Source organism: Photinus pyralis, unplaced genomic scaffold (assembly GCF_008802855.1).
Source record: "Photinus pyralis isolate 1611_PpyrPB1 unplaced genomic scaffold, Ppyr1.3 Ppyr1.4_LG1, whole genome shotgun sequence".
Classification (NCBI taxonomy): Eukaryota; Metazoa; Arthropoda; class Insecta; order Coleoptera; family Lampyridae; genus Photinus; species Photinus pyralis.
In genome coordinates, this window is record NW_022170249.1 from 58,010,877 (window position 1) to 58,082,220 (window position 71,344).

The window sequence follows — 71,344 nt, forward strand, 5'->3', positions numbered from 1 at the left end:
TGGTAAAAATGGGTTGCCATAACTACATTTTCAAGTAATCAATTTTCAAAGTACTGTCTGCATCCGTCATTTTTTCCTGAAAGTCAAAATAACCTAAAACCATAAATTGTAGATATCGAGATGTAAGTATCAAAAGAACTATATAATAATATTTTACATCGATTCAGCCTTCACTTTCCCAGAAACGTTTAACTAAAGCTCCCAACAAAACCCCGTATAGTCTGGCCATATTTTGCATTTTTTGTAAGTTTTTAAATTTTTAAATATAAAATGTTTATTTTTTAATGATGACATACTTATTTTATCGATTATACGAAGTATCTTAGTCTCTGGTTGGGTTTCCATGTCTGCTGCAGTTAGCATTTGAGGTTCACAACCTTGGTCCTCGTTTACGCTGGGATGTTCAATATCAACCTCCATGTTCAAATCAGAACAGTTGTCAACTAATGTTCTATCTTGGTCGACATTATGCACATGCTCTTGGTCTCGCTCTTGGTCTTTTGGCAATTGCAAGGCCTCAGAAATTAAGTCATTAGTAGCGTAAGACCTTTCAGCACAAGGGACATCATCCATGCTACAATCATTGACTGCAAACAAAAAACAAACAATTGCAAACCAATTTTTAATAGTTATTTGTTTCATTAGTACAAAAAATGTCAGTTTTCGGGACGAGGAAGATAGTTGCTGGACGACGCGTTAGCGGAGTCCAGCAACCTTCCGAGTCCCGAAAACGCATTTTTTGTACGAATAAAACATAAAATTTTTTCTCCAACCCCCTTTACTTCAAATTATATTCGAATTTAGATTCAGTCACAGTTTCACTACTAGTATAAGAACTTCTGCTTTCTTGTCCTCACGTGTCATGCCACTCTAGTTTTTAGGTTAACTTATAACCTATTCGTTCTGACTTCTTACTTCTCACCTCTCGCGACTTTGTAGGGAGCAAATCTTGAGGTAGCATGTTCTGCCGTTTCTATAATCTCTGGCGGAGTGCAATCCATGTCGCTATCAGTTTCAGTCATTTTATTGTATACACAATTAATATTGTTATATTTTGTATTGAAATAAAAAACTTACCGTACAGTTTTTTAATTAAAATTAATTGCAATTAACTTTTTCAAATTTTGAATTCAAAATGACAGATAATAGTGCAAGGGGTCTGAAGTAGATGGCGTTACGCGCGACGGCGGGTTGTATACGTATTAAAATTACGTTCATCGAATTATGTAAATTACGTTACACATGGTTTAAATAAAAATAGCGAGCGTAAATCATTTTCAATACATGTACATACGTATTAGGTGACATCATTATTTGCATTGAATATGCAAAAAGATTTGATTTGTATGTATAGAAATATCTTATAACCTGCAATGTAAAACGATGTCAATGTGACATATCTCCGTGATTGTAATTTTTTAATTGGCCAACTTTCAAGGTCAATTTCTTTTTGGTACTAGGACCAAAAGTATCTACTTTTTGTACAGTTGCCATGGTGAAAGCGATTAATCCGCAAAACGTCAATTTTACGTACCGAACACTGTCACAAAATAGCGTCTTATTCAGGTGGTTGGAGAAAAAAAGTATTTTTTATAGAATTAAGATATACTCTTTTTCAAGTACTCTCTTTTATGCTTTGCCATGATTACATCAACAAAATCCATAATTATTTAATTCTTGATGAATTTCACAATAAAACACTGCAATTATCCATAAAATCTTGAAAAAATGTGAAACATAATATCAAGCATAATATTTTAATTTAATTCTCATTACCAGTTTCTGACACATTGTTGAATATGGTTGGGTACGCTCCAGGTTGCAGTTGGGGTCGCTCATAATCACGCTGCAAATAAACTGTTTTTAATTTAAATTCGGAGTCAATAAAAACAATTTGTCGTAACTATCCCCCGGCTCCGGTACCTACCCGGTTATTTTATCACATGCCATTAAATGAAGCTGTTTATTTTTTCGTGTAAGTTTGCATTCCAAAAAAATTTAACTCCGCTGAATTGGGATATGCATTGTTGTAGAAAAAAATTTCCGATAGCAAGAAGCGAAGCCTACTGGTTGTAAGCTAGTCCCATAATGACTACACTGTAAGCGAGACTGTAGGTTTATGATATTTGTAATCTTAATACATTGTAGATATGACAACACAAAATAACCGGAATTTGTATGAATACTGGAAACGGGAGCTAGTCATTGGCGACAAAATATAAGTAAAATCATTTTTCTCATAACACAATATTTACTATTCTCATTTGAGAGTGTCTCTCGTCAAAATGTATTACTCACTCTCACACGAACTTATAAATTAAGATATAAGTTCGTGATTACTCACCTTAAAAATAACATCACCTTTTTCGTTATACATGACGCACTGTTTTTTTAGAAATTTCTTTTCGAAGTGAAGCTCGCACACGTAAAAAACATCGTTAACACAAATTTTGGGAATCGCAAGCATCCACTTTTTACGCATCTCCGAATCTTTGGGCACTTTAAAAACAGAAGTTTTTTGTTTCACACTTTTGTATCCCGTTTTGCACTTCGGAACAATGCATGGTTTCGTCATTTTTTTTCAAAGCGGCGATTTTTTTGCTTAGTGTGGCGTAGAGGCTTTTTGTATACTTAACCGTGGTATGAATAAACAAAGGTAGAGTGTATGATCTAAGGTAGAGATTAGATGGAGTTTAGGTTAAATCGTTCAAAGCTAAAGCTTAGCATAGTCTATGGTTCTGATTTAAAACCTTATATACAGTGAGTTTTTTTTTATGCGAACATATTTTTTAGCATTGGAAATGCTTATGTTTTGTATGGGTATGAATTTACCAGGTTTGCCGAGTAGAAAAGAAGACATGTGGTGTCGCGTCTAGTGTTGATTGTACCGTACTCGACTGCAATCGGTAGATTCAGGAAAAGTCGGGGATACTGTCGATACGGTACTGTTACAGGTCCATTTTTAGTTTAGTTTTGCGTTATTTATTTTTTCTACTCATATGGGTTAATGAATACATTAAACGTTCCAATTTTATGAAGTAAGAGTATAAATTCCTCACATTATTGGATAACAGCAGTGAGTAATAATTAATCACTGGTCATGGCTTTAAAAAAACTCCCCGCAGCCAGCCAATGAGAAAGTTTCATAAAAAACAAAGAATCAATCTGTCAATTTATCTGGTTGTAACTTCCCTTTGTATCGAAATATAGGACTTGCCCAAATCTAAGAATTAGATTTAATAACACAAAAAACAAAAATGTGAAGCAAAATTGTATAATTGAAAATCAATATTAAATTAAATAAAACATCCCATGCTAATTTAGACCGTTTTTAATATAAATTAAGTTGCTGAATTGAACTCAAAGGAAAAGATCACTGTATTACGACGCATCGAATTTGAAAGTGTCAAGATGGATAGCGAAAATGAAAATAATTTAAGGTGTACGCCGCCAAACCAAAAACAGAAACGGCAAAACAATTACCTATGTTTAAATTTATAGCCGGGAAAGTCTAAATATCTTAGATCGATCTAAGCTAAATATAAATATGAAAATTTGAATATTTCACTCCCATTTTCTCGGCCTAAAAGACAACTACTTACAAAAGGATCTTCAAAGTGTAAAAATAGGAAGTGAGGTTAAGTATTCGTACAAATTCTGTTACTTCGTAAGTCGCACATGCCTGTTATTTTGTCGTAGTTTTGGTAGTACCCGCATTATTCAATGTTTAGGCGATTAGCTATAATTACATATAGCAATAAACCCACAATTTAAACGATCAAATTTTAAGAAATGAGAAACGAAAGCTTGGCAACCTTTTCCTTTTGAGATCTCTGATATCATCTCAATTGTGACACTGTCACAGTATGACCAACTTTGTTGAATATTTTCATTAAATTTTGCCAAATATTCGTAGAAAAAGTATAGTATTCTATTCGCATGTAATGGCTATTACTCATTCGAAAGAATTACGGCACTCGCCGAATTCTCATGAGTAATAGCCACCATTACATGCTCATGTAATAATATACTATTGATTTTTAGGTTAGGAATTTGTTTATTTTATTTTGATTTTCATATCATAGGCGTACTCATTTCATTAAATCTCTTCTTTTGATTTCTTCGCTTCTTTCGATTCTTGCCCTCTTCTTACGATTGTAAATACACCTTTTCACGCTCTAAACGCTTCTTCTTTCATTACTGTTTTCACTATTCTAATTTTCGAAGCTTATGTGTACTATTTTATTCAATGTTACGCCTCTGATTCGTGTCAGGGCCATCTGTTGGTATTTCGTCTAAACTACGCTATTCTTTCCCGCTCTTTTCAAAAATCTATTCTTTTCCCGCTAACTTTTTATGTTCCTTAATTATTGGTATTACTGTTCGTTTTTTTCAAAATCTTCTTCGTTTCGTTTTCTGTTTTCGATAATTGTCAATTTTGTCGTGTGCTAGTGAGGTGCGAAATTTTTATAGCTGTATTTATCCAAAAATTTTGGGATTATTACCCTCTGGAAATTCACCCTACTCAACAAAAAGAATTAGTACCCGTCCTTTTAAACCCTAATTTGGGAATCAAGAGTAGAGGAGAGACGCACTTGTGTTTCCGAGTGTTCATATAAGTACAACCAATATAAATATTTTACCATTGAATTTATTCAATGCTTCAAGGTTTAATAAGAACCGTACACGTTCATTTGTTTTATTTTGATGTAGGATATCTGGATTAATGTTATTTGTCTAATTATGATAAATTGAAAAAAAAATTTCTTGAACAAGGGTAAGACATGTTCTTATCATCGAAAAGGGAAAAAAGTCGCTATCAAATGAGCCTAATGAAAAGGTGCACTGCCATTTAAAAAAACTCCTTACTCATTTGTTTTTGTTTTGTTTTCTGAAATAAAAACAACTGAATGTTTCCTTATTATGGGAAATAAAATGTTAAACAACTTTCATATAGAAAAATTTTGTATACCTACAGTCGATATTTACCGAGATATATACTATATATTCCATACATAATGGGCACCGTGTATACTGTATAATAATACTTCATGGCCGACTTTAATTATAATAATTTCCCAAACGGGAAGTAATAGTAGCATATCAACCATTTTAATTGTTTAATAACTCAACAATGGTTTAAGGTAGAGGTATGGTGTGGTATATCTTTGAATTCAGAAAAATATGGACATTACGAAAATAAAATAAAATACAGGGTGTTCTATTTAAAACATATATCTATATATTATTTTGTTATCGCTTAGCTATCCATGGTGCGTTACTGTATTTTTTGGTATATAGTAAGATGACTCGTTGTCATTCCTACAACTTTTATATTTAATCTATCTATCTCAGTATCAATGTACTTTCATTCATGGTAAACACCCACTACTACCAAAATAAATAATCTCTGCATTAATAAATTAATAAATGATCAGATATAGCTGTTTTTATTCTAATTTCTTAGACTTTTCTCACTGGCATGAGTAAGTTGAAAATTGGGCGCTTAAATAGGCGTCCACTATAATAGTCAAAATTCACAATCAGTGACAATGTTATTTTAAAAGTAACACCTGTATATCTTTGCGTCAATTTTTAGCGCATTTTTGCAAATTTATTTGTAAAAAGTAGCTTTTAATCTCACTTTGGCTGGCTGGCTGGCTGCAAATGTGGGCGCGTAGAAGAACTCTTGTAGAAAGGCAACGGGTATACGTGTATCTACAAGGCCGTGAAATTTGTCAACCTTAGGGACATGGCTACATGATGTGGGGTTGGCGACATCTGGGCGTCATCCTCGAGCGTAGTATACTAACGTGAAGGTTTTTCAGTTTTTTCCTATCTTCTACTACAGTTTTGGTCCGATTCTTTTCAAATTGGTGTCGTCGGAAAGATGTTGTAAACGCGCACAACTCCTGCGTGGCGGAATTTTGTTTTTTATCCTATGGGCGAAATTAACGACATTTTGCGAGGCGCGCGCGCGTCTTCGAGAAGTAGTCAACTTCGGGGGCCTTTTACCTTCCGTTGCGAACTCACGCGGTTTAACGTTTCGTAAATCTCGAATCGCTGTCTGTCTTTCTCGTGTCGCGGTGTCGCCAATAGAAGCGAATTGCGGGTGAACGGGACGTCGGAAGTGGCTACCGTCAAAGGGAATGTGGTAGCCCCCGACCCGATTTTAACTTTAAAAGCGAATTGCGGGTGCACGCGGAAAGTGGGAAACGGTTAGTGAATATAGTAGCCTTCGACAAGATCTGTTATTGATGGTTGAGTATGAAACTGGGAAAGCGATAAAATATAATAGTTTCTCACAAGAAAATAATCCAGTGCTTTATATAAAAGTAACGAAATTACTTCTTACATAATTAAACTTGAGATCCCTATTTAATTCTAATTCATACGAACAAATAGCGTCGATAATGAAAGTACAAGTATTCCACAACATAAACATAAGCATCTTACCTTTAATGACGAACTCACCAGTATAGGAAGAGGACTCTGTTCCGGTGTTTCTAGCGATTCACTCTAAAACGATTGCTTGAGGAGTCAAAATACTTGCATTCCGATCCACGATCGACTGCGTTAATTAACGTGTTGCAATTCCTGAAAGAGAAGGCACAGTTACATTTATAACACCACTAGGGGTAGGGAATGCAAGACTGCAGCAAAATCTCAATCCCGGTATTTGCGGGATCGTTAGATGTTAATCCCGCGGGATCCCGGTATTTGCGGCATCCCGCAAAATTTTAAATAAATAATTGGCAAATAAGCAATTTTGTGCGGTTAATTTCTGTATTAAAATAAATCGCTAATTATCACAATATTGAACAAAAAAGTACCTTCAGCCTTCTTGGATCTCAAAAAAAGGTGAACTTCTAAAGTGCCTCAAAAATCATAGTACATTTTTAACGAAAAAAGTTTAACAATTATTTAAAAAATAACTTCTCCGTTATGCGGTTCATTAACAAACTAAACAGTCGTCCCCTTGGTCGACTTCATTTATGTGCGGGATTGATCCCGCAAAAATGCTGCGGGAGCCAGGGATTTCGGGATCCCGCGATCCCGGTATTGCATGCCCTAAACACCACCTAAAACAAATCGATCAGTAAAGCTAAAAGTACTCACATTTTCAAAATTTTAAAATTAACATCAGTATAATCCCTTGACGAGGAATCACCCACAAATTTTAAACTTGATTACTATAATTGAAGAAAAGAAAAGTTAACATAACGACCCATTGACCCAGTTTCTTTATATCCGCTACATGCGCTGTGTGGTGTAGGTTATCTCAGTACAAAGGCGTTGTCCTTGTACTTGTTAAAAATTTAATTCCTTTTTACAGTTTCTACAGTTTCCTTTCGGGGCGATAAGTGATAAACGTTGCTCAAGACGACTTCCATTGGCAACGTCGACGAAAGCATAACATTCCATTTTTTAAGGAGCTTGCGATTTTTCTTCATCCCCAGCGTTTTTTGTAAACAGCATGCGTTTTTGTATTAGCCAACTAGCGTCTTGGTTATGGTACCACTCAGAGTAAATTAGAAAATTTCCATAAAGAAGATATCCAGCCGACATCGACAAAAATAGTGCAGATATCCCGGAATTCAAAACCACTACGTAAAAATCTTCCCGAAAGTCGATTTTCAGAGATTAAACTTACGTGCATGTAAAATTCCATCCACCTGGAGGACAACGGTTTGCTACAGTTGCAGCAATTAAATAGTTATTTACATAAAAGTCCGGAAAATGAGGAAATATTGAAATGCGATGCCCCTTTGTTGTAAATAAATAAAGCACGTAATTAAATTTACGTTACAATATACAACCAATTAAGAATTTAGGAAAATTAAAGGTGTTACTTACACGTCTTTCTCATTAAACAAGTCAACGATTACCCAACATTGCAAGCAATTTTAATTTCAAATGAATTGTCGGTGAAGATATCATACGAGCAGCGCACTCCATTCTAACACTGTTGGTGATTTCCTCATATATTACCATTTACCAGTTATCTTTTATCTGGTCAAATCTCCATACAGCGCTGTACCCGAATTTTGAAAAATAGCTAAGGTACCCTCACTACCCAAAAAATTTAATCCCTTGGCCTGCTTGACCTGCGTTCAATCAGTGTCTTGCCAGTATGTATGTAAAGTTTTTGAAAAGTCATTGTACAGCCTACAGGAAAATTGTTCAGTATTCTCCCCGAGTTATAATAAGTGTTTATTATAAACTATATAGTTGTGAAACAGCGCTGATTTGCAAAATTACATCTTGATACTACTTTTCGCGGGCGTCCGGCATCATCAGACATTCCGCTCTGTTATTAATTCTTCATTATGTAGTTCAATGGTACAGCGTTGGGCTATAAAGCCGGAGGTCGGGTCTTCGAATCTGGGCTGAGGTAATAATTTTGTATTTTCCTTAGACCAATTTCGAGCATTCTGCCGGCTATTCCGAATTAGGTTTTCCTGCAGTTTTCTTAGTTCGTAAGGTACCTATCTACCGGAGTAGTATAGAACAACTTAAGACCTTCTGCAGAGACACCTCTAAAAAGCATGACCTATGCGGGTCACTGTAATTGGGCGCAAGTCTTTTTAGGGTCCAGAACAAGAAAGGGATAATAAATAAATAAATTATATTGACTTAGGAGCACTATTACCAATTATCACTTATTCAATGGTGTTAGGTACTTATTTCTAAGTTTCTAAAGGGGAGATATCAGTTAGCTATAGTGTCACATGGTGTTAGCTCTTTAGATTGCAATGAAGAGATGTGCGGCGTTTCACAAAAGTTCAATTTTGGTCCGCTCCTGTTTATTACATACTTACGTCTTGTAATGTGCTTTATTCAATTTAAATTAAACGTCAATATGTAATCTACATTTTATTCAACTCTATACATAGTAATTAAAATTCTATGTAGACAAAAAACTGTACGTTCCTGCTGCCTACTATTCCGGACAGCACTTGGCTCCAGATGTGCTAAAAAAAGAAACAAACTGTATTTTTATGCGGATAATGTAAATGATATTGTACATATGTACATAATACGATTTATAAATGTCACTTAATAAAGCCGGACTAATTCTAAGACATTATATAATAGCAAAAAATAGTATACTTACGCCTTAGCTACGACAAGAATCAAACCCACGAATTTCATTTTTAAGCTGTTAGTATTGCGAACGCTCTACTTAATAATAATATCGTCGAATGTCCATTCTTTTATACTAATGCTTAGTCTTTCCCTCTCCCAGTAATTTTACTCTGCCGAATAAATTTTATGAATATCAAATAACCTCAAGTAGTGAGATTATTTCGAAAATAGACATTTATCGTCAACACTTATGCGCAAAACCGAAAACACTCAGTATCACCATAGTAACTCATTTATAGTTAATGACAAAACAAACATATATTTGCAGGTCATTGAAAATTAGAAACGTCAATTATTAATTGTCAATACCTACTAAATCACAAGATTGCCCTTATCATTGTTTAAATACTTTATTTAAACAATGCCCTTATTTCGTATAGTTTCTGGAACTTCTTGCTCATTCACGATGAATTGAATTATTTAAAATTACGTTTGACGTTTGGATGGTTTCAATCACATTAACAAATTCGAACCACGCATACTCGATCAAACATGATGAATTATTTTGTAAACGAATTTTGACGAAGAAAACTATTTGTAAAACATAAAATTGTGTATGTACCACGTGCATAAACTGATGTTTATACTCTCGGCGAGCTTTTTAACTCGTCGCCCTCGAGAATATAAACATCACTATTATGCCCTTAATACATAAATAACTATTATGGGTGGTGCTTGTCAAAATCTCTAGGTATTAGTTGTTCTTCCAGTGGCAGATTTTCCGGTTTCCCGTCAAACAGAACACGACTCAAATTCCGATAGTAGGTATAAATTGGTATCTCGTTGTGGAGAAAATGATCGCCGGAAACTGATACTTAAATTTTCTATAAGTAACATAGCATTTTATTTTACTATACTTGTTTACACTATACTTGTTAGGCCTAGAATAATTCTTTCTTTTTATCACAAATTAACCTTGTATACAAATTCAGCAGCATTTCAATATGTTATTTACGGCTTCCGTCCCATTTAAACCTAAGTTGGGTTTAAAGGAAAAGCGCTGACTAATTTCTATATACCTATAAAGTTGTCAGAATTTAGTTAATTTATGTATAACGTATGTGACCATGCAAAACGGCTGCCTTGTCGACCATATGGACGCAATAAAGGAGTTTTTCATAGTATGTTACGTAGTTAGCCTTGAGCCAGTTAGGTACATTTTGAGTCTTATCAAAATCAGTCGTCAACAAAATACTTGTAACTTATCTACTCAAAGTAATCGATTTATATAGGTAATGTGAACAATAAATCATTACGTGTAATCGTATTCAATAAAATTATTCGTTGGTTGCGAAACAACCTGGTTCTTTATTCGAAGAGTCGGAGATCAATCTAAGATCTCAATCATTGACCCATTCGAGCAACGAGATGATCTACAGAACTTATCGATAACTTTTCAACAACAATCAAGCTGCAATTCAGCTGAGGAAACTTCTGGACATTCGTGGCCCCGGAGTAAAGATAAGCTTTCTTTATTCCTAAGTCTAGCTAGTTGTAGTGTATGTACAAACCTTTCAACTTATTCAACTGCTCGAGTCGTTAGGTTCCTTAAGCTCTAATCAATCGGCACCAAATTCTGTAAACGTGGATTGAAACGTCAACAAACAGTTAAACAAACACAAGGCCACCAGGGCCCGCGGTGTATAAACGATACATACTAACAAAATTTCTTGTAGTGTATGTAAGAGCGAGCATTATACAAACAAGTTTAAAAAGTCATTATGCAAACATAAAGACGAGAGCATATTTTCCTCCTAATAATATTAATGCTAGGACCAGGGAAAAATACCGGTAGGCACGAGATCCTTACCCCATCTCTTTCAAATGAGCCGTCTATCGTCGAAATCTATACAGTTTAATGAAAAGTAGCGGAGCGTATACAAATACAAACAAATTTTGAAATGGACATTAGTTTTACTTTTATTCGAAGTGTCTACATATGAAACTTTTTTAAATGATTTCGTAAATAATACTGCGCATCATTTACATTAGAAATTTCGTTAATTTTGAAATCGGTATTAGTTTTAGCACAGATCTACACATATATGTATGTGTAGATCTGTGGTTTTAGTTTCATCAAAGTGCCTACATTGATATTTCATTTAACTGCTTTCGTAAATCAGAAAGTTACCATTGCGCATGCGCAAAACAACATTTTGAAAAACGTCGTTAATTTTACTTGTATTAGTAGTGTTTGCATATACAGTTTCATTTAAATATCTTCATAAATAAAAAAAGTTAGCATTTCACATGCGTTAATTCAAACTTTTGACACCAACAAATATAGGTATGTACGGAATCCTTGGACCAAGCCCTATCAAATGAGCCCTATATCGCCCAAATCAGTTCAGTAGTGTAGAAGGAGTACGTGTGACGGACGGACGGGCGACAAAGTGCAGCCAATAGCGATTTTTCATTTTTGCACGAATTGGTTTGCCGAATAAACCTATTGGGAAGCACTCCGCCAGCCTTGGAAAGAACATATCGAGATTTTAAGCACTTTGACTATCAGGTATTTGACCGCGACTTAAGAACTGTCGATTAGAACACAATTTACAATCTTCCTAGCATAGATGATAAAGTGCAGTTCCTCACTGTAAATACTTATTATACATTTACTAGATGTTCATGCTCCAGTGAAAACATCAAAATTTATAAAACCATTCGTTCCTTGGTTAACGGATATCTTGAAGATTATGATTTCACTAAGAAATAAAGCACTTCAACGCTTTAAACGCAGTGGATGTCCTAGTCATCGGGAACATTATAAAACCCTGCGTAACCTAAAGGCGGATCCACATTGGTAAATATTTGCGTTGTGTGTTGAATTCGACACGAATTTGCTCGTGTGCGCCGAAATTTTTGTCTATGTGGACTGTGCGCCACACGAAAACGGTCTCAAATAATTTCGTAACGAACAACGCACGCTATCCACTATGCTGTCGGTTTTCCAGTCATTTCAAAGAGATTTGCGCTGCAATGTAGTTTCAATGTAAACTTGATTGCTTTTAGTCCAGTCAAATTATCATAATACCTTGCATCAGATGTGTCACTTCTGTCAAAATAGCCCTGAAATTTAGATTTTCTTGACGGTTTCAGGTAACATTATATTAACTTCAAACTAAAAAACAGCCACCTCTTTTCTTCCCAAATTCAATAATTCATGAACATCACGTCGTTTCACAACCCTTCCGCTACGTGTGACCGTCTCTTCATGTGTAGACGCTGTGGGTTCAATTTCTCTCGAAATGTTTTCATCTAAGAACGGTTTATCAAAATCACGGTCAATATGATTATCGTTAGGTTTAAGTTTAACACTACAATAGATACGAATACGGATATATGGATACACCGTTCAATTTCTAACAAACACAACTTCTGTACGGGTCGCAAATAATTCACTATGGGCGTTGGGCGCGTTCGCACCTCCAGATTCAGTATGGGGTCTTATGGACTAATTGCCTCTCTTACTAGTTTGCGTCATTCTTCGATAATACTATCCTTGTTTCTAACCACATTTTAAATTGAAGTATTAAAACAAAACATAATCTTCTCGTGCTGTCATTTTCACGTTTGGCAAGCATGTACTGTATGTCCATAAGCACCATATACTGAATTTGGAGGTGCGAACGCGCTATAGTCTCTGTTTTCAATTATTGCACTACTTTAACAACTCCATCCTTTCCAGGATACACTTCAATCACACGCGCAAGGTGCCAATCGATTAGTTTTTTTAAATCTGAAAACACGAACACAAGATCCCCGACCCTAATATTATCAGTCTGTTTACCTTTGCTTAATAATAAATTACCCAAATATTAGTCAAGCTATTCTCATCGACAGCGTCAAGATCTGGAGTTTCTGTAACGGTTTCTTCTTGAAGAAACAAATTTTTTATCCTATACAAGGAGAAACTTACATTTTCTCGCCTGTGTGAGGACGCGAAAGAAGACAATTGCACGCATGGAGCGAGAAAATTCAATTTTGTCGGCTAGGCGAGAAAAAAAATACGCCTTATGTAAGCTAGATGGCGCGGTTGTAATAAAATGTCAAAGAAGTTATTTCTTTTTAATTAAATAAGAAACATAAAATCGTCAACACTGATTTAATAATTAAATTTACCCTATGTTCACTTTATTTTACTGAATTCAAGAATTTATTTAATTACCGCGAACCTATCTAATCTATCCATGTTTCGTGAATTTGAGTACTTTCCCAATATCACGTGACCAATTCAAACGTTTCAAACTGTCATAATCTCCCATTTACTTTCAATAACGAGCATCAGCTGTGTCAATACATTTAACACCAAGATGTACTTTGCACTGTAAGTAGAACACCGCTTATCCGCAATAAGTAGCATTTTAACATACGAGACTACCCCGAAGTTAAAATGTGTCCAGTGTGACTGTAAGGAATTTATAAAACACATTTTTTTAACATACAAGATCATCAAGGATTTAACGTGTGCTCATTTCGCGTTCGTCACCAAGCATAAATCCAGTCCTAAAAGCATCTAACATTTGACAAGACACATGATCCTGCCAAGGATTTAAAATGTAACCGGTGTGATTTTGTCCCTGAAAACACACATTCAATTTTAAAACACATTTGTTAATACACAAGACCAGTAATAATTTCAAATGCGCCTGGTATTAATTACAACCCCTTAAATCCCGTTATTTTCTAAGGAAATAATCACGCGCCAGTGAAATGCCGGAAATGTCAACTCAGTTCGCACATGATCGGTATTCTCCACTTGCACCTCTGCTCTGTTGCACCGTGACTCCCTTCGGTGACTCCGCACTGTGCAATCGCAAGGGCGCTAGAATTTGAATTTGCGTTGAACTGTATTATAAGGGAAAGAGGTAAATCTACGAGTAAAAAATATACTCGTGGGCCCACTTAGATTGCACCGTTTCGTAAAATTTTTTTCGCGTAATCAGCAGGAAACGTGGAAATAAAAAAAACAAACGAGTGCACGTTGGCGCGTAAAGCAAATTCAAATTCAAGCGCTTGCGGTCGGGCGTTGTTGAGGGATTAATTTCAAATGTAAGTGTATAGGATAAAAAATATTGTGTGCACCACGACACGAAAGTTGTTTTCCGGGCCTCATATCTTCCTTCGCCCCGGAAAACAACCACTTTCCCGCCTTGGTACACAAAGTACTATTATATGTTCACTGGTTTCACACCTTTCTTATGGGATTTTGATGCATTGGGCATTGAAAAGCCTAATGTGACGCATGACAGTAATGAAATGGCGATCTCTTCAGCAAAGATTCGACCTGTGTTTGAAGCCTCAGCAAAATGTATAAACAGTGTTTCACTTAAAGAATGTATTAAAACGGAAATCGTACCCACTCAACTAGAAGCTGCAGCTGTGCCTACTTATATATGTAGGATTGATGATGGTAGCCAAGCTAATCCTCAAATATTTATCAAAAGTCATAAATTTGGAAAAAATCTCCGAATGTTACCGTAGACCCTACAATTTATTGAAAAATTACGAAAGAAACCTTCTATAGGTGAACTTAAATTAAATGAAGAAGAGATTGCTGCAGCGGAAAAAAGGATAATGAATATATGGCAAAAAGAGCATGGGATCCCGATTTAAAGCGTCATGAAACCTTTACAGGTGATGATGGATTATTGCGAGTTAGGACAAAAATACTTTTTTCTCCAACCACCTGAATAAGACGTTATTTTGTGACAGTGTTCGGTACCTAAAATTGACGTTTTGCGGATTAATCGCTTTCACCATGGCAACTGTACAAAAAGTGGATACTTTTGGTCCTAGTACCAAAAAGAAATTGACCTTGAAAGTTGGCCAATTAAAAAATTACAATCACGGAGATATGTCACATTGACATCGTTTTACATTGCAGGTTGTAAGATATTTCTATACATACAAATCAAATATTTTTGCAGATTCAATGCAAATAATGATGTTACCTATACGTATGTACATGTACCTATTGAAAATGATTTACGCTCGCTATTTTTATTTAAACCATGTGTAACCGTAACGTAATTTACATATTCCGTGAACGTAATTTTAATACGTAGACAACCCGCCGTCGCGCGTAACGCCATCTACTTCAGACCCATTGCACTATTATCTGTCATTTTGAATTCAAAATTTGAAAAAGTTAATTGCAATTAATTTTAATTAAAAAACTGTATGGTAAGTTTTTTATTTCAATACAAAATATAACAATATTAATTGTGTATACAATAAAATGACTGAAACTGATAGCGACATGGATTGCACTCCGCCAGAGATTATAGAAACGGCAGAACATGCTACCTCAAGATTTGCTCCCTACAAAGTCGCGAGAGGTGAGAAGTAAGAGGTAAAAACGAATAGGTTATAAGTTAACCTAAAAACTAGAGTGGCATGACACGTGAGGACAAGAAAGCAGAGAAGTTCTTATACTATAGTAGTGAAACTGTAACTGAATCTAAATTGGAATATAATTTGAAGTAAAGGGGGTTGGAGAAAAAATTTTATGTTTTATTCGTACAAAAAATGCGTTTTCGGGACTCGGAAGGTTGCTGGACTCCGCTAACGCGTCGTCCAGCAACTATCTTCCTCGTCCCGAAAACTGACATTTTTTGTACTAATGAAACAAATAACTATTTCTTTTATCATAGTCCATGGCTACTCAGACTAAAAACTCGTGAAAACAGAATCTTTATAATTAATTTTTTCGCGTACAAGAAGAGGTAGATTAATCGTTTCACATGATTTAGATGCAGAATTTATATCTCTATAACTTATTTGAAGTATTTTTGCGTAAAATAATTAGGAAACGTTTGCGCAAAGAAAAAGTAATTTCCCATGTTAAACGCCTATGTTCCACTTTTCGATTTACACCCTGTACATAATACGGTTTAAAAATGTAACATAATAAGGTCGGATTAATATTAGCATTGAGATAGTTATAAATTCAATGATATTAGGTACCTATGTAATAGTACTTACATTGGTTTAAATTCTGTAGCGCATGGTGGTTTGTCAACGCACGTGCAATCAGCACAATATGCTACTTATACCAATGCTATCACAAGAACCAAAAGTATCTAAGAATGTTCTTTTTAAGCTGTAGTATCGCGATCGCTTTACTTAGTAACTAGTTGGATGTCCACCCTTTTATACTACTGCTTGTTCAAAAATTGTTCAATATTCGTTCCAAGTTATAATAACTGGTTAGTACAAACATTGACTTTACACACTATAGACAAACGGTGTAGGCTTATAGCTCAGTCGTATAGAGCGTTGAGGTATAAATCCGGAGGTCGGGTGTTCGAACCTGGTTTGAGGTGAATTTTTCATCTGTGGCAGAGATGGGAATTTCCTTAGATCAGTTTCGAGCATTCTGCCGGCTACTCCGAATTAGGTTTGCCTGCAGTTTTCCTAATTCGTAAGGTAAATACCGGAGTAGTATAGAACAACTTAAGACCTTCTGCGGGCACCTCTAAAAAAGCATTATGCGGGTCACTCTGTAATTGGGCGTAAGCCTGTTGAGGGCCTAGAACAAGAGGGACAATAAATAAATAAATAAATAAATAAAAAACGGCAACACAAATGGAGCTGTAAATGTTAGTATGGAGCTGGGCCACCAAATCGTCGCAGCGCCACTCTCGTTGTTATTACGTTATTAATAATTATTGTACCTACAAGTGCATAGGTATTGACATTGACAAGCGCGGATTAGTAAGAACGCAAATTTTGCATAAAGCTAAACCTCCATGGCATCAAGACCAATAGGAGTTTGTCATAAAGTTATACTACAAGTCTCTGGCAACACACAAATTTCTGGAGGCAAAATATCGTGTTGCCCGCAATATCTACCTTAAAAGAATGGATTTCGGCATCTAAATCCACTACAGGATATAATTCAGCATAGTTCGAACAAATTTAACTAAAAAGTTAGTATACTTTATCGTCAAGAAAGAGTGGGTGTTGTTTGCTTCGACGAAATGTTCAGAATCGCCATCATGTTCATCTTCTGCATTTTTTCAGTCGTCATTAGAAAACTCGATCTTGGACATTGAAGTTGATAACATTAGGTACATTACTGGAAGAGTGAGTTGATATACTTTGCGATCGAAAAGTTTAATTGCACACGATGTGAACAGGTTCTCAGAAAACCACATCAAACCTTAATGACGCCAAGGAACTATTAATTTTACACAAATCCTTTGAAATTTGGAAAAAAAACGCTATGCATCGGCCATATCTATTAAATTGTTGCTAAGAACTTTAAATTTTGTAAATGGTCTTTGTCATACTATTAAGAGCAGTTCAAACAAAAATGTACAGAATCAAAAATTAAAGGAATGAAACGTCATAAATTTGCTAGCGTTCATATGTTGTCCCATTTGACGTCATCTTTAGTACGTGCATTGCAATGTGTTTAATAAGTTGCCTATTGAGATGTCTGCTTTCAAATTTCAAACAAGAAGTTCCGTTACCGTATATTGAGACACCGTTTAAGCTACCGTTGCCAGATACCGAGCCACAATTCAATAGCGTTCCCATGAAAAAACAATAGGTTTATTATTCAACAATGTATTCAGTCTTCAATGTCAGCAATTATAACAATAGTAGTCTGTATAGGGAGAAAATGGTGGATAGATTTAGTTTTTGCCGAGTTAGCTTTTCGAGCTCCCACAGGTTCATTTTTGTCTTTGAGTTTGAGTTCACTTTGCTTTGGGTGATCAAGGGTGCTGCTCATTGTAACAGAAAGGTAATGTACTTAGTTGTAATTGATTTATATTGTAGATTATGTTGCCTTCAGCTAGTTGTAATGCAGGGTAAAGTGATTCTTAAATTTGGTGTAATTTGCTTTCATGTAAAAGTGGTTCCTGTTTGATTTGTTGAAGATTGGCCAGTTATCAATTTTCATGTGTTTGTTTTGAACCCATTTAGATTGATTAGCGACTTCAATTCTTTGTGTACGAATCAGCCTTTTTTGAGTGTAATTAACCGTTTCGCCCTTGCAGAGGTATATGCCGGAGTGATAAAGATACTTAGCGGCATGTATTTCGAACGACAACTTTAGTCTAAGGTTACCGTATCCAGGATCTTAGATACCTGCTAGATTGGAGGAGGTCTGGCTAATTAATGATGTTTATTTTATGCACTTTATGTAAGAGACTTCGGAATGTTTCTTTCACACATGAGAAAGGATTGAAGGTGCTTTTTAAATCTATTTGTGATGGCCATCCTTTAACTTATCAAGTTTGTATTGCATTAACGTGAGATTTCAATCTGTACAATTCAAGAATTACTTACTCGGATTATTATTCTTTGTATAACTATTGTAGCTGTGTTGTAAAATGTGTTTAGCGTTATCCAATGTTACCTCTCATTCTCCAGATTTTCCCTCTAGATTTCACCTCTGTGAACAGTGAGTCGGAATTTTCTTTAGCACGGTTCTTTTGTCCGATGAGTTCTAGGGGAACCTGGCACTTTTTGGCTTTAAATGTATTCTGTCTAAATTTGTAGGATGTCTTTCGGCCTTTTGATTCATTTTTTTACACTTTTGATCAGTTCTTTAATAAACTTTATTTGTGTTTCAATTTCAATTAAGCGTATTATTTGCGTTCCGACTTTCCGATAATTAGCATGGGTACGAGTGAGTGCAACCTGGCCTTCCACAACGTAGGTGTTCCGGACATTGTCGAGTGTGAGGTTTGTGTTACTACGCAGTTGTTCCGAGTTCGTGTTTTTCCCGCTTTCGTTAGCGCGGGAGCTGTCGACTTGGGTACATCACACTATTTAACGCAAATATTCGCGGCTGCCATTTTTCCCTATTTCTCCGTTTGTCTATAGTATATAAAGGGTACGTTCCACTTAACGCCCGCAACGACAACGACCGCTAGTAATGACGTCATATCTGACGTCGCGATTGCGACCATAATGACTGTGGTCGTTATGTGGAACGGCAGCCGAGCGTCGTGGTCGTTGCGGGCGTTAAGTGGAACGTACCCAAAGTCAATGGTACAAACTATACACATAGTTGTGAAACAGTGCTGTGCAAAATTACATCTTGATACTACTTTTCGCGGGCGTCCGGCATCATCAGACATTCCTGATTCCACTCTGTTATTCATTCTTCATTTTTGCATCAGTTCAATGGTACAGCGTTGGGGTATAAAGCCGGAGGTCGGGTCTTCGTACCTGGGCTGAGGTAATAATTTGTCATCTGTAACAGAGATGGGAATTTCCTTAGACCTGTTTCGAGCATTCTGCCGGCTACTCCGAATTAGGTTTTCCTGCAGTTTTCCTAGTTCGTAAGGTAACTACCGGAGTAGCATAGAACTAGAGCAACTTAAGAGTAAGACCTTCTGCAGAGGCACCTCTAAAGAGCATTATGTCGAAGCCACCGTAATATAGAAAGCCAGTACTCTGAATGTGTGACGTCACATCGGGTGGCTGAAACCATTAAATTTAGATATAGTTATAAATTCAATGATTTTACCTCTTGCTCACCGGATTCCAACCCCTTTTGTAAGTATTCGTGTTACTCAGTATCGTTTCTATTTCTTCATTGCATTTTAGGATCCGAGCGTTAATTTGCTACCACCAATATTATAGCACACAAAATATTATTGTTTCTACGTTTAAGGCCCACACCATCTCGTAAGTATCCTTTTCGTGATAGTTTTACTTTCTAATTTTGGGTCTTTGTTTTAGGGCTTTGTATTTTTTTCCTTCTTATTTGTTATACCTGTACCGTACTGCTTCAAACTCTTCGTCTTCAGTCGTCCGTCTTGAGTCTTCGTCGTCCTCTTCAGTCTTCTATCGATACCCTCACATTTCTTTTCCATTTGATCCCTTCTACCCTCCTCCCTATCCTTATTTTCCCCATACTTAGCCCCTGGCCTACTCACCGAATCTGCCGAACAACCGCTGGACGAGTTCAGGAGCCAGGAACAACAGCTAAGCCACTTCCAATTCGCCTTTATTTATTTATGATTGGCCGTTAAGTTTATTTATTAAAAAAAAACATTAATACATTAATTCAGTCATCTTACCATCCCTTTAATTAATTATTTTAGTCAAGTTTGTGTCTTACTGTGAGACGAGATCTCGTTCCGTGATTTTATTGCTTTATTTCCTGTTATCGTTCCACTGCCATTTCTCATTCACCATCATTCGCCCTACAATAAATAATATTCCTATTTTCTCCTTGTTATATTCGTCTTGCATTTCCAGATCACCAGGAGCAGGCTTTCTAGTTTTCCTGTACGGCTAAGTTTAACAAAAATTAGTGGCGCCTAAATTCTCCAAGCAGTTTTTTTCAGTTTCTTCGAACCACCCACACCACCGAGAGCAGCTGGAGCCGTAATGCTAGATTCTACCTTCCCTTCTAAATTTTCTTCGTCACATTACCTACTTACTTAACGGTGCGCAGGGGTTTTGTTAATTCGAATTTAAAATTCTCGCATATCGCCCGTGATAGTATTACAAGCATGTTACGCCGCTTATTATTCTACGTTTGCGACACGAGCGAGCTTGCGAGCGAGTGGAGCAAGATTATTCCATGTGAATAAGTAAAGGGTTATTTACGGCTTTATAGGTTATACGGTTATCATTTCCAATGTCTCCGATGGTTGCAAGGATTGCGAAATCTGTGAATATTTTTATATATGCTTTTGTATGCAATGTAATTTCCCTATGTTCGATTTAAAAAAAAACGCATCAATCTATGAGGTGTGCGCGGGTACATTCCCACCAGCAAAACGCGCAACTTGCGTGACTATGAACAGCAACGGTTTCTATAGTTTCTTATGATGAAGAGCACTCGGTAAGATTTTATTAAAGAAGTCATGTGAGGCCATAGCAACTTTAGGATAAATTTGCAGTTCAGTCACAGCGCGAGAAACCTGCTCCTATCGGCGCGAGATAGCGGAAAGCGAGAAACCTGCTTCCACTCTGTTTGTACAATAAGGAATCACCTAACAGATTTCGAAATTAAATTGGACGGCGGTATTTTTAAAAATTGACAGCTTTCAATTTTATCTACTACTCATTTGAACTACTCAATAGATTGATGTGTGATAAGGGAAATTCAATGAATAAAGGGGAAATTGCATTGCATGCAAACTCCTATGTTCGCATTTATAAAAAATTCCCTGTATATGTATAAAACACATGACAGACCGCTAGCTGATGCACTTGCACCGTGGGTACCTCAGTGGCACTGCGCAACCGCAAGCGCGCTGGAATTTGAATTTGCGTTGAAGGGACTATTTCAGTATTTCCCAAACTATTGGTAAATTTTTGTTACATGGGTCGGAGCCCAGTCAACTTTGGGAACCACTGGTCTAAAGCTGGATTCACATGAATACGAAATCCGACGATACGGTCATCCGAAATGCTTATGATTGGTCAATAGTTTGAAATGTCAAGCACATTTCAAATTATTGGCCAATCATAAGCATTTCGGATGATCGTATCGTCGGATTTCGTATTCATGTGAATCCAGCTTAATGTGTAAATAATAAATATAACCTGCAAACGTTAAATTGATCGATTTGATAGTACTGTAACAATTAATTACAAAGGGTTACAGCAATACTGAACGAATCGCAAAAACCAGACTACAGGCCACAGAAATGAAGCACTTGCAAGGGTAGGTAAGGGGAGTTACAAAACTCGATGGAATTCCTAGTAAGAAAATAAGTGAAAGCTCTAATAGACATCAATTAAAATGCTTATTTGGACCCCTTGGACAAATGGTAAACAGTCGGCTTGCGAAACACATATAGAACACCGGAATTCAAAATAAGAAAAAGGGAAGCCTAAAGACAACATGGGGTAAAGTAGCAAGAATACTTCATGATCAAGGCATAGAATGGGAGGAGGCTAAGAAGTTAACGCGAGATAGGAAAAAATGGAAAACAATAGTTTATAGTGACTTTAACTGGTAGAATATGTTAATTTATTTTCCCTACACCATAATGGTAGAAGGGTTTTGAAAACTAAATTGTATGGTGCATTGACCTTAATGTTGCCTACACTAAAACACTAAAATTAAATTATTACTGACTAAAGAGTTTGAGCCATAGACGGGACATTTAAGGAACTATTTTAATTCCAGACGTACTTGGAAATTCCATTAAGTCAGATTCGCAAAATTATTATTAATAAACTTAAGGTTTTATTACAAAAAGCATGTATTTATATCTATTTACAAATTTTAGATTAAACAATCCTCAAAAAATATGTTCATTATACTCATAGTTTTTAATATTAGCTATGCGGGTAACCATTCTTATTTTAATATCAAAGTAGGAAGTTATAAATAAACGGGTTGTTCTTAAATAGCATACAAGTTCAGTATCAGATTTTATAAAATCATCCGCGTAGCAAAAACTTGTCAAACGTCATTTACATTGTAGACACATTCATACTAACTACGTTCATTTTACACTTTGCGATTATCTGTTTGCAACAACAGGCGTGTTTGGAGGTAGCAAATGATAGGAAAGCCACCACGACAATGCAGGCTGACTAATGATAATTAAAAGAAGAAAATATAGGCGCCTTTTATTTCTAGGCGCAGGGGCTTCCCCATAATATTGGACCTGTTTCTCTTGTAAAATTGGCCCTGTAAGTGATCGTATCAAAAAGAACATCAATGCTAGATTAACGTAAAGAAAGAGAGCATAATATCCATTATGACCACTTACTAAACTAATTAAAATAATAGCTATTATCCCTACATATTTATAACCGCTGTATGCCAATAAGTCCATCGTATGTAACCCTATTTGTAAATTAATAATGTACCGCGTGCAACTGTACACAACCAACTCGACAATGCACCAAGCCAGGGCGGATGATGCTTGCATGACGATTTGTTCAGGTGTAAATCGTTGTTGCATCCCTAAAAGAAAATGCAATTTATACATAAAAACAATCCAAAATCTTACCTAGCATTAAACCTGTGACTAAAATATATGTAAAATACGCCATGGTGGGTATATACAAATCGGGTGCATTTACTTCAAACCTAGGTTGAATAGGATCACCACCCTGCTCATATTTGACAGACCAATCCTGAATGGTTAGACAATTAGTAAGTACAAAATCAGGATAATTTGACTTACCGAATGCATAAATGGGAAGAACAATAGACCTAACTTCGAAATCACATACTTTGTGTCAACAGCAAAATAATATTTTAGTCTAGATACTGCCACATACTGTTCCAGTCCTTGTTTTACCATATCCTTACCGGTATTGGCTAACTAAACAGAAAAGAATAAGTAGATGAGCAAGCGCATAAACCCACTTTGTCAGTGCGCAACACAGTAGGTAGTGGTCTGTACTGCCTGTGACGTCATTTGACCTATCGATGTGGCGCAGAAATAACCAACCGTACATGTACTAAGTGAACGAATAGGCATCATATGCGAAAGGGTCAAGTGACGTCACATTGAAAGCTTTTCAATTACATAGACCCATAGATATACAATATAACCTCAAACATGATACATCAGTTAATACAAGCAATGCGCGAACTGAAGTTTGCAGTGATCTACTAAAGCAGGTTTTTGTTATTCTATAGGGAACCATTTTTGTTGACTTTTGGTTAAAATCAGCTCATGAGTTTTATGTATAATAAAGGTGTGGTATGAAACCCTTGTTCGGGTCAAGATAACTGTCACGAGACTGTAGTTGAAACTGTACAGAGGAAATTTCTTAAGTTCTTTCCTTTCAAGATTGACGGTATTTATCCCTCCATTAGCTATTACCACAAGTTACTCCTCATAAGGTTCAATGTCAATAGCTTAGATTTTATAAGAAAGCTCAATAGTGTAGTAATAGGCAGGTTCTGCATTTTTTTTAAACTGAAATTGAGAAATTTTATTATTACAAAACGATTAGAAAGAAATTGGGTGCAAAATATTGATATTTACGTCCGCTGTAAGCACTTTAAAATCAAGGGTCGCCGCGAAGCAAGAAAACGTACCTGTGCGCGAGACTACCCCGCGTGACGTCAGTAGCCAGAAACATTTGGATACACGAGACGAAATGGGCTGTAGCCGAGGGCGCATAGGGTCATTTCTTTTGGACTACCAGTTACGGTAAAGTTTAGGGCAACTTAATTTTTTCAAGTAAAATCCTTGAATATTCGTATTCTACATCGGAAAATAATAAACTTTCATGGGAAACGTTTTTGGCTAAACTTATTATTTTTCTAAAAGCGCTATTTTTGGATTGAGCTAGGAAGCTGTTCTGTCAAGAAATTGGCAACTGGTTATTATTAAACATAAGAGTGGAGTAGTGTCTCTAGTTTGGTTATGTTATATCTATAGTTAGACCAGATAAACAAGCAGATATTTAAATTTGTGGTCTCTATGTTTCTTGCTAAACAAAACAAACCCTTGTAAATACTCAACATTTTTCCTCCAAAACTGTCCAAACCTCCAAAAAAAAGGGTTTCTTTTATAATTCTTGTTACGAAGGACATATGAATGTCCAGTTTTCTGTGTAAGTAAATTTGCCTTAAACCTCAAGCAACTATACAGATAAAAAAAATTGCGCATGCGCCAGAGATGGGAATAATTAGTATTTAAGTTCCTTGAAAATATCTAAGTTACTTAAATGTAACTTAGTTACTTGTAACTAGTTCTTTTTTTAAATAACTTAAAAGTATCTTGAAACTAGTTACTTTTACAAAGTAACTTGTAACTGTTACTTTAGGAAAGTAACTATAGTTACAAAAAGTAACTTGAGTTACAAAACGTAGTTATGTGGCACGTGACTAGTGAGTTGAGTGACTGTACTGACTGGATATCACATGTTACCTGAAAGAAGAAAATCTTATATGGAGTGCTGTTCAGCATATTTTTATATTTCGTTTGCAACATTTATCGATTCGCCAAGAAGAAACAACCTTTCAGACAGAAATTTCGAAAATTTAGTGTTATTAAAGACAAACGGATATAGCGCTTGTTTCTCCAAGATAAATATTTTTTTCTTTTTACTATAGAAATATTCTGTGATTTTGTATTTTTTAGAATAAAGAAATTGTTATATGTCCTTTTCATTTATACAAAATGTAACTTAGAAGGAACTTAGAAGAAACTTAAAAGTAAGTTAATTTATTTAGAAACTTAGATACTTTTATATGTAAAGTAGCTTTTTACAAGTAACTTAGAGACTTTCTTAAAAGTAACTAGTAACTTGTAACTAGTTCCATTTTACAAGTAACTATCCCAGCGCTGGCATGCGCCACCCAACTGTTCTATTTGCGCAATCCCAATTTTTTATTTGGTGAGATTTAATAGTATATTGCATAATAAGTGTGCTAAGAAGCCTATTTCGCACGAGTATTTTGCGACACGAGCGAGCGCAGCGAGCGAGTGTTGTAATAAATAAAATTATGTATGTATGCACCTCGAATAAAAGTCAAACTAATGCCAAATCAAAAAATTTGTTTTGCGCATGCGCAGTCGATTTTTTATTGATATTATTTTTATGTTAATATGTTACTTATTTAATATGAAATTTTGTATGTAGGCAACTTGAGTAAAGGTGAAACTAATGCTGGTTCAAAAAATTTGTTTCACAAGCTATGCTGATCTAGTGGGACAGAATCAACCCCTTAAGGTGTGTTGTAAAAATGATGGATGTGTGAAAATCTCAAGGATCGTTCGGTATTGAGTTGTATCGGATTTTTTGGATTGTTAAGAAAAAAACTGAAACTAATTTTAAGATTTCTTATTTTACTCGTCGCCCGCCTGCATCAAAGAATTATGTCAGGCGTTAATAAAAATTTGTGTAGTTGATTCTTTGGAATTTTTGGAAGTTGACCAAGGCCACCAAGTGTCTCACATTGAAAAATGTTAAGTCAATATTAGAATTTTTCTTTTAGCAGATGTCGGATGGGTACGACCAGAGCTGGGATAGTTACTTGTAAAATGGAACTAATTACAAGTTACTAGTTACTTTTTAGAAAGTATCTAAGTTACTTGTAAAAAGTTACTTTTCATATAAAAGTAACTAAGTTTCTAAATAAATTAAGTTATTTTTAAAAAGTAACTTAGTTTCTTCTAAGTTCCTCCTAAGTTACATTTTGTATAAATGAAAAGGACACATAACAATTTCTTTATTCTCAAAAATACAAAATAACAGAATAATAAAAATGCCAGTAGAAAAAAATATTTATCTTGGAGAGAAACAAGCGCTATAGCCGTTTGTCTCTAATAACACTACATTTTCGAAATTTCTGTCTGAAAGGTGGTTTCTTCTTGGCGAATCGATAAATGTTACAAACGTGAAACGAAAACATGCTGAACAGCACTCCATATAAAAGTGTTTCTTCTTTCAGGTAACATGTGATATCCAGTCAGTAGTCACTCAACTCACTAGTCACGTGCCACGTAACTACGTTTTGTAACTCAAGTTACTTTTTGTAGCTAAAGTTACTTTTTGTAACTATAGTTACTTTCCTAAAGTAACAGTTACAAGTTACTTCGTAAAAGTAACTAGTTCCAAGATACTTTTAAGTTATTTAAAAAAAGAACTAGTTACAAGTAACTAAGTTACATTGAAGTAACTTAGATACTTTCATGGAACTTAAATACTAATTACTCCCAGCTCTGGGTACGACAACAGAATATAAAGTTCTAAGTTTCTATTTTAATTTGCTTTGACCTAACTGGACTGGTGTTTTGTGCAACAGCAATAGAAATCCCAAATTTGATCAAAATCTATCGAGCAGTTGTCTTGGAAAATTGCCAACATACAATTGTACGCACACATAGAAAAAAATTGTTTTCTTTAAAAGTTACTTAATATGACCTAAAATGTTGACATGTGATGAAATTTTGACATGTCCAAAAAACGGCGATCGCAATAGCCACCTAGCTCAAGCTAGTCGACGCATTTGAAAAAGTTGAATTACTCATTAACCTCATGAGCACATTTTAAATTATTAGTACAAAAGGAGCACAAAATTATGAGATACTTGGAACTTAATTCCTTTCAAGTCGACACTACAACTTCACAGATCCTTGTAAAGAAAGATCTCATTTGGCTCTCACTGATCTGTTGTGTTCAAAATTAGAGGAGTTCAACAAACTGTGAAACACTGTCGACATAATATTTAACCAAAAATCTACAACTGGTGTGTTAGTGCTGAGATTTTGTCTTGCCACAAGAAAGTGTAAAACAGATAGCAAATGGCAACAAAAAGAAAGAATTTAATTCGTAAAAAATCAAAGGATTAATACCCTTACCTGCTGACTATATTGAAATGCCATATCCTGAACAATTGGTTGCGCAAAAACATTTCCCATTTGTGTGGAAGGTGTATTAGCCACATATGGATTGAATTGAACTCCCACCATATTAGGATTCTGGGGGTTGAACTGTGGTTGTGTTGGTGTGGCATATTGTTGTTGCACTTGGGGATTACCGTAATCTAAACATTTTTAACATGAATTAAAAGATATTGCAATGTATTTAAAATAATTAATTCATGTTAAGAGTCTTCTGTACCCACTGCACCCAATGTAAATTTCCATAAGAGCGCCCGCCATAAAAACTCTATTTGTTTTTACAAAAACAATTTTTGTTAAGAACTATTTTATAAATTTAGACCTTTATCCACAAAATGTTCGGATTATTTTTTTTTTTTAAGTTTATAGCAACTGAATACAGATTGTTTAAAGATTAGATGTTTCGCACCGATTATTGCGCTAATCTGTTTTATTTTTTTACTCTCGATCAAGACGATTTATGGAAAAAGTAAACCGACAGTTTTTTAGATAAGTTACTTCTAAACATGACCCCAAAAAATGAAATCATAATGTTTGTAAATAAAGTCTGCATCTTGGCGGGCGTTAAATCAACAATTTGAGTGTAACAAGTGGCGCCGCTGCACAGTGTCGGTGGGAACTAACCAAGGACCAAGACAGGAGTTGACAAAGCAAGAATATAATCTTATCTCTTGCAGCTATAATCATCTATACAGTATAATGTAAAAAAGTTGCGCTTAGGTAAAGAAGACTCTTAATCATTTGAATTCACAAGTAATTGAGCTACTATCAATCCAATGACAAGATAGACTAAAGACAGCTAAAATTTGAGCTTAAATAACATCGAGAAATTGAGACCTTTACCATTTCGATTTCTAGATTTGTTGTCATTTATTATGAAGCATTTGTTTTTAATTGATTAGGTCACTATGACATGTGATATACCATTGGAAAGAGAATTTAGTACAATTTGAGAATATGAAATTTGGTAGATTTCATTAGTTTTCTTGGCTATTACAGATAATACAAAATTGAATGTAGAATTTTTCTTTTATAACATTTTGTCATATCTCTGACAGTAACCGGACATCCACTGGAACAGCTAAATTCAAACGCACTGGATCGTACTTATCAAAATTCACTGAAAAGCACATAGTAAAAAAAAACTGGAAATTCATGAGAGAAATCCGGCAGTTGTCCTATTTTATGTCGGACTATCAAGATTGTACTGTACACATAGACGAACATACCTACAAAATTACCTATTGGAGTTGGTTCATATGAATAACCAGCAGGAGCTAATGGTGTGCTGTTGGGTTGGTATGCTGCAGGTGGCTGCTGGGGGTAAGGGTTGTAACCCATTGCATTTACATCGCTAACCCTCTTAACTTTACGTACAGACGCTGAAAAACCGCAAATTACATTCCAACAAATGACTCTCACCCCCATAATTAACTTACTCGGTCTTGCCCCTGTATTGGCGTTAAAATTCATCTTTAACTGACGTGATCTTCTTAATACACAAACTCTTTTATAATTATTTCATATTTTAACTTCTTTTTGTATTTCCGACACGTCACTACGAATTTAAAGTTCAGTATTTTTAAAGAAAAGTTGAATGTGGTCAACAGTACGTGTAAAAGGTTTGAATCGTTGATAAATGCGGCGTTGCCTAATTTACAGATTAGCAGGGGCGACTCGGCCGTATTACTGATAAGGAGTTGTGTCATCTCCTGGCCCACTATTATTTCAACGTTAGACGTATGTTTATTTTCGTGCATCTTGGGAACACTACATTTACATAAAAATACGTTTAAATCGATTTTAAATTTTTTATAGTGTTTACTACACATTTATTTTAAGGTTAATTGGGAGTTCTATTAAATTGAGGTAATTTGTATGGAATAGAACCCTGTTTACCCTAAGTTGCTTCACCTTCCCCGGTACCAGCTAAGTAACGCCAAAGACCCGATGTACGTAGGCTCCCCTACAAGTCCAATGTTGTCCAGGTAACAATCGAACATCCAGTGCTCCGTAAGCCCCACGTTGATCTTCCTAATTTGGCATCTATTCAGTTTTAGAAGCTCTAACAGACTCAGATTTGCCAAGGGGCCCTGATAAGGGTGCCATATGGACTATCAGAGCCCAGTTACTCATTACCACTGAGTCATCTGCTCGCCCGGTTTTTAATCCTGGCCCTGACAACGAAGGAGGCAATTCCTAGGGTATGTTCGGGCCCGACAAAAATCCCTTACACAAGTCAACCCGCCCGCCCTTTCGTTGTCACATATTCCGCAGTGCGCTGTCACCGGGATCACGCTTACATCTCTGCGCTTACCCTATTAGCAATGCTATTAGACTCACTCCTAATCTAGCTAGAGTTCGTCTGTAGTCAAGAGCCGTAACTAATGGAAACCTGTTGGTTGAAAGATCCCTCAGCGCCGCCTGACTGTCACTGCATATCTATACAGGGTGGTGCTTAGCGCAACGCAGCATAGGGATTTCAATGGTAATTTTTTTATAGTCAATTACTAGCTCCCCTAATTATTTTAGCGCAAAAGTCTAAAAACGTTTTTTAGAGAAAAAAATACTGCATCTGTTCATACTTTTAGTTATAATTTTCCATTTTTCAAAACCGTAGAAATCGACAAAATAAAAAATTACATTTTTATAAATCAGTGATGCTTTGGAATCTTTTAACAAACTACAAGGGCATCGCATCTAAGTTATCGTTGTTTGACGTCCAACGATTTTTATATTAAATTCTGTTTCAACTAACCGACGCAATAAAAGGCATCTTAGGGTAATGTTTTTTTAGAGAATGTATGCTGCATTTGCATCAGATCAGAGTATTTGTTTATCATTTTCCGGAATCAGAGTACTTACCTACATAATCGAAGAAAAAAAACTGATTTGAAGAAGATTTGTTCCTAAACTTATATTCGGATTTTCCACTACTGCAACCAAAACGCTGAATGTATTGTCGTTTTCCTGATGGTTTTGACGGACATTTTAAACGTTATTGCACTTGCAGTTATTTAAGTAATTTATAAACAAGTATAAATTTAATACCTATAGGTAGGTACGTCAAAGGCAAAAATGAAACATGATCGCTGTATTTTTAGGTAATTCCAAGGCATATTTGATTTATTGTAAAATGAACCTTTTTATTTTGTCGATTTCTACGATTTTGAAAAACGGAAAATTATAAGTAATAGTATGAACAGATGCAGTATTTTTCTCTCTAAAAAAACGTATTTACACTTTTGCTCTAAAATAATTAGGGGAGCTAGTAATTGACTATAAAGAAATTACCATTAAAATCCCTATGCTGCGTCGCGCTAGGCACCACCCAGTATATGCTTATTACAGTAACCTCTACGGAGGTTCTCTGGATGGATTCTGGGTATTTGTGATCAAAGTGGTCATCGGGTGTATGACAGCCAGTATATATTCTTTCAAACTTTGAAGGCGCCTGGCAAAGTGTAAGGCCCCACTAAGTGGACTCTGGTATACTTATTTTTCGGCTCGAGAAATATTAAATTTATTTTTAGTAATACAAATTTCAAAGTGCCTGAAGATCATTTTTTGAAAAAAAATTCGTATCTTTAAAAATATAAAAGGTTGATCTAGCCCCGCTTCACCCCAGCCAGGTCTGCATTTCTGTGTTTCGGTATTATTGGAGAAGTATTGGACAAGTTTTCGGCGTGCCTCAAATACCTACCCAAAAATGTATACCAGCTTTCGGACTATAGATAGGTAACCTAAGAAAGAATAATCTGAAATAAGTTACAAAAATCAACCCGTTCATTCTAAAAATAAAAAAATCTTACGACGATGCACAATTGCACACACTTTTGAGAGCTGGCAACCCCGAAATTTTTAGGAGTGGAAAGCTATCTCCATAAATGTTTGTTGTTTTTTTGTGTTATTGAATTCAAGTATAGTTATCTTTGCATTTTTTTATAATGCATAGGTATGTGGTTTGTATGCAGCATTTTTGGTGTAATGTTATGGTCCCAGAATTATATTTCTGTACATTCTTTTAAACATGTCGAAATGATCGAATTCTTTGATGTGTGTATGCGTACTGACTTGTTGTTTGTAAACGAACATTTTCGCCTTATAGAGACGGTCACGGGGGTGGTAAATGAGTTACGGCACTCAATACCGAGGCTGATCTCGACAATCAACTGTAGGAACAAGGAGCGAGTTACCTTTTTGGGGGGCGAGATTCTTCTAATAAAAACTCTTCGGTTTAGCATCTATGAGTAGCGATTCATCGATTTTATTGCACCAAAGGTGAGTCACATCCTGTGTATTTCACCCTTGGAAGAATGGTATTTTTTAAAAGATGCTTAGCTTATGTAACATTTCGACGCCACTGGTTTTTCTCAAATTAGACAAGTTTCAAACCAAACACGTATTTCAAATTGTCATGTAGTCATGCAGTCATGCTTCAATTGCTATTGCTTCAGAAAAAAAATTACAATTAACCTAACCTCTCTACCATTAGTAATAAACATATGAGAATGATTATTTCCAATAATTTCTGAACAATATAAGCAAAAATGAAAAAGTTGGCTGGCTCATTTCGTTACACGCAGTGGGATCCTTGGCTTATAATTGCTCAAATAATATCAGTTCAATGCATTTTGTACTTTACACTAGGATTAATTTTGGCTATGTTGGGACAATTAGTGGGAGACAATAGAAACTTAGATCATATTTTTGAATACCATGTAAGTATCCTTGTGACGACATGCTGACTTTACGTATTATTCGTAGGAAATTCACGTAAGGGACTTTGGTGGAAAAATCGTTATTTCGTCTTTCGTTGTTAACTCTTTGATAGGGTAAGGAAGTGATGTAACCATTTCAAATGCTTTTACTGTGGTGTATAATTGTAGGGCCGTTGTGTTATGGTTAGTTGTAGAACGTACAAAACAATGTTTGGATTTTAGTTGTACATGGCATATTATTCACCTGTTAATATGTTGGTTTTATAATGGACAATTTCCTACAACTTTCTCATGGTGGGCTTTGAATTTAGCCTGTGTGACGCTCATGTGTGTAGGTGGTGAATTTTTATGCTTAAAATCGGAACTGCAGGCCATTCCTTTAAGTTTAGGACCCAAAACCGATTTGTAGTGCTTCTTTCAAACATAAAACGATAAATAATGTGATAGATTTTAAATTTTGTTGTAATTTAATAATAAGTTTAAAAGATGTGTTGGTGTGAGAATGCATAAAATTATTTATGGTGTGTATGATTAAATTAAATTTATTTTTATTACTATGCACATTAATTTTTAATGGTTTAAGTATCAGAAAACTGGACTGTTGCAGATGCATCGCTTGCTAAGAATATCAAAGGTCATCACTCCCATGCGTCGTCTCATTAATGTTGCATTATGCTTGTGTCCAGTGTTATATTTTTCTTTCTTAATTACTCTGTATGAAACGGTACTATCCTTTTGGACGGTTTTTTTTCAAATGACATCTGGTGTTGCATGAAGACAGTCTTATTATTGTTAAGCCCTTGTAACGGGTGATCAAAAATGAGTTGCTGTCGAGTCGCCTTTGGAAGTTCAAGTTAAATACGAATTCCCATGTAAACAAAAATTCCAAAGGTGACTCGAAAGCAACTCATATTTGATCGCATTGTATATGAATATTTCTCTGTGGGTGTTTCTATACAGGGTTGCTATTAAATAGATTGAACCATAGCAATCACACTGCTCGAAATATACCGGGTGATTCATTAGAAGTGATGACAGTTTGAATTTCCCGCAAATCAAAAAAATTGTGAAGTTGGTACTAACTGAAGATTGCAGTGGTGTATCATCATGCTTTCAGTAAATCGTTTACTTATTTATAATCTACAAATACTGCTTCTGTTTTACCACAAATTATAAACTAACACTACACACAGTCACGTTTCTTACATATTTTAGTGCATCAACTCTAAAAATTATTCAAAATGGAAAAAGTAATAAACCGCAAATGGCCCACAACAATTAACGGCGACACTGGTTTCTTAAATGACAGTCATGACAGAACAAAATTACCTACTGACGAAATTCAAACCATCAATTTAATAATGCAAAAAACACTAAAACCTTACGCGCGAAATTCTATCGATCATCACTTCTAATGAATCACCCGGTAGTTATAAAAATACCGTTTCTATAGTTAATTATTTTGCATATTTTGAGATAGTTTTTTATTATACACTGTGTCCAGGATAAGGATGTCTATCATGCGGATCTCTGTCACCATAGAAGATACGATGGTCAAATTAGAGAAAAGATGTGCAATTAAAGAGTTAAAACCAGAAAAACCTAAATTTCCCGATTTCGTTTTTATTTTTTTCTGCTATTTGCTATTTGAACAGATCTAGAAAAATCTCGAGAAATAAGTACCAAAAACACTTTTCATTGCCACTTTTTGAACTCTACAAGACAAGAGATTTTCAATACAATTTCGAAGAAAACATCATCAACTTTAGTTTTTTATATAGCCCGCAAAAAAAAAGGACACACTGTATTAAGTAGCATATTTTATTACGAATACAACGATGTACCACACAAAAAAAAAAATAAGAGTTGGCAACTCCGTGGGATTCAACAGGATGGTGCTTCTGCATACAACGTCCTAATCATTCGAGAATATACCTATCGGACAAATTTTCTATTTTTCAGGAAATCGTCAAATTTCGGTTTTTCTGGCATATCTTCGGAAGTAATCGGAAATTTGTTGTTTTCTTTAAGGCATGATAACAATGCTTAAATTCCTCTTCTTTTGAGATCACTATATTCACTCACGTGAGTCGGATGGTGTTTACTGCGCGTCATTAAATTACCTACTGTAATTGTACCAACTTAAATGTGCGAGATGGGATTTCCAAATTTATACTTCTAATTCACCCCCATTGTCCCTTGAAATTTCTCAGGTTGGCAAAAGGTAGCTTTTTAATGATTGTTTTAAATTAACGTAGGAATTCAAAATCATCTCATATATTTACTTAACGGGACTGAAACTCTAAAATATTAATTCGCCCTCGTAATTCTAAATGACATAAGAGCCTTAATTCCGACGCAACAAAGATAATTGAAATATCTTGATGGGAACGGTTGCAAACGGCGAATTAATTACAGCTTTTGTTTACGGTAACGGCGGCTGAAACACAACTTTAGAAATTAAATCAATTACATTTACCTTCCAATCTCAACTCCTAGAAGTAACATAAATACTTTCGGCATGACACTATCGTAACGAAGCGCCTCCAGATACCGGGTGGTCTTGAAAGCATGTAAACTTCAAGGCGGAAAGAAGCGTGCTTCATTATTACACTCAACCTTACAGGAAGAAGTGTACGGAAAAAACGCAAAACCCGTATACAGCAATAGTCTAAAAGTCTTCGACTTTTAATTGTTTTAGTGCAGTTACCCGAACAGGGTTAGTTAAGTATTTATTTATGTACGTACTCATGAGGGAGGTGATTATCTAGTGTGTATTGCCCAGTATGATTCTATTAACTATTTATACCGTGGAGGAAGCATGAAGTAATCAACTTTAACTTGAATACTGATTGCATTTTCATCAGCATTTTTTCGTGCAAAGAATCGGAAGTGTATGAGGTACTTCTCCCGCGCGGTATAAATGGTTAGTCGACTCATACAGGGCAAGATCACAACTGATCATATACTTTCACACGAATACCTAAATATACTTAATAAAATAATATAAAAGCATAACCACCTGCACATTATAAACAAAAACATGATAAGGGTACAAAACAAAAGCTTGAGCAAGGCATGCTTCAATAAACAAGACATCAAAATCTAATGCAAAATATAAATAAAAATAGGGGTTTACAGTATAGTTGAATTTAGTAGTTCTAATTTAATAAGCGTATGCCGGAAACCATAAAACAATTTTTTGGACAATAAAAGTTTATTTAAAAATATAGTGGCTGATTAGAAAAAAAATAATGAAAATGTACTGTATCAGTGGTTTATTATTCAAACGAGGGGGATTTACGATAATTCAACCAGGTTGGTAGATTTTGCTATGGATACAATAAATTATTGCTACAATTGTTTCTATAGTTATTTCTTCAATTTTGAATTGAATTACTGAGATGATATACCTGTAGGGTATAATCAACAATTTTTTTCACTTTTCGAGAAAAAGTCATTCTTTGTAGACTTCTGCTTGTTCCAAAATAAATTGAAAAAACCTGCTTGGCAACATCAACATTTTATCCAAATATTGACAGATAAAATCAAGCAAGCACGTAGTCCCATAGACGAGATAAATTCTCTGCTTTAAAATCAATATTCCAGACACTTCTGAACAGTATACAAGATCTGCATGGAATGTATCCACAATGTTATAATTATAATACATTTGTCAATATTCAATATATAAGGTTTACCGGTGTATTTCTGTCAATTTTAGTTCAAATTTTGATGTTATAAGACAACTTTTTTTCAATCGATTCGAAAACCTCACGTTTTAAAGGAAAACTAAATGGTACAATTAGAGTTTTGGAACACGCACGACTTTTTATAAAGAATGCCTTTTTCTCGAAAAATGATTGATTATAGGGACGTACTGCATCTGCATGCATCTCACTATTGCCCATTTAGTATAAAAACAGTCACGCCAATCATCGCAGGTAGCCGCCCACTGCAAAATCGGTCTATCTAGCTCATGCGAAGAAAAGACATCAGTTTTGTAGTGGGCGGCTACCTGCGACTGTTTTTGTACTAGACGACTATAGGTCAAAATAAAATACTATTCTTCTACGAATTCTATCTGTCGGTGCTCATTTTTCCAGGCCGATCCATAGCTACATAAATGAATTAGAACTATTAAGAATTGAAATATCGCCAAAATGAAATAAAATAAACCACCTCCTTTGATTATACCAAAACTTAAAAAATCGGATACAATAACCCGACAAATAATAAGACAATGGCATTGGAAATGTAGTTATAAACTACGCGAAATATCTGGACACACACTCTAACTTCGCCCCTGCAAAATAAAGTTTTCTAAATAGCTTCGTGGAAACAGACAAAGCGCAACATTTTATCTTCATGCTGATCATGACAGCTGTTCTATTGAAACGCGTCCGATAGTTTAATATCTTATTGACGTTTATTGGTGTTTTTGTTTTACTTTTTGTAACTTCAACGGACACAGCAGTTCCAGAGCTTCCAATGATTTATGAGTTAATTAAAGCAATACTTTATTTTAAACAATACATGTACACTTTATAACAAAGAAATAAATATCAAGTATCGATATCACTTTGGTGTTCATTTGCCTGTCACATTATATCCACAGTATTCTACATCATAATTGCTATTGACATGTGAACGCAATAACGCATAACAATTTACGCTTAAAAACTTATCTTAATTCTACTACAGAAAGTAAATAAATACCCTAAACACAGATATCACCGAGACAGACTACCATAGAGAGCACATTTACAGCTTTACAATCATTTTCCTGGTATAATAACTGGAAGGAATACTTTCGATGTTAAATGCAACAATTTCCTTCATTAATTTTAATTTCAGAGATTAATGAGCGTCGTACAATATATACGTATGTTTCTGATGAGAATATAAGTTGGGTGAATCATTACTCAAAGTGCAACTGATTAATTAATTTAATCGTTATGAGTACACAAATGTGTATGATGATTTTGAAATAATAGTTACATTCACTTATCACTAATACCACAACAAATTCTGCAAGGCAAAGCAAAAACACGGAGATCTGCAATTACCATAACCATTGATTTGCACAATCATTTAATTGAAAATTGACATAACTTTGTACTTGCATCTACCTATATCTACTACTTTTTACATACAATTAACTAAGCATGTTTGCTCTACTAGCAAGTCTATGCGAAGGCAGGCACTCTAAAAAGAACGAACCATTTTAGCACACAAAAGTATTACGTCTTTGATATGGTAAATTATAAGTAATCACAGATATAAAGCACTTTTTTAGTTCAATTCAAAAATTTAACTACTTACTAATTACAATTACGCTCCGACCGTTCATCAAAGATCTCCTAGCTATTTAATTATTTCTTAGCCTTGGATATAGTTTACCAATTATGAATATTTTTATATTGTAAGATTTGTATATAGAATCAACAGAATATGGCTATTTCTTCATATCTTTGTATATATACAATATAAGTACCAAAATACGTGAATCATGTTTTAAAAAATATGTGCTGATAATATTAACATATCTTTATATGTACTTAGTCAAATTAAATATGGTGTGCGTTTAATTGAAGCACGTAATACACTGGGAAATGTTTACTTAAATGTAAATGGAAGATGGGAACCAAAGTGAATTTTTGAGAACTATAAGCTAATTGCATACTCTCATGGTAAAGAGAGTAATCAAGTCAATGTACCCTTGCCATGCATATATTTTCCGTTTTGGAAAAATGTGCAATAATTTATAAAAGTAACAGATATATATATCTGGATATTTTAAAACACAGATACAGAGAATTATCTATAAATAGGTGTAGGTTAGTTTTTATAAATTATTTATGAATAAGCAAGGTTATTAAATAACTATATTCAATGGTAAGGTATCATCACATGCATATTGTTATATTTTATCCGTTTATGCAAAACCAGAAATAATGAAGGGAGTGTCAATAATTTATGAAAATAACATTGTGAATTTCGAACCATCATGTGCATTACACACAGAGGGGCCCAGACTGCTAACAACAAAATGGTAGGTAGATGAATTGTTTTCGAATTGGAAATGGTTGGTTCTTCTGTTTGTCGAATATGGGTACGATTTTGAGCATGTTCACGTGTTGATTATTTACTATAATAGGTTGTCAAATGTGTCGAGGTAAAAGTGAACGCATATCTTAGGTTATCTAGATTCTAGAACATGAGTTACAACCTTGGAATATACTTTGCAGTTTTGCACAACCTTTGACTTCCTTATCTAAGACACTAAATCAAATCCTTAAAACCCTCCTTGAACTCATTTCACAAATTTGCCTCTTACGCTACCATCAGAAAAATAAATCTTAATATTGAAACTTTGCAAATTGAGAAACGTTGCGCAATCAATATAGAAAAAACAATGAGTATTATTAGCTGGCACTAAATTCAAATTAATTTTCTTTCCTATCTTTTACATGTTACTGACAAAGTAAGGACAATTTTGCTACACTAATAGACTTCATGCCTACTAAACTACCACTTATTCGAATTAATTCTGTGGTGAACATTCATCTACCTCTTGTATTACTGAATCTTCCTCAATTCTTTGTCGCTGGATTAATAACTCTTGTCTTTTCTGTAAAATTTCCATTACACTACACATCTAACTTCGTAAATGAGAATGTTTACCTCATCGTTATTTATAACAATAATTCTGTGATCAATTTTTGGCGTTAACTGGCAAGATTCATACTCAAGATCGTCTAAGGATGCCCTTCGCGTTAAACGCGGTCCAGAGTGGTGGCTGGTTTGTGGTACTGTTGGAGATTCTATTGTACTAGCGCGACGTAGGGGTGGTGGACCATCTAATTCACTTCCATCTAACATTTTTACTAAACTGTGTCTGTAAAAAAATAGGGTATGGTTTTGTGTTAAAATGGCGAAGAATTACCTTCTAGAAAGAGTAACCAATGATTGCCTATGTTTTGATTGTTTCCGTGTTTTACCCAAGCGCATATTGATTGCTTGAAAGTGATTCTGCACAGTCAAACCTAATTCAGGGCATTCTTCTTCACTAACCTGTAAATAAATATACTGAGCATAGAGCAATCAAATTCTTTTTCCTAACACAATTGGTACATAACCCATACTTAATTATTACATCTGTTGGGTGGTTACATTTTAGGCACTCAGAAAGTGTATGATTATGCCTTGAGAATCAAGCTGTTGTGGATATAGCTGTCCATTCATATTTCGGTACTTATGTATATGATGGCTGATAATAATAATAATATTTAATAAATATCTCATAGAAAAGCTTTCCAATTACAGGATAAACTTAAACTAATAATTAAGCTAATGTTACTTATAAGTTATAACTAACATAAAAAGAACTCTAATAAAAAAATTAACATTAGAAAAGTAGATAACGATTTACCTTACAAAAATGCCAGTTACCTAAAAGAAAAAAACGAAACAAAAATGCTGACAAAACAGTAGTGCATTTCCATATAAGAAGGTAATAAAGCAAGATAGATACAAAACATCAATGTAAACATTGTTGCCAATATTGATATGGCAAGATTGAAATATAATTTTTGTGCGGGGAATGTTGTAGTGAAATGTTCTAGTACTGGTATTACGTACCTACACTGGTATGAGGTATTTTAAAACAGGTACCTTTCAATAGACCAGGACAGTCATTATGATTGTGCAGTAGATTAAATAGGAAAGTTACATTATTGAGAGTTCTCTTGGTGTCTAATGATTAGAATTGAAACATATGCAGCAATTCTTTATCATCAAAATCTCTGACAGGATAAGTACCATAAGTTTTATAATGCAAATAATTTTGGAAATTTTCTTTGTATAGATTCAAAAGCATTTTTAATGGGATGTGTATGTTGGATTATAGATAATCGAACAGTACTCAATTTTAGAACGCACTAAACTATAGTACTACTGTCGATGCTGATGGCAGCACAACAGTTAAAAAACATTGTTATAAGTTTTTGTTTCTCCATTTTAGTTTGTGGTTTTTTTTGTGCAAAGAAACATTGTTAACGTCTAATTTTTGGATCTCGGTAAGTTAAAAATAAAAGGTTTTGGCCATGTTATATATAAGTACCGAAATATGAAATATGGACAGCTATACAGGGTGTTTCGAAATTCGCGCACACGGACTGTGGGATGGTGTTATACAACGAAAACTGAATAAAAAGTTCCCCTACTAGTTTTTGATCAGACCTGCACTTTTTTTTCGACGTGCTGAAGCTTGTTTACTAGCAGACTCTGTATAGGTTCCTTTACCTACCTTCGACAGAGAGATTTCTGTTTTTTATAGTCTAATATCTGAAATACCTTGCTATCTGAAATTAAGAAACCATCTGAAATAGGCTACTTTCCTCTACATTCGATCAATTAATCGACACCATTTGGATATAAATACTGCTGTCAGCTGTGTAACTCACCTGAGTTACCCAGTATGACCAACACAACAGTACAAAATGCTAAAACGTAATGCGAATTTATAATAATGACCTTTATTCACATATTATATACAAAAGTAACAGCACAAAAATGAAAAATAAGGCATAACGATATATCAAATATATAATAGTGAAAGGGTGAAGTTCAGACTAATTGGTCTGCTCTTCCACTTTACCCCAATATACACTTCATTTTTTTATGGCGAAATGAGTAATGTTTCTCTTAAATAAAACGGTATACCTGCGTTTGTTAAAAAAATGTGGAAATGAAACTAATAATAATGTAGAAACACAATAAAAAAAAACTTAAAGTGTTAAAAGAACTGGTTAACATTGGATTTGACTTCTATAAAGTAAAAGTCGCGTTTGTGTTTTAAAAGGCTTCAAGGAAAGATTTTTGATAAAAGCTGGCAACGAGTTGTATTGTTTTGCAATTTGATAAGAAAAACACCCTTCGAAAAGATGATACTTATGAGCTGGAATAGTCATAAGTCCTTTGTTACGTAAATTGAGATGGTGTACGTCTGTACGGAAAGTAATTTTATTATAAAGATACTGTGGTTTATGAGTTAAAACGATTTGATGACACATATACAAAAAGTGAAGGGAACGGCGATTTTCCATATTCAACCACTTTATTTCAGACATCTTATGGGAGACATGATCAAATTTTCTCAAGCCGAAAATGAACCGTAGACAAGAATTTTGCACTCGTTGTAGTCTTTTCCTGCTGGTTCCATCCAAGCAAGGTCCATATACACAATCTGCATAATTAAAATGAGATAGAACTAGCACATTCATTAGTTTTACTTTGGTATCAAAGTTAAAGTTGTATCTGTGGATATACAAAGATTTTAGACTGCTGAATGCATAGATTTATATGACTTTTAAAACGAAGATCGCTATCCATGATTAGTCCTAAGTTCTTGTGTTCCATTAATTTAATAAAATTTAATAATTAAGTTAATTTCAATAAAATAAAATGAATCACCCAGTAGAAATGATTTCACTGGGCCATAATAACTTGATTGTAAAACAAAATGTAATTGCTTTATTTTCACATATACTTTTTAGAAATGTTTAGTTTACAAATTACTACTTGACTGGCCCAAATTAACAAGAGACTCAAAATTTACTGCGTTCACAAACACACGTGCCAAAATTTAAAAAAAATTACAAACACCTTAAAGTCTAAAATTAAGTTTTTGCATAGATGAATCTCTGTGCTAGAGTGGACTGACTAGACTCTTTGCACCACAACAAGATGAAAACATTTGTAGGTTTCCGATGAAAATACCAAACATACCTACCTCAACCTGGGCATTTTTCAGAATCAAAAAACCATCCATTCCAGAAGACATATAATGCTTGGTTGCAAGGCGATATGTCTGCTGAAGCTTCACATATTCGTCGCCTATACGAATCAACGATACATCAACACGTTGTCCGGGTGGTTTACGAGGATCAAAAGCAAAACTTAAACCAGCAACTTGCGGAAACCGTCCTTCCAACTTAGGATATTGGCTAACCGCATTTTCCAATGTTGCCAGTACTTGTTCGCCTAAAATGGAACGTTATGACAATCAATTTAGAAAAAATCACGTACCCGTCACTAACAACACGACTAACGGATCTCGCATTGGGATAATATTTACTAGATCACGTAAGGTGAAATCACCTGCTGGATGCACTTGGTCTGATCTAAATGTTCCTGAGTTTAGTATTACTAAATCAGCACCGGTGGCCGCTAATACAATATCACAAACCTTCACAAATGGAATTAGGTTGATACACGCATTATATAAAAATGCTTACCCAATTTCCTAAGTTTGACTCAGATGTTCGGATGGATGTAAATCGCCCATCAAGAGGCACAGAGAAGCACCCCAGAACTTCGTCCAATTTCCCCTCGACTATACCTATAAGTGTGAAATTAAAATTAAAATGAGACAAACCACAGAATCTGTTCCTTACTAGTATACTTTTCTAGTTTCTCTTTGACTTTGGGGTCTTCTGAGAAGGCTGATGTGACGTTAATTTCTTCCACCGAAACGTCTGGAGAACCATTACTAATAAAACTAATAGTTATTTTACTGAATTGCCTAAAGTCTGTTCCACTTTTAATTATATGCTTTCCGTTCACAACTTTGACTTCGTACACGTGATCGTGACCACCTAAGATTAAATCGATGTCATCGCATTCTTCGGCTAGTTTTACATCATTTGGTGTTCTCATGTGAGTTAAAGCTATCACGTAATCACATCCCTGAAAATATGATAGCGAATTAAGTATCTACTGCAACAAACAAAATTATGTGTATATTGTTGAAGTATGTATATTATTGTATATTCAGTTGGTTTTTAAATTGTAATTCGTAGATTTTTACATTTTTATTACCTAGACAAACATTAGCCTTGCAAGATGTTCATAATGCAAAAGAAGACCTTGTAATTTCGAAGAATTTTATTACTATAAAAAAGTGTAATCGGTACATAAAACTTTCAGGGTGAGTGGAGTTTGTGCGTTCTCCCAGACTTTCTGCCGGCAAACATGCAGCTGACCTCTGGTGATTTCGGATCGCACTGTAAGACAAATCCTTCACATTGATTTCCTCTTTCATCCATACAAGTTAGCAGTAGTGTGTAACACACCTGGTCGCCTTTTTTGTTAAATTTACAAATTTGCCGGTAGGTATAGGAAATTGTATAGATGTAGGTACCGCTTCATTATGAAAGATAACAGAACTAATATCGGAGAAATAAAGCACGTTAAGGCAAAAGCGACTGTTCCAGCCGATAAGAGTCGAAACACTACAGTGTTGCAGGTTCTAAAACCGTCATGACAGAGCATGAGAAGGGCACTCTCCACTATTATTATATTATTTTACTAGGGGTAGTCCCAGTCGGTTCCTGCACTGTGATCCTTTGGTCTATTGTGCTCCCCGGTATTGACTATCCTTCAACCTGTGTCTTTAACATAAAGTCCAGGATTTTGATAACGCGAACCCTCATTACTTCCTCTTGTCTAATTTTTTCATTTCCAAGTAGGTGTTCCCTTGTCTTTGTGGATGCTTCACATTGGCTAATGACATGGTGTGGTGTTTCTTCTTCCTCACCACAACCCCTGCATAACGGGGCCTGTGACCATTTCTGTCAGGAGTTTTGTCTACTTAGCTTTAAGATGGACAATGCTATAATTCCCCGTTTGGGGTTTCCTGAATGTGGTTGGAATGGTTCTGTCCTGGAATGCCCTTTTTATGGCCTTATTGAATGCGGTAGTGTAGTTCGGTATGAACTCCACTCTCCTGTATTTTTTGCTCTATTAAAAAGCTTCCAAAGTCTGTGCCCACAATTGAGAGTCCCTCGTGCCACCAGGGCACTTTATTTGAGGTTTTCTTTCTTTTGTGGGACAGCTTGTCTCATAGACACCTTTGATGGCCATGCAAAGGTTTGATTCCATGACCTCCAGTCCGTGCATTATTGGATTAAGGTATTGGCGCTTAAATAAATTGTAACTACAAAAGAGTTGGGGGTCCAAGGTGAAAAACATTCCGTTGCGCTAGATTTGAAGTGGCAAGTTATGTAAAAAACCAACTTATCAATCAAAATTGTGCACATGCAATGCGAACAAAATTATAAACAAAACGGCTACTGGTAAAAAGGTCAAAGACAATTAACTCAAGCTTTTGTTTGCTCTTAAACCCTAAGTTACAAGGGTATATTTACATGACATTTACAAACTGCGGAACATCGGTAATTTATTACCGTGAATAAATCAAAGTTCAACTAATTAAATCAGATAAGGACGGTTTATTCCTGAATCAAATTATGTTAACCATCTTTCGAACACCTAATAATACAAAAGGTCTTGGCCCAAGGCGTTCCACTATCCGATTTTCTGATTTGTGGTGTCATTTTACAAGGGCAATTGGGAAAAATTTTTATTTTGTAATATTTTCTCCCCTAATTATTTTACAGCAGTGTTACGATAAGTAAATTTTTTGTAGATTATATAATTCTGTGTCTATTCATGTGCCAATTTTTTGTTGTGGGTAATCGGAGAGAGATTCGGGAAATTATAAATTAGCATTTTCCCATGGAATTGGGCATTAGCAGACGCAGAATTTTTCAAGCTACAAGAAACCTATGTATAACTTTGCTCTAAATTAATTAGGGGAGAAAATATATAATAAATAATATATAATTGTAACGAAGCCCCCGTTCTGGCCGTACTAGAAATTACCAGCTTTAATGACCACCCCGTGGATGTTGTGTTTGGAACGCTTCGTTACTGACAGCACTGAACTGTTTGAAACAATACCGCCGTGATTTGGTGTAAGAATAAGATTGTATTTGTGTTTTGTTTCCGGCTTGAAGTAGAAGTAAGTAGCCGCCGAAATTAATTAGCTGTTTGAGACTGTTCCAGCGGGAATATGTAAATTATTTTTTTCTATTTCGGTGTCACAATGATGATTTTGTACAACTGTTTTCGGCCGAAAACAGTTGTACAAAGACAGTGATTATAGTCGTTTTTTTTGGTAACTCATCTCTTAAGTTGGCAGTTACTAGTTAGTACAAGTAGGTACTTCGTTGGGTACTTCCATGTTTGAACTTCAAAATGTCAGTCTTACTACGCTGCCAACCTAAAACTTAACGGCATAAAAAGTGTTCCCAACATAAAACATGTTAGTTCTAATGTTCCCTATAATTTCTGATAATGATTTTTTAAATCAAATTTAAGCACCGAAATAGAAAAAATAGTATGAAAAACGCGTGTTACAATGCGACCTATTGTAATACTCCTATCTTGCGGACACTCGTGGCTACGCTTCGCGTCGCCACTCGTGCCACAAGATAGTCGTATTACAATAGGTCGCATTGTAACACTTGTCTTTCAATATACTATTGTAGCAGCCGAAAGCCCTTTTTGCGAAGAAGCTGAGGGATCAATAATATTATTACCTTTCCGTTAATATTAACTAATCAGCATTTTTAGTTTCCCTATAGTAAGTAAAACCAGGATTAGAACGGGTTTTAACAGGGAGAATGACACGCTTATCGGTTTCTGCGGCGTGTAGCCTATGCCAATTAGGCATAGGTGTTAATGGGAAATCCGAATTCTGAACTGCCACAGCGACCATTTAGGTAAGTGTAATTAATTTGCGACTAATTAAATGGGTTGCAGAAAACAGTAGCGGAATGCGAGTTTGATATCGTTGGATGCGCGCTTAATACCTTAACTGATTGAGATGTCGCTCAGATTTTTAGGACCGTAGGGGGCTTCAGAATTAATTCAAAATGAATATTTTATTTTCAATGTTATCTTGAATGGACCGGCGCGGGGTGGTAAAACCAAGTTCCCTTCCCGAAACGGTCGAAGTTTATAAAAGGTAAATGCTCCTAGAAATGCTCATTTTAGAGGGAATCTTTTTGCTTTTTGGTGTTCATACAAAACGTTCGATTTTTTGATAGTTTTCGCTCCGTTAGCTAAATTTCACCGCACCGTGTAATTTCGAATCTTTTGTTATTTTCCTAGCCGATTTAGTTTGGCCCCGTGTAATTCCGAAGGTAAGCTTTTGCACCCGTTAAATACCAAGGGGGGTTTTTATTTTGTTTTCCTGAATACCGTTTCCCGTAGCTACCGTTGTGAATTATTTGTGTTGCCGTTCTCGTTTGAGAAAGCGCTATCGTTCGTGTGCCGTAATTCTGTTTTCGCTTCCGCAGTCGCGCAGGCGTAGTTCGCGTGGAACCCGTCCGACCCCTGGAATACGCCGTCTCCAGCTGATTACCTATAACTGTAATCGTCTACGATACCGCCGTCCTGACCAGAGGCAGGGTTCCGCATCCCTCCTGTGGCGCTCGAGGATCCCGACCGACACCGCCGATCAATCAAGAGTATCTTATTTATTTTGTTAATTATTATTCCTTTCCGACCATTAAATTTTCTTTCTTATTTCATTCTATTATAAGACTTTGGTTTTTTTAAGCCACCGTTGTGTACGAGCTGGCCCAAAGTTCGTCGCATAATAAATGAGCATTGAAATGCCAACGGTGCGTAAACCGTTTCTACACCTTGTATATGTTTGTTTGCAGCATCAAATTCAACTTTTCAAATCAGTACAGATATTTAAAAGTGAATACAATATTACTGATGGTTTCAACAAATTATCTAAATAATGCCTTAAAACAATAATTTACAATAATCTGTTTAGAATACCTCTTGCTTAAGCTGAGTTGATAATTTTTGCCCTGCTTCAACAAAATCTAAGAATGTGACTTCTTCCGGATTAATAGTCGGCAGTGTGTCTAACCACTCCAATTCTACTAAACCAACCAAACCTATCCTCCGTCCAGCCGAATGTATCACATACGTAATTCGACCTTCTCCAAGTGGCCGACCAGTTTCATTATCCAACACATTAGACATCAACCATGGAAACTCAGTTTGCGCAACCCACTGTGATAAAACATCCAAACCATGATCTAAAGCAGCAACTTAAACAAATATACAAATGCACAAACTCACCAAAATCATGATTTCCGTAAACGGCACAGTGCACACCGATACTATTTAAAACGGGAACCATCTGCTGCCCTTTCGTAAATGTGCTTACTGGAACAAACTATTTTAATAAGTTGGTAAAAATGAAACGGTTTCTCTTACGCATGCTCGGCGAGAAGGCGTCGCCACTAAAAAGTATTAGCGGGTTAAGATTTTGGAAGCTTTTAATTGCAGTGCAGAACCGAGCAGCTCCCCCGACTGGTTCAGGTGATGCGCGGGGTTCTACATTGTATACGTCATTGAAATGCAGAATTACCAGATTTTGAGCCATTGTTCCTCCAGCTAAGGTATGGACTGCCCTTCTACCTGCTGCCCGAACTTCCAACGATGCCTTGAAAAAAATAACGTGTATGAAAGCAAATGTACTTATCATAATAATAAAAATGTAGGATTTTCTTCGGAAATGTGTAACATATACGAGCCCTAACACATAAATGTTCGGACATCTAGCATTTTTAAAAGAGAACCGAAAAAAAATAAATCCTGGTCAATGTCAATAAAGCCGCAAATATCTTATACAGAAATATGTATTATAAGTTTATTGTTTATGTTTAATAGCAAAAAACAATTTTTTTAATGCTCTCACATACCATAAAAATGGGAAAACCGGCGAAATTAACTGACACATAAATGTTCGGACACCACACATATTTGATAGTTTGATCTAGATAGCAGGAGAAAAACAAAAAATAATAACTTTTATAACCTGTCAGTACACTTTGACATTTTGTTAAAAGAAAAAATGGCACGTGGCAAAGCTACACGGAAAGAAATTCGACACTTAATAGTAAAATGGTTTCATAAGGGAAAATCCTTCAGGACAATAGGTCAGGAATTTAATTTTTCCATGTCCACGGTGGCAGATATTGTAACAAAGTATGGGAAAACGGCATCAATGGAAGTTGCAGGAAAAAGCACAGGAAGACGGCCAAAAGTTGCCCCTAGAATGCAAAGAGCGCTGGTAACCATTTGCAAATCTGGACGAAGAGACACAGTACGGAATCTTACGGTAAAATGGAACGAAGTAACAAATGCTCATCTTTCTCGCTAAACCTGTCGAAGGTGGATCCACAAATCAGGCTTACATTTTTATAAAGTAAGTGGATCTTTAGATTAAAATTAGTGAGCCTAAGAAAATACTTTTTTAAAGAGGCGAAAGAAAAACACCTTTAAAACAGAAAAACAATAAAGAAGAGGTTGGCTTGGGCTCGGGAGCGGCATGTGTGGTCTTACCAAGACTGGAAAAAAATCATTCTTAGTGATGAATCTCGATTTGATATCAGTGTAGGCGATAATCGAGAAAGAGTTATCCAAACGGAAAACAAAGCATTTCACAAAGATTGCTTAAAGCGTTCTGTAAAATTCCCCAGTGGTGTAATGATGTGGGGCAGTATGTCTGCAAATGGGCTGGGACAATTGCACTTTATAAATGGTAATGTTTATGCTCAGAAATATCAAGCAATTTTAAAACAAAGTTGATTGCCTTCACTTTCGACATTTTCACCTGATGCAGACTTTGTTTTTCAACAAGACGGAGCATCATGTCACAGCAAAAAAACGACTAAGAAATGGTTACAAGACCACAATAATAGTGTTTTAGACTTTAGAGGTGCCCTCATGCAGTCCAGATCTCAATGTCATTGAGGCAGTGTGACATAAAATGAAGCAATGTTTGCGTATTCACCCGCAGTGTAATATTGCTTCTTTGAGTGAAAAATTACAAGAGATTTGGGATACCTTTGGCACTGATCAATGTAAAACTCTTGTGACGACCATGCCTACACGAATCCAGGCTATTATTAGAGCCAAAGGGGATGTAATTCATTATTAAGGAGTGGTGTCCGAACATTTTTGTGTCACTTTAAATTCTAATTTTATGGTGTTTTGTGTTATTTGATGTTTGTAATTAATTAATTTTGCAACAAAATATAAAATGACAGTTATTAAATATGTTTAATTTATAACTATAGTAAGAAAAAAATAATAATAAAAACATACAATGATTTTAAGTTATAATATTTTTTAAATTTTGAGTGTCCGAACATTTATGTGTTAGGGCTCGTAATTAATTGAAGAAGCACAGTGTCAATAAGAAAACTTGAAACAAGAGCACTATTTCATTTTCATGGAATTTGCTGATGTTTTTCGATGATTTTCATAGTAAAAAAACACGCAATACCAAATTTGTTGAAATTGGAATTTTTTCCTACACTCTCGTGTATCGCTATCTTGCGGTAAAAAAACACATTTTGAGGACATAGCTCCCAAACGAAACATTTGGGAGCGTTTGGAAAAAAAATTTTTTGGTCCCTCTCCCCCACCCAATTTTTTTACATACGCCACATGATTTTTAACTAAACGTGTGAAGTTTGTACTCATTATGGGTTGTATTTATTCTCTTTTTTACAATTTGTTCAACAAACGACTATGATTTTATACAAATGGAAATGTCTCAACATTCTTTTGACCTCCAAGACATCAAATCACTCAGTCTATGTCAGGGATGGGGAAATAAATTTAAAAGAGGGCCACATAAAATAATTAGGTACACCATTTAAGCGGGCCAAAAAGGATTTATATAAGTAACAAAATCAGCTTGAGAAAAATTATTGTTTCAATATCCTGGGTTAGTGTCACAAATGAAATTTTGACCATTCATTCATTATAGCGTCGAAATTTGGGACATATTTAGCCATGTTAAAGTAACTTAGTGGCACCTATCATCAGCAACAAAATGAAATTACATGTGAAATCAAAGTTTATTACGAGGTTTATTAGTTACATTTCGTCATTGAATAAGAGGCTTATTCAATGATTTCGTTTAAATGAGCCGCAATGAATTGGTGAGTTTATAACATCTTGATCAGTCAATGTCAAATAAATCACGGCCTCAAATTGCCTGGAGTATGATTGAAATTTGAAAGTAATTTTAACCTTTATTACAGGGTCGCATAAATTAGACAATAGAAAAAATAATACGTTAGGTACGTTATAATTAATGATGTGTTTAATATATATTACATACCTACTACCGAAGCGAATTATTTAGGTTCCATTTCTAATTGCCTATTTCTATTTATCTACCTATAATAGGTAGGTACAATAATTGTACTTTTATATTATAGTCTCGCACAACCAACGTACGTAACATCAAATTACATTACAGCACAATGATGACACTTCCTTGTTATAAACAATTAGATACTTAGGTACCTACTGTTCAAATTATTTTTTTTAACACTACCTAATTAAGTGAAATTATAAAAAAACTAAATGTTAATTGGTTAACATTTGTGGTATATTTTTATTATGAATGAAAATATTCCATTCACTCACGAACTCGCTATTGTTATATGGGTCTAGCTATTATTATGAAGACAAATACGTGTTTAACTAAAATGTTAATAAGTACTAAATTTTAACCTTGCAGTAGCAGAAGAAGAAGGTTACGTTATACGTAAAATAAATATAATATTCCCGTATTGCGTTATTCCACTGACGTTTTTTATCACTACTACCCCCATTAAGGTTTCGTACAAAATTAGGCATGCGTTATGCGCTGTTTTGCGTTCAAAAATAAGGTTTTGGACTTTTAGGATTTTCCATTTCTTTCATTTTCAAAAATGGCGTTCTCCAAAATATTAGGCATGACCAATTGGTCCCAAGTAAATGGGGTACCTATTTCGCGCGTGTGCTGTTCTTCACTAGGTATACCATCAACACACGACTGGCATCTTGAACTGAATAACGAAAATAGGACTGAAACAACTGAAACCTTGGCCCAACACTCGTTAGTTTCTTCAACAGGAAACTCTAATTGGCATCCGAAATCGAGTAAGGTGAAAAATAGAAACACGTGGACCCCTAAAACTAGATAAATCCAAAATTGCATCTGACTGAAAGCTAGATGGTCTCGAAAATAGGGGAACAAGTAAAAATCTCAACAACAGACAAAATTTATTTATTTATTTATTATCCCTCTCTTAAAATTTTAAAAATATCTAGTGGGCCTATTGTTACACCAGAATTCTAGGACCGCTTTTACACGGCGTTACAGTCGCTCGGATCCACCTGAAACATTGCGTCTTATGGAGCCGTTCACGCACGCATACACCTGCATCTCAGGCAACAAACGTAGCTAGCTAACTAGATTGATTCTATTTGTGGTATTAATAGTTTAAAAAAAAAGTGGCACAGGGTCGCGAAAACCCCAAGCCCGTATCTTTAAAAACAGCTGAGATACACCGCAGTTTCAACCAAAATAGGACACACGGTACAGCACAGTCACGTAATGTCATGTGTTCTTGGTTGTTTCCAAAATCAATCTTGATTGCTTAAAGAGAATAATGGTCGACTTTACCACGCGTCCGTTGTCGGCCCGAAGATCTATGTCTTTCGATAATCGATCGGTAGTAGCGACGGGAAGTGTGTACAAAGGGCAGGTACTACCGCGACGTCTACGCGCGAAGCGTGGCGCTTTCGGCTATTAGGCCGAACAGGACTTGTTTGTTATCGGAATTAACCAGACAAATCGCTTTACCAACTAAGAACAGTCATGCACCACCACCCACCGAATCAAGAAAGAGCTGTCAAATCTGACAGTGTCTGGCCCTGGTGAAGTTTCCCGTATTGAGTGTAATAATTGAATAAGTAATTACTAATTATAATTACTTATTCAATGGTGTAATTGAGCGTTGAATTTTCTCAATTATTAAAGTATTCCGGTGGTAATTTCTTTTAATTCATTATCATGATACCTTCTATCATTAGTAAATTATATACACACCGTATAATCAAGGTTTCCATGTTTGTATTTGCCACAACATGGCGGACGGGCTGAATTGTTCCCACTGTCTTGTATACAGATGGTATACAGTCACTGTACCCACGACTACAGTGTCCCCTATCCGTGACCGTCCATTTTGCATTTCTGGCAATTGTATTAACTCTGAGATGACGCTTTAACGTTTCTCATAACGTACGGTGTTACAGCACGTTACGCCGGTGCTAGCGTTCACTTTTTTTGAAGTGACGGGCGAGGAGGAGCATTAGATTGTTGCAATATTTCCGCGCTATAGGAGCGGTGGTGTTCCTACGCTATGAAACAGCGGTAGGTGTTTAGATCTACGCTATTGATAGCGGTAGACCTGGAGTAGTTCCACGATACGGGGGCGCTGACGCAGACTCAATTTGGCGCTATGACATTAGGTTAGGACGCCTACATTTGACCGCAAGACAGTAGACCGCAGTAATTGGGACGCGAATATTAGGACACGGACATTAGTACGCACTACGCAGACATTGTGACGCGAACAGTAGAACGCAAGCATCTAGTAGATCACCTTACAAAGCAAGAGATTAGGTCGCAGGTAGGAAAATAAAAGGTATAACTAAATTAAACCTCTTATTTCATCTGTGTATGCGCTCTAACGTCTAATCCTAGCCTAGGATTCTAATGTCTGCGGCCTATTTCCTTTGCGGTCTATTGTCTTGCGGCCCAATGACGGCGTCCTATTGTCCGGTCACCTCAATTTGTATGCCGATGCACGCTCTTTTATACCCCATTTCTGTGGTGTCCACGAACTTATAAATTAAAATGGACTGCTAATGCTAAATTGACAAATGACACCAACATGGGGGCGGCCATGATGTGTACTCACTATAACCTCACATTTCGATGAAAGTGAGTGAGCTTTTTATTGAGATTGTGGAAAATGTGGGGATTCTTCCGCAATTTTTTTTTTGTTGAAAGCGCTTAATTAAGGTACCCTCGACCTATTGTTATTAATTTCATGATCAGAGCTTGGGGTCCGTATAACGCTAACCCCATATACTGATATCTGTCTGATGAAGGTATACCTACCTGGTCCACTATTCTTAATAGGTACCTCATATTACATACCTACATTCTTAAAAAATTAAGAACAGTAAAAAACTATATTGTGGTGGCTTTTTGAGTGGCGTACCTAGTCAGTGAAGATTTCTGTTGATAAAAATTCTTAAAGATTATGAATGTATAATTAAAATTCGACTGTTGATAGTTCCATGTAATTCGAGACAACCATGCAAATTTAGATTTGGATTCGTGTATGGAGCTCTCCATGATTTTAGTTTCGACTATATTGATCTTGTCATTATCTTAATTAACATTTCCAAACGATTGTTTTTCAGAATGTACTGCTTTTTAAATATAGCGAGATTCCTTTAAGAGTACATATGTACAATTTTTCTCTGTACCCTTTTAAGAGATTTTAAATTGGATTACAGGGAACTTAAACAACATCTGTACACAAATGCCACTCAAAATTTGGAAGTTTGCGCCTTATTGTAATCTTTAAGTTAAACACGAGCACACATAAATGAAACTTTATTCACTACAAAACCGAAAAATTAAATGTATTCATTCCCTGCTGTAATGTAATGTTGATACATAAGTTGGCAAGTAGTGCTGAATGTTGGCACTTTACCTATTGTACAGATTCATCAACATTTTTTTTCTTTGTGGATATTTATGTCTCATTCGAAATGTCAAACTCTAAATATTATGCTCGCCAGGAGCGAATGCCGGTCACAGAACGGCTGATAGCGGTCTACAATCGTATGTTGTTCATATTAAACCATACAATTTATTGCAGTAGACCAGCATCAAGTTGTCTATCAACACTTCATCACAGTAGCTACCATCATTTGTTAATAGATGCTATTTAAAATTCGATCTAAAATGTCCAAAACTTTGATGTGGTACAATGATATTCATGTAGAAGTAGACATGGAGATTTCCTATGTCTACTTTTACATGATAGTCTTCTAAAGGACGCCTTTATGCAACCAAAATAACCATCCTACAACAAATGAAGATCTGCCTGTTATATTAATTAATTTGAATATTATCGCTTTGACTTCCGTATTCTAATTTTCGTTCGTGTGTGATGTATTCAACTAAAGAAAAATTTGATATTTCCAATTGGTATGGTGCCGGTAATAGTTAAATGAGATTAAGAGATTTATTTGCAGTGAAGCCAAAGCAACAATATTCAAATTAATAATTAATATGACAGCCAGATGTTTATTTGTTTCATGAAGTTATTTTGGTTGCATAAAATTAGGCATCCCTCAGAAGACTTGTTATCATTTGAAATTAGACATTGGAAATCCCTATACCTACTGCCACATGATTACCACTGTATACATATACATAAGAGAATATTATCAATAAAAAAATCTCTCAATATATCCATGAAATTTAGACTATGAAAGAAAGGGGACTGATAATATCCGATCAAGGGCAATGCTGCGCGTAGAAGCCTGGGGCGGCCATATTTTCGGAGCCAAAGTTTGTTTAATTTTTCATTTTCGTGATTATGCGATTCTTCTCGAAATGTGCGATTAAAAACATGATTGGACAATGGTATATTGTAGTGCACTGAAGTGATAGCCAAAAAACACACGAAAGTATATCGTTTCACAGGTATAAATTATAAGTTAGTTTTCGGTGAAATAACAAACAAATGTGGGCTTCACTTTACGATCATTATTATCACTCCTCACTCTTTCCTTCTCTAAGCATGAAATGGACTAAACAGGTGAATCTCGAGAAGAATCATATAATGTTTCTTTTAGTATGTAGGCCTATTGCTGTATTCAAGGATTATCATAGTTACTAGTTTTTAAAAAAAATTTGCTGTGGCTAGCACAGATACCACCCACACACCTGCACATGCGTGATTCTGCCCTTTTATTCTAAAAATATGCGTACTAAATTTGGTTCCAATCGGTTCAGCTGTTTAGCCAGAAATGACAGTACAGACGGACCAACAGACATCGAGGTTTGTTTGATTCGGATTCCTGGTTCTTCAAAACATGTATTTCCGTCAAAAATGGGATCATTATTTACCCCTCGATTTACCCCAATGCAATACCTCCCTTACCTCATGTGTGGGTGGTAAAAAAGAGTGTCATATGCATATAAGTATGGAAGTATTGAACGTCAGAATCTTGAAACTTGAAACCTCATTTAGGTATAAGTAATATTCAACAAGTACCTACATGTAAAAAATACTTCAGATTCCTAGTATAATAGATCTTAACTTATCGGTAACTACAAATAACAAATCTCTCAAAAAAAACAAACAAAAGCTAAAGACTAACAGGCAACGAACTAATTAGAACAGAATCATGCGGAAAAAACTGAAACTTCAAGGGAAACTATATAGGGAAATATTAACCTGTTTTAGCCATCCGACAACACTAGTAACTTTGTTAGTAACTTCAGGAGGAACTTCAATGGTATGTTCTTCGACCAACGAAGTCCATTTTGATCGAAGTGCTGCCTGCGCTGCGAAACTGGCCATGCTGAATGTGTTAGTCTCAAACCTGCACATTTTAAATATTGGTTTGATACCTTCCAGGGCAGGAGTTATTGGGTTTTAACAAGCTGGCAATGAATAATGAAAGGGTAATTCAATTTTGCTGTAGCTTTTGCCGAAATTGTGGTCTCATTTTCAGTTTAAATAACAACTCACCTTTATGTACAACTTACAAATTAATTTTGGTAACTAATTAAGTATTTAATTTAAGTATTGAAGATTTAATTGACTATAATTTCATATTTGATTTTTCACCATTTTTTTTCATTCGTGACTGACATTCACAGATGGAAGTCAGAAGTGTCTCACCTACGCCTACGGTTGGAGACAGTAACAGCGTTGCCTCCTTTTGTATAATGTTATCCGTGACTGATTAGTGTGTATAATCCAAGGACGTTAAAAATACCTCCTTGGTATAATCAAAGAATACTTTACTCTTTGTTACTCTTTGGTATAATCAATGTCCGGGAGGAGCAAAAATTAATGCGGATTAATATACTGTGCGATCAAAAATGAGTTGCTGTCGAGTCACCTTTGGAACTTTTGTTTACATGGGAAATCGTATTTAACTTCCAAAGGCGACTCTACAAACCCTCATTTTTGATCGCCCGTTAGTAGGCTAGAAGGAAATCCAATAAGCATTATGTGAGTGTAAAAACAAACTAAAAGCGTTGATGTCATTCATGTGTTTTTTGAGTATTTTGAGTACAAATACAACGATGTAGTACAATGTACGGTATACAAAAAAACAAGGGTTGGTAACTGTTGGTTTCAACAGAATGGTGCGCCCGCGCACAACGCCCTAATCGTGCGAGAATACATACCGAGAAATTTTCGATTACCCAGAAAATGTATTCTCGCAGGATTAGGGCGTTGTGCGCGGGTGCACCATCCTGTTGAAACCAACAGTTACCAGCCCTTGTTTTTTTGTATTCTTAACAAAAAATGCTACTCAATACAGTGTTCTTTTTTTACGGGGCATATAAAAAAATAAAGTTGACGATAATTTCTCCGAAACGAAACGTTATATTGAAACTCTCTCAACGGTGTCTTGTAGAACTCAAAAAGTGGCAATGGAAAAGTGTTTATTTTTTTGTATCAGAAAAAAATAAAATCAAAATCGGAAAATTTTGGCTTTTGTGGCATATCTTCGGAAGTAATCATAATTTTCTGGTTTTTTAAACATGTTTTTAATTGCGCATCTTTTCTCTAATTTAACCATCCTTGTATCTTCTATGGTTTATACTATGGTTTCGGTGATCCCATGATAGACACCCTGATCTTGGACACAAAACAGTCCTATTCTCGTGTATCTTGAAAACTTTTCAATATTGAAACCTTTTCAAGAAACTTTTCAAGTGACTTTTACAATATTGAAAATTATTTGTATTCTCGTGCTCACCTTGTAATCGTATGTTTACGTTTTACAAGATTGAAAAGTTAACAACCATGAAGTTGTAACACAGTGTAGCCAACCCACAAATGTGAATAATGTGCGCGTGCGTAAGTACAATTAATTAGCTGTTTGGTATTGGTCCGTAAAGTTAGCACCAACATGTAAGGCACAAACAATTTAATGATAATACGTCGATTGTGCTTCGTTTGTGCTTGTTTGTGCGATACATTTTAAAGTCAACACCCGCACCAATATTATGTAATTTCAATTTTTATTATGCGGGTGCCAACTTTTACGTGGCACCCAAAAGGTTAACGAATTAAAATTGTAATATGCTTATTCGTTTGTGCTTCGTTTGTGCTTGTTTGTGCCTTACATTGTAACATCAAAACTCTTACCGTTACTGAGTAATAAAATTTTCAATTATGCGGGTGCCAACTTTTACGTGGCACCCAAAAGGTTAACGAATTAAAATTGTAATATGCTTATTCGTTTGTGCTTCGTTTGTGCTTGTTTGTGCCTTACATTGTAACATCAAAAGTTTCACCGTTACTGAGCAATAAGTACAACTTTCAATTATGTGGGTGCCAATTTACACGTAGCACCTAACAGGTTAACGAATTAAATTTGTAACATTGTCACGTACAAAAGATAACAGCAAGAAACAATACAGAAAAATACAAATTTCAAAGTCCTGGCGATGGACAAGAGTATGTTGCCGGCCTTGCTCGTCGGTGGGTCGAGGTTCCTTAATTAGAGAAAAATTAGATAGGGTGCCAGAAGCTTTATTTTCCACAACAATTAGGCAATCCTGCTCTCGCTTCACAAACAGGATAAATTAGCGCAGCCAGGAATCGAAACAACACAGTCAAATAAGAAAAGAAACACCAACTTAAATGGATCAATGGAATATATACAGGGTGATTCCTATAGTACCTGCCACCGTTTGGGAGCGTGTAGGTGGTGCGTAGGGGAGTATTTTGATATAGGACACTTGGGGTCGGAAATCTAAAATAAGGGTGCCAGAGCCAAATTTACCTTCTGGAATTTCGCGCCTGTAGGTAGGCAACCCAACCGGCCGGCGGTGCACACGGAGCGATCTCAGGCGGCGATGTGTGGCTGACACTTGTCAGAATTTTGTTTAAACCCACGAAATCCCGTCTGCAACGACGCGTATCAAGTGAATAAACACTATGGCACGTTTTACTAACACGGAATACGCGGACATGCACTTCATGTACGGATTGGCAAATGGTAACGCACGAGCTGCACGACGAGCGTACGCTGAGCGGTATCCAAACCGTCAGTTACCCTGCAGACAGGTCTTTCAAGAAGTTCACTTCCGACTGTGCGAGACAGGGCAATTGCAGGTAAGCTGACGGAGGCTTAACTTTACACACAGATTCGTGATGCACATCGATACTTGGGTCATTTAAGCACCCATTTCGAAAAGTTTGTTTGTTTACACCGACCTCCTCCTATTTCGCAGCCCACTAGCGCCCGTGTGCACCGCCGGCCGGTTGGGTTGCCTACCTACAGGCGCGAAATTCCAGAAGGTAAATTTGGCTCTGGCACCCTTATTTTAGATTTCCGACCCCAAGTGTCCTATATCAAAATACTCCCCTACGCACCACCTACACGCTCCCAAACGGTGGCAGGTACTATAGGAATCACCCTGTATATATTCCATTGATCCATTTAAGTTGGTGTTTCTTTTCTTATTTGACTGTGTTGTTTCGATTCCTGGCTGCGCTAATTTATCCTGTTTGTGAAGCGAGAGCAGGATTGCCTAATTGTTGTGGAAAATAAAGCTTCTGGCACCCTATCTAATTTTTCTCTAATTAAGGAACCTCGACCCACCGACGAGCAAGGCCGGCAACATACTCTTGTCCATCGCCAGGACTTTGAAATTTGTATTTTTCTGTATTGTTTCTTGCTGTTATCTTTTGTACGTGACAATGTTACAAATTTAATTCGTTAACCTGTTAGGTGCTACGTGTAAATTGGCACCCACATAATTGAAAGTTGTACTTATTGCTCAGTAACGGTGAAACTTTTGATGTTACAATGTAAGGCACAAACAAGCACAAACGAAGCACAAACGAATAAGCATATTACAATTTTAATTCGTTAACCTTTTGGGTGCCACGTAAAAGTTGGCACCCGCATAATTGAAAATTTTATTACTCAGTAACGGTAAGAGTTTTGATGTTACAATGTAAGGCACAAACAAGCACAAACGAATAAGCATATTACAATTTTAATTCGTTAACCTTTTGGGTGCCACGTAAAAGTTGGCACCCGCATAATAAAAATTGAAATTACATAATATTGGTGCGGGTGTTGACTTTAAAATGTATCGCACAAACAAGCACAAACGAAGCACAATCGACGTATTATCATTAAATTGTTTGTGCCTTACATGTTGGTGCTAACTTTACGGAGCCGTTTGGTATAAATAAATACAAGTTGATTTAAGACGTGGTGTTACGTGTAGTTGACAATGTTTTTAAAAAAAGCAAGGACATCGAAATCGCAATATACTATTTATGTAGAGTACTTAGAAAAAAATTGTTTGTTAAGAACTTTCTCCTAACTTGGGCCCAGAGGATCTTCATTCTTTGTGGCTGCAACTAGCAGAGGAGCTAAATGCATGTGGAGATGGACCCACTAGAGAAGTTGAAGGATGGAAGAAGGTATTTTACCTACTTTAATATACAATTGTTAATTATATTTTCTGACTACAGGTGTTCACTGCGTGGAAATCGCAAACTCGCAAGAAAGCACGGGAGAATAAAGCACTAAATGCTCTCGAAATAGGGTTATTAAGGGCAACCGGCACAGTGGTAGTGCATGGGATTTCTACAGTACCTGAAATAGGGGTAAATGAAGTGCACGAAGCGATTCATGCAGTTGAAAACGTGGAAATACAATATGTATATCATAATTCAGGTATTTTGTAAAGCACGTTGTTAACATTTACTTTCAGGTTGACGAAGTAATACAAGATGTAGATGGAGCGGTAGCCTCACTGGATGTTCCCATAGAACAGATACTCCCTACCCATAAGGACGCCTACATAAACGTTGTTCATTGCTTCAAATTGAATAATTTTAATGATTCAAAATAAATTAATACAACTATTACATTTGTTCCACATGTTGTAATACATCTATTAATAAAATAAATTCAGGATCATTCATATTGGAAATGAACCCTAACCTTTAAATTAACTTGAAGAATGGCTAGCACGGATAATCCGTACTTGCTAAGATTTCAATATTAAGTTCTCAATATTGTAAACTTTTACAATGACTAATGTGTCACAAGAATACGAAACCGAGATCAAATTGGGAAACTTTTCAATTCTTGTTTACTTTTCAATATCGTAACTATTTCAAGATGCACCAGAATAACACCGAATGTACAGATCAGGGTAGTATCGTATACATATCCATTCTTATAAGCACTGAAACGGTGTAGCTGGAGACCTTAGAGCACTCGTAGAGATACGAGTAAATGGCAGAGTTGGCACTGCGTTACCTCAAACCCGCCGCATAAACGGCCAACTAGCTCAGAGTTGGAAAACAAAATAAGAGCTTCAGATCTTCCATAGCGGTAGTTCGTTCTGGGCATTTGATCTTCTTAATTTCGTTGCACTTACTGACTTACCAATGGTTGATCACCACTCAATTTCTATCTTAACCCTACCCGTGTGAAAATGAGAAGATACGAGGGTAGTGATAACAGTACAAATCAGTTTAGGTACCAAGAGAAATACTTACTGGTTTATGGTCAAATATTAAACTGTAAAATAAAATTGTGTTTATAATGGGATAGCGTATCACCATCACAGAGTTGTATATAAGTAAATAGAGAGACAGTCTTGTAGCGAAAAATTGACTCCAATTGAACCTTGCGCAGGCCGTTGGTGAGTGTGCGCAGTAATCGACAACAGAACCGGCTTCAAATTAAATGATCCTTAAAGCAGGTTCGGCTTGAGAATAATATGGTTTCTCATTGCAACAAAAATTGAAAAGAAATTCAGTGTGTGGTGAATGATGTTGTTAACACTGTGTCTTGAATAAATAAGAAACATTACAATCGTTAAGAACTTTTAATACAGTAGACTACAATACAAAGCTGGTAAGGGGCTTACAACATACAACATCAGAATCGAGAAAAGATTTTTTGAGATTCTGGTATAAAGGAAATCGTATATTTGTCGTGCGACCGAGTTTAAAGATCTATTTATGCACTCAGTGAGTATAAAAATAAGCAATGAAAGAATAAAATAAGTTGAAATTTTATTTTGGTGCGGGACAAAATTTCAGGTGTGCAATGCCGAAAACACAGTTTGAATACAGGTAGCCACAAAGTCGACAAACTGCAAATGCCAATAACTCAAATATCTCAAAAATGGAGCATCGGCAGAGGGTATGTACAGTGGCACCACACTCAGAAGGTCCCTGACAGGGCGTGTCCGAGGACGTTGGAAATTTAGACTGTACATTCTCATGCAAAATTTGACTCTACTAAATATAAATAAGTGGGCACGCGATATGAGTTGCATTACTTCAAGGGGAAACAGTAAAATTAATAATTTTATTTCTACAAAAGGTAAACACATTTAAGATTGTTAGATGTTCATGTTCAACACAATTTACAATTCTGATGCACTTCTGCTGTGTAAATAAATATGGACAGTTATTGAAACAATCACATTGAAATTAATATTATAACACTCGCGACTAAATTAACACACAACCTTTAACTTTTTTCATTCATTATCGTCACTTGACCACTAATCATCATCGGAACTGCCGGTGTTCACAATAAATTGTAGATTGTCAATAAATTCATTTCTCGTAGGAATGTTATTTGCTTCTAACTAAGAACGTATCACTTCCTTACGATTATTCATTGTTGGTGGCTTATTTATTTGAACACTGACGAGGTGCGTGAGTTTGCTGGTAAATTTGGTATAAGCTGCTTCTCTAACCACTGCATAAAGTTGATATGATTCATATCATCGTAATAATCCCCCGATTTACTGTGCGACATCCTCTACAAAACCAGAACGACTACAAGCATACTACGATGTCCTCTGACCAGCCCTATTATAAACTTCCGATACTTCATCTGATTGTTAGCATTTACTCACTCCGTACGATGAGTGAATATAGGTTTCGTCCAAGTATATAACGGGTTTCTTGTCACATTCAGGTTGTTCATTTTCTTTTAATCTTCTTAAATAACGAGATGCCATACTACAATGTCACTTCTTTCCATTACCAACCTACGTTTGTCCCGACACTTCTTGTATCGAAAACCAAGTTTCAACAATTGCTTGCGAAGAGTTTTCCTTCCACCCATATATTTGATCTTTTCTTGCACTTTTCTAGGAGCATTTTAAAATATCCTTTATTTATGTACAGATCGTCACCTACTAAACATTGAAATGGCGGTAAAGAGTATAATGTAATGGGCATGCTTAAATTATTGCTCCAAAGCGTTTGTTTATTTACAAATGAATCTGAAGCATCTGAAAAGTTATTGCTGTTTTGTTTTGTGATTATGTAACTGAATGCACCCAAAAATCGTGCTAATTCCCTTTCACGCACTGCGCATGAGTCCCAACGGCTCCGCCATTAAAAGTCGGCCACTGTAGTTGGAGTTATTTTTCCACGCGCAGGTCGTATGTACTGCCTCTCTATTTACTTATATACAACTCTGTGATCACCATTGAATAAAAAATTAAGATTCAATGGTTATTTTTTTATTCAATGGTATCACACAAAATACAAAATATTCCCCTAAACTATATACTCAAAATTATAACTTTCGTTATTCACAAATCTTGGTAACGTCACTATACAATTGAAATAATCGATTGACAAACCATATACTGTATCATAAAACAACTTTCCACGAGTTAATAAATTGACATTCCGCACAAAAATTTGCACGTATAGAACCAAGTACAAGTAAATATATAAGGCAACTCTTACCTCGAATAATATTAGATGTTGACGCCAAGAAGTGCAGTGCTCAGTTCTCGCATCTTAAACCTGAAATCAATCAAAAGAAAACTTCCAAAACCGCTGGGCTTGGTATATAATTGGTTAATTAATGCCTGAAGGGCCTCGCTCTACTCGTAATCTGCTTCCATACCGGGTACTGTACTTAATTGGCCAACCCCTTCATAAGAAAGTAATGGTCTTCAACCACATACGCGTTTCAAACTCGATCATAGCTTAACCGAGATGGCAAAGATACTGAAGTTTACAAATTACTTAAATGTAATCGCATATAACCCTAAAGGGGTTGGCCAATTAAGTACAGTACCCGGTATGGAAGCAGATTACGAGTAGAGCGAGGCCCTTCAGGCATTAATTAACCAATTATATACCAAGCCCAGCGGTTTTGGAAGTTTTCTTTTGATTGATTTCAGGTTTAAGATGCGAGAACTGAGCACTGCACTTCTTGGCGTCAACATCTAATATTATTCGAGGTAAGAGTTGCCTTATATACAGGGTGATTCCTATAGTACCTGCCACCGTTTGGGAGCGTGTAGGTGGTGCGTAGGGGAGTATTTTGATATAGGACATTTGGGGTCGGAAATCTAAAATAAGGGTGCCAGAGCCAAATTTACCTTCTGGAATTTCGCGCCTGTAGGTAGGCAACCCAACCGGCCGGCGGGGCACACGGAGCGATCTCAGGCGGCGATGTGTGGCTGACACTTGATCAGAATTTTGTTTAAACCCACGAAATCCCGTCTGCAACGACGCGTATCAAGTGAATAAACATTATGGCAATAGTATAATAATAGTTGGCTAGATGTAGGAAGTGCATTGAGAACAACGGTGGCCACGTTGAACACTTGTAAACGTTATTGCTTTTTTGCGCGATCGGTCATTTGTGACTATTTACCATGGGTGTTTCCATGACAGTACGTAGAATTTACCAGTTGCTATGATTACGACGACGCCAAAATTACTTACCGATCTAAAAACAGAACAGCAAAAATACTTACCGACGCCTTTTAAAAAATCAACAGTCTTACATTACAGTCATTTAATCTTTAATTATTGTTAGGTACATTAATCGTACAATTTGTGCTGTTGTTTCCTATAGCAAGACGCTCATAAAGTCATAAAGGATGTGCAAAGCTAGTAAACTACACTTTATTCCGTATAACTTCCGTTTCACGTCATCATTTTCTGTGACGTAATTACTATGCAATAATGCCAAATCTAGTTTTGAGCGATTTAGATGTCACTTGTCAATAAGACGGTGCATTGTTTGTGTGAACAATCCACACCTTAAATAAAATTAAAATAATTTTTATTATTCATTTCGTTAATTGGAACCACAATATACATCACTTTAATAACTTATGAACTGTACAAATGTAGCATCTCTTTTACAGAGAAAGTACTAAATATAAAATTTTACAGGTTATGTGATGTGATGGATGATATTCAAATTAATCGGAACCATGGGAACTGCTTTCGTGTTCAAAGTTTATAATAATAGTAGCAACGTTTTTCTAATTGCTTTTCTCTTTCGTACCACTCGTGTATTACAGTTTCCGTATCCTTAACTGAATTGCGCCACGTTTCGGAAGTTATCGATTATAGTGATTCTTTTGTCACATGTTTATGCAATTTTCAATGCTTCGTCCATCTCTACCAATGTGTCGATTGTAGTAATTTTTCGCTATGCCCCAAATATGTTCGATAGGATTAAAAACGCGATGATAGGGTGGTAATCGTAAAACGAAGTAACCGTATTGCTCGGCTAAGTGGTCAATGCCTTATGCGGTACATTTTAGCTGATTTATTCCTAAAAGTATCAACAAGATTTATATAACATCAAATAATTTGCGAACGTACTTACTGTGCAACCTTTTCAACAGTTCGGTTGTAAAATCATTTTCGGAGAACTGCACATTATGATCACCTAACCACACTTTAATGTTGTCTGTTTTCCCGTTATCGAACACAATTATACTGACGGGTTATCTAAATTCTTCAGTAATTTCTCTTCAAACCAATGCACAGCGAAAGACGTAGAAAATAATCAAAATCAAATCAAACGAAAACTAAACCAAAAGTAACCTGTCAAATTTACAAATTTAAACGCGACAACATAGCGAAATGCTACCAATTGTTGCGGCTAAAATAAACTACATGCTTAATGTGTTGCCTAATAAACGAAAGTAAGTTTACGTTGGTACGTCGTTTTCTTCAGGTAATGACGTGCAACGGAAGATATACTGAATAGACCGTACATCAGACACATGCACATTTTTATGGAATTATTAATTTCAATTTTGACATTTAAACTGGTTGCCTAGTGATGTACACCATACCACTTTGATCATTTCGATTTATTCTGCTCGTTCATTTCTTAGTGCATATTTATATTGGTTGGATAATTTTAATTTCGATCGCGCAAAAAATGTTATAAGCACGTCGAACGTTAAGGGTTACCGTTCTCAGACAATAATTGGAGTCGTCGCTTCGCTCCTCCTCCAAACAATTGTCTTCGAACGGTAAAAATCCCTTACCGTTCTCCATACTTAATATACTATTGACTGTCGTTTTCCCTCCTTCCCTCCCATGTCGCTTCCTCGCGCTAACTCGCTCTGCATCGCTCCGCGCGAAACGTCGGTCGGTTGGGTTGCCTACATACAGGCGTGAAATTCCAGAAGATAAATTTGGTTCTGGCGCCCTTGTTTTAGATTTCCGACCCCAAGTGTCCTATATCAAAATACTCCCCTAGGCACCCCCTATACGCTCCCAAACGGTGGCAGGTACTATAGGAATCACCCTGTATTTACTTGTACTTGGTTCTATACGTGCGAATTTTTGTGCGGAATGTCAATTTATTAACTGCACATATATGGAATTAGAGGTATTGCTCAAGAATGGTGCAAATCCTATTTACACGATCGCACTCAATTGGTACGACTTACATCGGGTGGACACCATATTACTTCAAATGTGCAAGATGTCAATATTGGAGTCCCGCAAGGTTCCATTCTGGGACCTCTGTTATTCATTACTTTCGTGAACGATTTAGTTCGATATATTGCTGATGCAGCAATTACCATGTATGCAGATGACACATCGATTTTGCTAGAAGTTGCACTGGAAGATGTCATCCGTCATGCCACAGAGGTACTGGAGCCGCTCTTTAAATGGTTTTGCTCAAATAAGTTATACCTGAATACTGATAAAACGTATTTTATGTTATTCTATGCGGGTAGAATCTATAACGAAAATACTGCCTTGTTACGGACAAACAATAATATCATACACCAAGTGACCAACGCAAAATTTCTAGGAATTCATATAGACAGTTCTACAACATGGGAAAGCCACTGCAATAATATTATAAGTAAATTAAGCTCTGTCTGCTACCAGGTCAGATTTCTTCGTACCGTCGTATATATCAGCACTCTTAAGAGTTTTTACTATGCTGAAGTTCAGTCCAGGCTGCAATATGGTATACTGCTATGGGGTAACTCAAACTATGCAAAGGGTGTCTTTGTTAGTCAAAAACAAATTATAAGATGCTTGGTGGGTGCCAAAAGTGGGGTATCCTGCAAACCATTATTTCAAGAGCTACGCATAATGACATTACCCTCTCTGTATATATATGAGGCGGCTAACTATGTCAGAGGGAACCTCAACAAATTTCGTACAAACATAGCCATTCACGGGAGATGTACAAGATTCGGCAAGAAGTTACTATTACCACAACATCGATTAAGGCTGACTGATGCCAGTTTTAAGTGTATGACGATTAGGATCTATAACAAACTGCCCAAGGAGATAATAGATGCACCAACAAAAGCGATCTTCAAAGATAGATTAAAGCACATGTTAATCCAAAATTGTTACTATAATATATCTGATTTTCTGTATCAATAGCTAGCTTTTTCCAATAATTTAATCGACGTATCTCTTACTTTTGTTTTCGTGTATGAGATCAATAAACGTAAATAAATAAATAAATAAGCGGCAAAATAGTTATGTATTAATACTTACACTAAACAGTTACGGAAGTTGTCCCATATGAGAATCGTTTCATTAAATCTCCATGACCCGTCCACCCGTGACCCATTTTGTTAGTATACACATTTTGGTTTACAAACCTATAGCAATTAAGTAGTAGTGGCAACACTGCAGATGTAAGGTAGGAGTGTATGAATGTCATTTTAGTTGTACCATGTGTTTTGTATTAAGTTCTTTTTCTCAATGTTCGTTTTCAATATATAAATGTAATTAACCGAGTTATTGCTTCCTGGCTAATTTCCACATCAAACCTAACACATTTCACAGCAAAATGGCCGCAATTCCGAATACTTTCGGACATATCCTGAAAAAAATGAAAATCTTTATTACCGAAATTATTTAAAAACAATGTCACATTATTATGACCACTTTTTTTCCCTCTACAAGATGCTAGTTTTCAATTTTAAGCATGACGTTTCGTCTCCGGTTAACTATCAACTTGGTTTTTTCTTATAAAAGTCTTTTTACTTTTTGTGTTATTTAATAAAGCATTTTTTTCTGTATCAAAAATGTAAATATAACTATTTTTTAATAAGAAATGGCGCTATTAATTCGTAAAAATGCAAGAATCTACGAACAAACACTGCAAACAAACAAAGTTTGCCATGCAAAAAAGAAGCTATTTTAACAAAATTAAAAAATAGTGATGTTTACAATTTTAAAATCAGAAAAATGCACTATCAAATGACACAAAAAGTAAAAATGAGTTCCATAAGAAAAAACAAAGTTGATGATGGTTAACCGGAGACGAAACGTCAACTTTAAAATTTAAAACTAGCATCTTGTACAGGGAAAAAGTGGCCATAATAATGTGTCGTTAATTTTGAAATATATTTTTTAATAACTTCAACAAAAAATAAAAACGATTTTGCAAAATTTCGTTTTTTCATGGTATCTCCGAAAGTAGTCGGAGTTGTTTTAGTTTCAAAACGGCATTTTGTTAAGCATCAAAATATGCAACTTTGCCAAATTTAAACTACCTACCTATTTCTTACAGTTTCCGAGATCCCCATGGTGGCCCTCGAATTTGAATGAGCCTGCAAATCAACAATAATCAATTGTTTAAAAAAATGTGCTACTATAGAGCATTCGCACCTTAGTATGCAGTATGGGGTCTTATGGACTATATCCCTCCTTTACTAATTTGCGTCATTCTTCAATAACGCTATCCTTATTCCTTACCGCAATGATGCCAAACTTACATATGATTGAATTTAAGCTTTAAAACAAAATATAACGTCAAATCTTCTTGTATTGTCATTACGTGTGTGGTTCGTTTTTGTCTTTCGTATTTAACACATTTTATTGTCTCATTGCTTTAAAAATCGTTCTTTTAAGAACGCCTCCATCTCGTACTTTATATACAAGGTAACTTTGAGTGTTCTTGTAGAACCGTTATTTGATTTCATCTTTTTAGAATATCCCATTAAATGGAAGCCGAAGCTGAAGCAGGATCTGCTAACGTGAAACGCCATAAAGGAGAGTGTTTTAGCCGGAAGGAGAAACACCTCATTATCAACGTGCTGAACTATTTCTCGGGAACGATGAACGTTACTGCAGCTGTGAAAGAAGCAAGTAAAGCTTTATGTTGTTCTGAACGGAGCATCTATGCCATTAAAAAGGAAGACGGAAACGAAGGTTATCAAGCCCGAAAAAACGCAAGCAAAGAAAAGGGAAACAAAGCAATGATCGTCTTCATGTGTATGATGAAAATGTGCAATCAGTTATTTGACGTAAAGTGCATAACTTCTTCATTACAAATATTCCACCAACTATGAACAGCATCTTAGCTTCCGTAAATGACGATAACGATCTACCCAACTTTAAACGCACCACATTATTCAATCTCTTGAAAGATATGGGTTTTGAATTTAAGAAGGTTGGCCGCAAGAGTATCCTTATTGAACGGGATGATATTATACGATGGAGACATAAATACCTACGTCGCATCAGGAAGTTGAGAGAAGAAGGTGCTTAATCTTTTTATTATATTTAATTGCAAATTACATAATATTTATATTTTAGGTAAAAATATTGTGTATACGGATGAGTCATGGGTTAACATTGGTCATTCGGTGAGCAGGGCGTGGCATGACACCACCGTTGAAAGCAATCGTCAGGCATTCATCAAAGGACTCAGTACAGGTTTAAAATCACCCACTGGTCTAGGGCCTCGCTTTGCGTTAGTACATGCTGGTGGTGATAATGGTTTTATTCCGGGCGCGGAACTGACTTTTCTCTGCAAAAAGAACACTGCTGATGCACACAACGAAATGGATGCAGACACTTATGAAAAGTGGTTTTTTGAACAGCTTCTACCAAATGTGCCACCGAATTCAGTCATTGTTATTGACAATGCCTCGTACCACAGTAGAAAGTTGGAGAAGATACCAACAATGTCGTGGAGAAAAGAACACATTATAGATTGGCTTCGTGAGAAAAATGTACCGATTGAAGAAAATCCATTAAAACGAGACCTACTGGCTTCTGTTGCGCATGTTCGGCATCACTACGACAAAAATAAGCTTGATGTTATTGCGCAAGAAAAAGGTTACGAGATTCTCCGTTTACCTCCATACCATTGTGAATTAAATCCCATTGAAATGGTGTGGGCTCAAGTTAAACATCATATCAAAATGAATAACAAAACATTTAAAATAAAGGACATGGAAGAATTAATAAAAATGGGTTATTCACAAGTTACGGTTCAAAATTGGCAACATTATGTCAATCACGTGAAAACTATCGAAGATGGCATGTGGGCAGCAGATTATCTTCAAGATGATGTTGAAGAATTTATAATTCAAGTGTCGCAGTCATCTTCCGATGAATTTCAATTCGATTCCAGTGACTAATATGTATACTGTACATTTGTAAATTTTTGGGGACTTAATAAATACAAGCTGTTCTCGGCCACATTTGACAAACAATTACAACTTGTTATTAATTTACCTTTTTGACTTCTGAGGTTAGGTTAAAAAGTAATAAATAGTGTCTAAACTACCGTTTTACGGTGCAGTAATCGATCCTATAATAAGTTTGGCAAGCATGTACTGTTTCTCCATAAGCCCCATACTGCATACTGCCATACTAAGGTGCGAATGGTCCTTAAACTATATGATTTTCATATTAAACCATACGATTGTAGACCGGCATCAGGTGTTGTGTGTCCTGGCGAGCAGAATATTACTGCCTCACTCTGTATATCTGGTGTAGGCTATTCTTTAGTTAGTAGGTTGTGGCTTTGGCAACACTGTGTCACTTGTTTTTAAAGAACGTGGAGGTTAGACTCGCCTTTAACGTCTAATGTGCACAGAAGTTGTTTTATAAATTAAATTAAATAAATAACGTAATGGTGCTGTTGGAGAACGACTTGGTATCGCGAATTAGGTACTTACCAATCAATACTTAACAATCTACTTTACAGTTTCTGTCGGAACTCACCAAGTTCTTCCAAAAGGCCAGGCTGAGCGGTTCAGTTTCCATGACATTTAAAAGATGTAAGTAAGTTCGTTTGGAAGTCAATGCATACATTTTATCCCATTGTTTGAAGATGATGGCAGAACAAAACCAATTCCTCGAGAAGGACGACCACCATTACCAGAACCGCAGGAACATATGTGTTTGATACGAGCGAAGTTTAAAACGAAAAAGATCGCAACAGTCGTACATCAGAAGGACATAAACAAATTTCAAGTGGCGTACAGTAGTTTACTTAAAGGAAATATTGACGGCCTAAAGAAACTAAAGAAATTGAAGACGAAAACGAAAGCGGAATAATTGTTGTTTACTATCACTGTCTATAAAAACTGCGGATTTTTGTTTTAATTTGATGGCAAGGGATTTTGTATTTGATTTTCACATTTTAATACAAATTATAATTAGTTGTTAATTCATAAATCTACCATTTACGTTAAGAAGTTTTGCAAAGATTACCACTGTATACTGTGTGTCCCAGGGAGAACGCTTCATAGGGAAACAGCATGGTACAGGAAACAGAATTAATGTATTTTTTCGTGAAGGAACCATGAGATCTTTGAATTGTGTTTGAAGTTAGCGTTCAACATATGTTCTTACTTGCCTGATGCTAGAAAGAGATTGAGATTGAACGCTCGTGCATCGTGCATCCTTCACGAAAAAATATATTTCCGTTTCCCTATGGTGCGTACTACTTGGGCCACACTGTATAGCAAGTGCAATATGTTATTTGGAAAAATGTGCTCTATTATAAAATGACCGAAACAAGTGAACTTAAAGGTGATAT

At 35.8% G+C, this 71,344-nt stretch overlaps 6 protein-coding genes and 3 long non-coding RNA genes across 14 annotated transcripts in view; 4 read left to right on the forward strand and 5 right to left on the reverse strand.

Annotated features, from left to right (window-relative positions):
* Positions 1–2,692, reverse strand: part of LOC116158801 — a 6,153-nt gene extending 3,461 nt beyond the window's left edge. The window contains exons 1-3 of the mRNA XM_031471643.1: positions 2,345–2,692; positions 1,777–1,846; positions 297–587 (exon numbers count right to left, since the gene is read on the reverse strand). Coding sequence (XP_031327503.1) covers positions 297–587; positions 1,777–1,846; positions 2,345–2,575 — 592 coding nt within the window. The 5' untranslated portion in view covers positions 2,576–2,692. The remainder of the gene's footprint in view (positions 1–296; positions 588–1,776; positions 1,847–2,344) is intronic.
* Positions 2,693–6,456: 3,764 nt separating this feature from the next.
* Positions 6,457–7,731, reverse strand: LOC116158853. 3 transcript variants are annotated; one of them, XR_004142842.1, is made up of 3 exons: positions 7,120–7,731; positions 6,834–7,082; positions 6,457–6,597 (listed from the first exon to the last, which is right to left on the reverse strand). It is a non-coding gene; the product is annotated as an uncharacterized LOC116158853 (long non-coding RNA). The 3 variants fall into 3 exon arrangements; XR_004142841.1 differs by lacking the exon at positions 6,834–7,082; XR_004142840.1 differs by having other exon boundaries at positions 6,834–7,731.
* A 1,133-nt stretch (positions 7,732–8,864) lies between these two features.
* On the reverse strand, positions 8,865–9,409 carry LOC116158852. Its single transcript, XR_004142839.1, has 2 exons — positions 9,119–9,409; positions 8,865–8,975 (listed from the first exon to the last, which is right to left on the reverse strand). It is a non-coding gene; the product is annotated as an uncharacterized LOC116158852 (long non-coding RNA).
* Positions 9,410–17,857: 8,448 nt separating this feature from the next.
* Positions 17,858–20,528, forward strand: LOC116158847. Its single transcript, XR_004142834.1, has 3 exons — positions 17,858–19,671; positions 19,723–19,803; positions 19,858–20,528. It is a non-coding gene; the product is annotated as an uncharacterized LOC116158847 (long non-coding RNA).
* Positions 20,529–22,091: 1,563 nt separating this feature from the next.
* Positions 22,092–29,090, reverse strand: LOC116158826 (protein YIF1B-B). 2 transcript variants are annotated; one of them, XM_031471673.1, is made up of 6 exons: positions 28,901–29,090; positions 28,703–28,843; positions 27,420–27,604; positions 23,280–23,420; positions 23,103–23,229; positions 22,092–23,056 (listed from the first exon to the last, which is right to left on the reverse strand). In XM_031471673.1, the coding sequence occupies exons 1-6, from the start codon at positions 28,932–28,934 to the stop codon at positions 22,608–22,610; spliced, it is 1,077 nt and encodes a 358-aa protein (XP_031327533.1). In that variant the 5' UTR covers positions 28,935–29,090; the 3' UTR covers positions 22,092–22,607. The 2 variants fall into 2 exon arrangements, with proteins under 2 accessions (XP_031327533.1, XP_031327532.1); XM_031471672.1 differs by having other exon boundaries at positions 28,691–28,843.
* Positions 29,091–31,878: 2,788 nt separating this feature from the next.
* On the forward strand, positions 31,879–32,739 carry LOC116158842 (protein SYS1 homolog). The gene is made up of 3 exons (XM_031471697.1): positions 31,879–32,182; positions 32,229–32,296; positions 32,351–32,739. Exons 1-3 carry the CDS (start codon positions 32,012–32,014, stop codon positions 32,589–32,591), a joined length of 480 nt encoding a protein of 159 aa, XP_031327557.1. The 5' UTR covers positions 31,879–32,011; the 3' UTR covers positions 32,592–32,739.
* Positions 32,740–36,685: 3,946 nt separating this feature from the next.
* Positions 36,686–55,863, reverse strand: LOC116158805 (trifunctional nucleotide phosphoesterase protein YfkN). Of its 3 annotated transcripts, XM_031471649.1 has the most exons (12): positions 55,753–55,863; positions 55,456–55,603; positions 47,333–47,561; positions 47,195–47,281; positions 46,886–47,151; positions 42,643–42,934; positions 42,484–42,587; positions 42,275–42,434; positions 41,979–42,229; positions 39,132–39,259; positions 38,870–39,083; positions 36,686–38,816 (listed from the first exon to the last, which is right to left on the reverse strand). In XM_031471649.1, exons 2-12 carry the CDS (start codon positions 55,579–55,581, stop codon positions 38,730–38,732), a joined length of 1,944 nt encoding a protein of 647 aa, XP_031327509.1. In that variant the 5' UTR covers positions 55,582–55,603; positions 55,753–55,863; the 3' UTR covers positions 36,686–38,729. The 3 variants fall into 3 exon arrangements, with proteins under 3 accessions (XP_031327509.1, XP_031327510.1, XP_031327511.1); XM_031471650.1 differs by lacking the exon at positions 55,456–55,603; XM_031471651.1 differs by lacking the exons at positions 55,456–55,603; positions 55,753–55,863 and adding an exon at positions 50,256–50,388.
* A 1,829-nt stretch (positions 55,864–57,692) lies between these two features.
* On the forward strand, positions 57,693–60,190 carry LOC116164050. Its single transcript, XM_031478179.1, has 4 exons — positions 57,693–57,726; positions 59,576–59,688; positions 59,740–59,928; positions 59,982–60,190. The coding sequence occupies exons 1-4, from the start codon at positions 57,693–57,695 to the stop codon at positions 60,120–60,122; spliced, it is 477 nt and encodes a 158-aa protein (XP_031334039.1). The 3' UTR covers positions 60,123–60,190.
* A 10,129-nt stretch (positions 60,191–70,319) lies between these two features.
* Positions 70,320–70,972, forward strand: LOC116158844 (signal recognition particle 14 kDa protein). The gene is made up of 3 exons (XM_031471702.1): positions 70,320–70,456; positions 70,508–70,580; positions 70,634–70,972. The coding sequence occupies exons 1-3, from the start codon at positions 70,433–70,435 to the stop codon at positions 70,858–70,860; spliced, it is 324 nt and encodes a 107-aa protein (XP_031327562.1). The 5' UTR covers positions 70,320–70,432; the 3' UTR covers positions 70,861–70,972.
* The last annotated feature ends 372 nt before the right edge of the window (positions 70,973–71,344 follow it).

Excerpts from the sequence above, each read along its gene's own strand:
- LOC116158826 (XM_031471672.1), bottom strand. The coding sequence starts at position 28,934 with ATGAATTTTAACGCCAATACAGGGGCAAGACCGA. Across the intron at positions 28,844-28,900 it reads CAATACAGGGGCAAGACCGA|CGTCTGTACGTAAAGTTAAG; the intron begins GTAAGTTAATTA and ends GCGGTTTTTCAG. Across the intron at positions 23,230-23,279 it reads TCTTCCCATTTATGCATTCG|GATTGGTCTGTCAAATATGA; the intron begins GTAAGTCAAATT and ends CTAACCATTCAG.
- LOC116158842 (XM_031471697.1), top strand. The coding sequence starts at position 32,012 with ATGAAAAAGTTGGCTGGCTCATTTCGTTACACGCAGTGGGATCCTTGG. Across the intron at positions 32,183-32,228 it reads ATCATATTTTTGAATACCAT|GAAATTCACGTAAGGGACTT; the intron begins GTAAGTATCCTT and ends TATTATTCGTAG. Across the intron at positions 32,297-32,350 it reads GTTGTTAACTCTTTGATAGG|GGCCGTTGTGTTATGGTTAG; the intron begins GTAAGGAAGTGA and ends GTATAATTGTAG.
- LOC116158805 (XM_031471649.1), bottom strand. The coding sequence starts at position 55,581 with ATGGCCAGTTTCGCAGCGCAGGCAGCACTTCGATCAAAATGGACTTCG. Across the intron at positions 42,935-46,885 it reads CAACTCAGCTTAAGCAAGAG|GGATGTGATTACGTGATAGC; the intron begins GTATTCTAAACA and ends TCATATTTTCAG. Across the intron at positions 39,260-41,978 it reads TGAAAAATGCCCAGGTTGAG|GTTAGTGAAGAAGAATGCCC; the intron begins GTAGGTATGTTT and ends ATTTATTTACAG.
- LOC116164050 (XM_031478179.1), top strand. The coding sequence starts at position 57,693 with ATGGACAAGAGTATGTTGCCGGCCTTGCTCGTCG. Across the intron at positions 59,689-59,739 it reads AAGTTGAAGGATGGAAGAAG|GTGTTCACTGCGTGGAAATC; the intron begins GTATTTTACCTA and ends TTCTGACTACAG. Across the intron at positions 59,929-59,981 it reads AAAACGTGGAAATACAATAT|GTTGACGAAGTAATACAAGA; the intron begins GTATATCATAAT and ends ATTTACTTTCAG.
- LOC116158844 (XM_031471702.1), top strand. The coding sequence starts at position 70,433 with ATGGTGCTGTTGGAGAACGACTTG. Across the intron at positions 70,457-70,507 it reads TGCTGTTGGAGAACGACTTG|TTTCTGTCGGAACTCACCAA; the intron begins GTATCGCGAATT and ends TCTACTTTACAG. Across the intron at positions 70,581-70,633 it reads TTCCATGACATTTAAAAGAT|ATGATGGCAGAACAAAACCA; the intron begins GTAAGTAAGTTC and ends CATTGTTTGAAG.